Genomic DNA, 60,948 nt, shown 5'->3' on the forward strand with positions numbered 1-60,948 from the left:
AATAGAAGCCATTCCTATTGTTTTTTTTCCTCTCATAGGGCTCTGGCAGCTGATGGCAAGCTGCATGATTGGATTCGAACCTCAACCAGCAATCTCCTAATCAAAGTGGCAGCACGTAGCCCACTGGGCAGTGACTGACTACAGTATACAAAATTCTGTAGATATCAATATTGTACTGCCCACTCCAAAAATAACATAAATTAAAAAAAAATGTGTATTATATTGTTATATTGTTATATTGTATATTGTTTTATATTGTCAAACAGCGTCAGAAACCACATCAAGAAGTAAGACTGCAAGTGCATCGTGGTACATCTGTTACTACCTGGTTGGATTTGAAGTAGTGTGTGGTATTTTTGTGTAGTTTGGTAGATATGAAACATGTCTTGCCTGATCAACTGCAATTGAGGTGAAGGGAATAAAAACTCTGAACATTTATTTTCTTTAAACTATTTCTCTAATCCGTGTCCAGCACTGTGAGTTGTGTGTGTGTGTGTGTGTGTATATATATGTGTGTGTGTGAGAGTGTATATTACTCCAGCAGGTTGGGAACGAGTGCGTGTGTGGAAGTAAATGAGCGCATGAAGGAGGGCCAGCCGGAGAGGACTGGGTGCAGAAACAGCCCCGGCATGATGAAATGTTTGTGTCTTGGCCTGCTAATTACACCTCGCCACAGCCTCGCTCACAGAAACTTTCCGCTGTTGTCATTTCGCCTCGCGGCTCCATCAAGAGCGAGCAGCGCCAAATGAGTTTCCACACACGATGTAATTTACATCCAGCCTGATTTCAGCGTTTATTTTTAAGCCCGTGGAAAAAAGGCGGCTCTCTTTTCACACACCACTAATTTCACTGTGCTTTCCACAAAAGCCTCTTTCAGAATGGCCATTCAAATCATCCACGTAAGCAAGCTCGCACCTATAAATTACTGCACGACACAAGCGTGAAGCTCCATGCTTTATGGCGGAGAGCCCACTGACAGAATATCGACCCTCAGAAATGGAGGGGAGCTTGGGAGGGGGGCGCTGCTTTTCTAAGCTACGCTAAGATATGATCGCTCTGAATTGGAATAAAAAAAGGCAGAGAGATGATTTATTGGTGTTGGACACTTTCAATTAGCACCTGGCGCTCAGCACTGGTATATGTCACTAGAGTGAGCTAACAGTATCTGAACCTTTTCAAACTGCCACTGGGAAACTATTAGTAAGTATTAACCTGGACGATTCATAGTTGACATCATGCTCGCCATGTGCCCATGTTATTTTTGGTAGTTCTACTTCAGCTGGTATCATAATCATGACTGAATTGTTGTAATGGTTACAATGATGATGGTGAAATGAGGTGTTTGGAGCCTAAACCGCACTTTCTTCTCAGTTGAAAATGACTGTAAGGATTATTATTATGAGGATGTACACACTAAGAAAAGTAAGTGCAGATTTGTACTTAAAAGAGTACAAAGCTAGTCTCTGGGGCTGTACCTTATTAAGGTACAAAAAAGTACCTTTCAGTGAAAGTCCTTTTTTGTACCCATGGTTTTTGTGTCAGTAAAGATTATAAAAATTATAAACATTATCATCAACTAAATATGGCTCAAAAACTTGAAAATTGTCTGGCTTTCAAATAACAAATGTGCAATTTAAATATATATTGTTTATTAGTGCAGTGATACAGAATACTGAATGTACCATTTGGCTGGTTTAATGGTACAAATTTGTACTTATTGCTGTTAGAAATTACTTTGTACTTCAGAGGGAACAAATCTGACCCTGTAAAGTCCAATATTGTACCTTAGAGGGTACAATTATGAAGAGTGTACCTTTGAGTACAAAAAAGTACTCATATCGTACCTCTGTTTTTTAGAGTGTACATGACTAGACTCTTTAAAATAAATCTGCTGCAACTGGTTCGTAGAGTATTTAATATTTCTATAAATAACCACGTTTATAATAGAGGTGTATGACTGCTGAAGGTCTAAATTTCTAAAGGTCTAAATTTCCCCTCTGGGATCAATAAAGTATCTATCTATCTGTCTGTCTGTCTGTCTGTCTGTCTATCCATCCATCCATCCATCCATCTAAAGTTGTTGGCTTTAAACTGCATACATTTTTTTGCCGTTTTTTTCCTAGATTATTTTTTGTTCATAGCATTTAAAGAAACCTTAACATGGTATAAATACACCGTCAGGCTAAATATCATAGAAGAGCTGTATGTAACTCGATCAAGATGTTTTTGGAGATACAAAGTCTTTGTATGACAGCAGCAACAATATAATAAAACCTTTTCCGGAAGAATTAACTTTTCATTTTTGTACTTTTATAAAACTTAGATTCCAAAAATTAGACCCTAATTAGCCAATTTATACTCCATTTGGCAGCTGTATGTTACTAGATCAAGAAGTGTTACTACACATGATAGATTGAGAAAGTCCACACCAAATAAGTATAAGTTGTGAGGTGTTATCTTGTGAGTAAGACTGAACACTGGCTAGCGTGCTCATGGTAAGATGTATGAATTATTATGAGTTCAAGTGATGCCTGATGTTTATATTTAATTTTCGAAATTCCAAAGTGTGGGAATGTAATATTCATAGATTCACAGTGTCACGTGTGTGTTGGGAAAACACCATAAAATAGCCATGAATTGTGACCGGTGTCTTCTGGCTTGAATTATCCGTGTCCGGAGTTCACATGCATATTCAATGCAGTAGGGCCCAAACACACATAGTTATTTGGCATCCATGGTAGATGGCAAAAGTAACAGCACATGTTACTTAGTATTGCTACTTCTATAATTTTGTTTAAAGTGGTTTTTCTATGTATTATTATTATTATTATTTTTTGAATATGTTTTTTCACTGTTTTTGTCCACACCATTTTAAAAAACACCATATACCTACAACGTCTAATTTGTTCATAATACATGGACCAAAAGAAGTGGTCCAATATTAGTCCATTCTTTATAAAACCAGATCTTCGGTTCTTTTGAAGATACAATGTCTTTGTATGGCAGCGGCAGCAATATAATAAACCATTTTCCAGAAGAATGAACTATTCATTTTTCTACTTTTTGAACACTTAGAGTCCTTAGAGGACCTTAATTAGCCACTTTATACTCCATTTGGCAGCTCGGCCTGCTGTGTACAAACTGGCTCAGAACCCAAACACTAATAAAACCAAAGCTGCTGAAAAGAGTTTGGAGAAAAGCCACAGTTGAACAACGTTTGGGAAAGAACCACCTATGAAGAACCATTTTCATAGTAGATGGATTGATGCAAAAAGTGTGAGAACATAATAAAGTAGTGGTAGTAAAGGTTCTAAAGTAATAAAAGGAAGAGTTTCCTTAAACAGAACATTCAAACAAAGAGGGGTATATTTTAAAGAGCTCAAACGAGGGGCTTCTGTTGTGAGTGTGTGTGTGTGTGTGTGGGTGTGTATCTATGTGCATGTGTAACGCAGACCCAGAGAAAGAAGGGGAAGGAATTTACGACACTGTCATGGAAGAGGCTGGGAGAGTTGGAGCGGGGGGAGGGAGGTTGCATCCTGATGGCGAGGCTGTTGTCTTTGAGCTTGTAAACTGTCAGCCATTTTGCCAGTTCTGGCAGCGCTGGTTGGTTGGACGCATATTTACGTGGTGGTGCTCTCACCAGGGAGGCCGTGGGAAGGGCTGGAGGGAAGGTGTGATATTGTCCAGTCCGAGCACGTAAAACTTCCCGCACTTTGACCTCGGCGTATAAGAACTCGACACAAAAGTGTCTCGTTTACAAAGAGCTTCAGCTTCTCCAACTCAAAACCTGACCGTCTCTATATAAGAAATAGCAAAAAATAAAAAATAGAAAATACATTAGTATTTTGTCACGATCACATAAAAACAGTCTAGCTTCAGGTTTATCGTTTTTCACTTTCTGACTTAATGTGAATCTGAGCTTATATCATAAGCAGATCACATCACAATGATGTCAAAACTAAGAGCGTAAGCCATAACTAACATAAATCATATTGATATTACATGAATGTAAGCCTACATCACAAAGAAATTACATCACAATTAACTGATGTCACAATGAGCTTATACAATAAGGAGATAACATCACAAAAAGGTGATGTCATAATCTTATGCCATAATAAACTAACATGTCAATTAGCTGTGAGAGAGAATGTATTATTTAATGCTTGTAATAATAAGAAATGTATATGATAGTATTAAAACCTTTTTTGTGTATCTGCATTTTGAGCTTTTTAATTTTTCAAAATAATTTGAACCTGGAAGTTTTTCTATATTGTGTCAGAATATGTGATTAAATGAAACAATAGAAATGCTTCACAAAAACCTACGAAACTTTTCACATTCCTTTTAATTTTAAGTATGAAGATTTTTTTGTCTCATTTTACATAACTCATATCACATCAGAGCACGTCAACTACAGTGAATGTGTGAAAAACACTAAATCTAATGACCTTTTTTTGGAATGTTATATTTAAGAATGCATCAAAATGCTGTTGAGAAGACTTAAGAACATTTTTCTGTAAGAACAACATACGGGGAAACAGTAGCACAGCAAGCAGTTCAACACTGTGAGTGTGTGTGTGTGTGTGTGTGAGTTTCTGTTAGCATTTTAAGTGGTGTTTATTGGCTGCCCACAGAACTGAGAAATATGGTAAACTTAACAAGTGACGGTTCAGTTCTCGGATCCCTGTAATTCAGCAGCACTGATCCTGTAAGCACTATAAATGGACAGGGTTAGATTTAGGTATGGCAGTTAAACAGACGATTGGTTACATATGTTGATGTGCATGACTGTAATATTTCCCTTTTGTATTATTTCATATATTTTACATTTTCATGCATAACTATATTCTTAATGTCATCATAAGCCTGGAAACATAAATTAGATAATTTTTCATACTTAAAGAATACTTAGGAATTATTAAAAGTGCATCTGTTCTTGCATAAGCCCTTTAGCCTTATAGAATATTGAGCAGAATGTACTAAATTTTGTATTTTATTTTTTATTTTATTGGTTTTATTAGACACAATTTTATTTTTTTGTGTTTATGTAACACTTTAATTAAAAAATGGATTTTATCTACAACTATTACATATATTATTTCTATTAGTTGAAAAAATTCTCTGATGTAATTTTTAGTGTTATTAGACTGTGTGGTATACTGCTGGTGTATTTGTGGTTATTATAGGATACAGTATTAGTTTGCCCAATAAACATTTGCCCTGGTGGGATCATAAAGTAAAGTCTGAGTCTAGAATTGTCTTGCCTTGCATTCTATGTATGCTCTAATTCTAAATCTAATTATTTTTACATTCAGAGCTTAGAGAGATAATAGTAGATAATATATAATCTTTTATTTGCCCCACACTGTGGAAATTCAGTGTTTTAGCAGCAAAGAGATATAGAGGAACACAGAAAGAAACGCAGAACGAAATATGTAACAAGAGCATTAAAAACTAAGTAATATAATTTTAACAATAAAATAAAACAAAAGTAATCAAATAATATGGTTCAAATCATAACCAAAGTCTTTATTCTGAAGTCTAATTAAACATTAAGAAGAAGCAGTGCTTTACATTAACATAAATCACAAATACATAAATATAAATAATATAAGTAAATATAGTAAATAAATACATATTTCTTGCATTGCACTGTGTGTTCAGTCATGAGTCAGAAGGAAGAGAAAGATAGAGTGCAGTGTGTGTGTGTGTGTGTGTGTGTGTGTGTGTGTGTATATGTGATTGGTGATTTAGTGAGCGTGTGTTTTCCCTGATCTTTTTTTTTATTTCCTCTGAATAGTTGATTCAGCATCAGCTGGCCTGTGTACGAGCGTGTTTTTGTGTGTGTGTGTGTGTGTGTGTGTGTGTGTTTGTATGTGTATGTGTGTGTGTGTGTGTGTGTAGCTGTAAGGCAGTACTGATTGTGTTCTGGTTACTGGTGTGAATGGAGCTGCTGTAAATCTGTAGGAAGAGATTTAGAGAGGCCTCGGCCAACAGCCGAGCATGCTCCAAGGGGAGCCTTTGCACACACACACACACACACACACACACACACACAGACACAATTGTAAATTCTTCCTTGAATTTCGATCAAAGGCTGCAGGCTCCGCCTGGCTCGCGTTCTTCTCCTCTTTCAACCTCTTTTTTTTTCTTCTCTCTCTCTATTGTCTCTTTCTGCATATAAACATGTCTATCACTACCACACAAACATCCAAATAAAAAATGTCTCTTTATTTTTGTCCAAACAAAAAGCAAACACTAATTCCAAATTCACTTTTATTCAAAGTTAAGAACACTTTTTCTTCTCTAGTAATCAATATATATATATATATTTCGGACAGCGACAATATAAACAGTTGAATATAATGTTTTTCAGTTTTAACTCATTAAAATTAAATTAAGATATTTAAATTAACTATTGTATTATCTTCTGTATGGTGTCAATGTATGCAGTTCTAAAGATGGGCCCTATACCGTTTGACTAAAGCATTTTTAAAAGAAAAATCTTAGGGGCTGCTGCTTTTCTGAGCTCTCTGATCAAAATGTGTAATTGCTTTAGGTGTGTAAAAGATGACTTTTAATGTAATTTATTGTTAATAAACTGTAGTTTGTGATCTAAATTTAGAGAACAATTACATCCAAAAAACCTACCAGACCACTCTGTTTTTAGAAAGAATATATATTAGATGTTGCAGGGAGGGTCCTGCCAGGTTACTGATACCATTAATTAAAATACCATGTCCCATAACAACAGTATCAGTAATACTACTGATTTCAGTTGAAAAGGAGAAATCTTAGAGACTGCTGCTTTAAACTGAAGTGGGGAGAGGACAAAATATTTAAATTAATGCTATGAGAGATCTGACATGATGCAACATGTAATATATTCATTCTTAAAACCATAAAATATATCAGATGTAATTATTCTATACATTTTGACAGCATTTTATATCTAAAAAAATGAACAAAACCAATAAACTCAAAAACACAGAATTACACACACTGCAATTAATTTACTTTCACCTGCATTAAAAGTACTCTTTCGCATACTCTTGCAATTACACATTCTCACCAGAGAGGTCTCTAAATCCCCAAATGATTTATGTACAATTAAAATAATTCATGAAAACTAAAAAAAAAAGGACAGAAAAAACGTTTCTGTTTGTGTTTTAAGGTAAGTGACCTTAACATCATTATGCAAATGTACTCACATCATCAAATAATTCTATCATCTACAAAACTTTAATGATATAAATATAAATGTCATGCAATTTATGACCCTTTTACGGGTCTGTAAAATTATGGAATTTAATTTAATGTATAAAAAAACTATATATATATTTTTTTTTCTAAATAGTAATACAAACTTACACAACAATAAAAATGCAGTTATGACAGTGACCACATTCAACTGTAAGAATCTGCCTCAGTGTCATTTAGCATCATCTGCTCCCACAGTGATCCATGAGTATTATCTGTGCTTATTGATCAGATCCACACAGAGACGGGCCAGTGAGTCCTTTCTTCTATTTGATTACAGGGACACTTCATTTAAAGTGTAAGTGTATACTGATCTGGTTTTCTGTTTCCATTAGACTGGACTAATGTCTTCTTTTTGACATGCCGCAATACCTCACCGCTCCATCCAGAGAACACCTTTTACAATAAACTCAATTTCACAATAAAGATCTTTTACATACACTGCGTTTGGCAAATGTTGCATTTATTTATTTATTCATTTATTTCACTTTTTATTGTGTTATTTTATTTGATCAAACTGTTATAGTCTTATTAAAAAAGGGAATTTTGTCTTCAATTTTAGTGAAAAATAAAAAATAAAACATTAGCTTTAAGTTGCTCCTGCAGTGAACTGTACTGCGCTGTAAATCTGCAGCTATTTTATGGCTGTATATTAGACTATTTTTAGAGTAAGTCATGCATGTAAATGTACTGAAATGTTCATGCTTTCTACAGTAAATCTCATTACTGATTTGTTAGCTACAAAAAAACTATGGAATCACTGTAGAAATATATACTCACTTACAAAACCTTCCATAATCAAATATTCAAAAGTTGGGCACCCCTGGTCAAATGAGACATTTTGTTCATTTTGGAAAGACACAATTTGTATTTTATAAACGTAACATTTCTATGTGTTTAGAAAATAATTCCTTGTAACATTTTTAAGGTATTGCTACTAGTATTTTGCCATAACAAATGATAATAAAATAAAATAGTATGCTTATTCTTTAGAACAAGTACGTGAAAATGTGTTATATGATCTTCTACTAGATTTTGGAGTATGGCTATGAGTATTTGATTGTGTTCAGTGACTTAAGCATTAGCCCACCTCATTACCAACATCCAATTTCATCCACAAAGTATTGTACAGAGCACCTTCATTCCTGAGAACACAGTTCCTTCCACTGCTCCATAGCTCAATACTGGGTAAGGCATAGTGCCAATGGGTTCATGTTTTTTTGCTCCTATTCTATAGGCAGTACTTCTCTACAGGGACTAAATACGTGTGTCACAAATAGGTGCAACATAAAGTAGCTAGTAACTGAATTCATTCATTAGGAAGGAGTGTCCTCATACTACACCATATTTCAAGGATGCACTAAAAATTGTCAACTGAAAATCTTTGGCTGATCTTTGGCTGATATGTTTACTCTAAGTTTAGGTTATGCTTAAGTGCCCCCTTCTTCTGTCTGCCTTGTATTTCAGATCGCTGCCCTATGGAAGGGTGTCAAAGCACCAGCAAACAGCACAAGTTCATTTTTATGTTCCACTCGCAGGTTGGCTGTTTTCCAGAGCTAAACAAGGCTAAACTTAGCCTCAGTGTTGTCAACTTGAGTCTCCTCCTCATCATTTAGACTTCCATGTCACTTTGGCACTTGAGGTCCAGCACTATATATGCACAGAGACCCCACACATACAGCTTTTTATTCCCTATTCACTCTAAAGCAGTAAACTATTTTAGTAGTCTTCCAGGAGACAGCGTCCAATGACATGGAACACATATACTTCCTGTGCATTTACACAATCCCGTAGGGCACTGCAAGAGGAAGTGTACAAACAAATCCCCAAACACCGCCATAACATAACTACCATCATAAACATGTGTAACATTAATGTAGAAAGTCTTGTGTAATCTTAGTGCTTTTCTTGATACTTTTCTTCAGCAGAGACAGGAAAGCTGGTCAGAGTTGACAGGAAGAATGATGAAGCTAAATACTGGGCAATACTGGGAAGGAGATTCACCTTCCAGCAAGACAATGACCTTAAACATACAACCAGAGCTACAGTGGATCTACAGGTTTAGATCAAAAACAAATCATGTGTTAGAATGGCCCAGGCAAAGTCCAGACCTAAATCTTATTGAGTATCTGTGACAAGACATAAAAATGGCTGCTGTTCACAGACGCTTTCCGTCCAACCTGACTGAGCTTTTGAGCTATTCTGCAAAGAAGAACAGGCAAAAATCTCAGTCTGTGTAACTGTTTGCTGTAACTGCAGCAAAAGTACAAAAAACTTTGTTCCACTTCACAATTATGTGCTACTTCCTGATGGTCTATCACTTAAAATCTAAAAACTTTTGTAAGCTACTATATGCTGTAACTACACCCATGATATCATCATCATTTACCTCCTACAGGCAGAAAATGCTAAGCTAACACAACAGACCCGGAAAGTCCCGTCTCTGTACAGTCTCCTGTTTTTTCTTGTCCAAACTTGGTGGTCCATAAACACACACACTCATACACACACACACACACACATACACACACACACACACACACACACACACACACACTCACTCACTCACTCACTCCCTTTGCGTGGTGAATGTAAATGAGGTGGAACAGCTGAATTTGTAACGCCGGCGACAGTAATGCTAATGGCGGGTAATAATGGCCGCAGTGGACGCGTCAGCATTAGCGAGGGCACTAGCTGAAATATGGCTCGTGACGAGGATCTAAATCTGCTTAGCATTGATTTTGCAGTTTTGATGAAAATGCACCGTGGACCTGGAGGGCTCCCTTAAATCAATTGCGCTCCTCTGAGAGAGAGGGCCCGCGGCGGTTTGACGGACAGGCCGAGCGGCGAGTGTCCAGACGGGCTAATCGCAGCCCGAGGCGCACGGCGACGCCAGCGGTGTTCGAGTTTCGGGACAATATTGAGTATGTATCGAACAACAAATGTACACATGGTCTAAGTGTTACTGTGGGAGAAGGTGACTGGAGCGGAGTTTGGATTTCGGAGGGAAATGAACTGGGAAGGGGATGTATAGAACGTAATGCGATGAAAAGAACAGTATAGAATCAGTATATTGTCCAACCACTTTAGATTATTAGATTATTAGAAATAAATGCAATACAAATGGTCTTACAAATTGCTTGTGTGTCACAATTACACCAATATGAACAATCTGAATTATCCATAGGACTAATGAGAGGTCCTAACATTTTTTTAAATTATATATTCATAACACAATCTGCTTAAGTACTTTTTTTTGCTGAGAAAACTGTATTTTAAAAGCATTTAAAGCAACAAAATAAACTGATATGTTATAAAATATTATATAAAAAAGAAAATTTTTAATTTGTATATTGTTTTGTCTTTTTGTCAATTCATGATTTATAAATTGTTCTCTCTAAGGCTAGCATGCTCATGGGAAAGTGATACGAATTATTGAGTGAGGCCAATTCCATCAAGGTCTGATAGTGGTTGCCAGATGGATTCCATATCTGTTTAATTTCTTTTGAAATTTTGAAAAGTTATAATATTTGTAAATGTTTCATTATAGTATAATGTTATTTAGTTTCAGTTAATTCACTTAGTTTTAATCAAATTTAGAGTGAGTTTGCTAGTTTTTATTAGTTTTGACTGTTTTATTCGTGCTTAGTTTTAGATAGTTTTTATTAATTCTATTATTAGTTTTTAGTTTTTTCATATTTTTCATATTTGTAAGGTGCAGGATTCAAAAAACTTAACCAAAGAAACCAATTAAAAAATATTCAGTTAATGTAAAGCAACCAACTGTCCACAAAACCTGTAACTGCAAACTATATGTAATATTGCTGTTTAAAATAGGTGTTAAATAGAAGTATCGGTACAGACCGCGAGGCGCCGCGTGTTGCCGCCTGCTGCAAAACTGCTTAGTGGATAATCTACGGATAATCTTGATCCATAGAGTCACCTGTGTAACAGAAACACAGTAGGCATTACTACCCACAGAGGACAGCACAGTGCAGTGATCATGTATCATAATGATCATGACCGGAGGTGTCTGGCAAGAATTGTCCATGTGTACAGAGCATCCAGCACTGCGTCCAGAAAAATCACATCTACATTCAGTGTCAGAGGACAGACACACATATCCCACAGAGGTCAATTTACTGTTCTTTAGCTTCAATAAGATGTGACAGAAATCATGGGACAGGATAATCATTTCTGTCCCATGACATGTGGCATGTAAGTGTACTGCAATCTTAGACAAATCATATGCCTTGAAAATGATCAAATTTAGCAAAATGTACACAGCAACGCATACCTCCTTTTTAATTGTATGTTTATAAATATCATCTTTGCTAATAAAATACTTTATATTACAATCATAAAGTTTTATGTTTACACTGACAATAATTGTGTATGGGAGCTCTATAGCTAAATATAATGTGAAACATTTCAATTTGTATTTTTTTATTTGAATACTTTAATCATGTTAAGCCAATGCATCACCTTTTTCAGGCTGTGTGTGTTGCCTTGTTTGCTTCTACATGCATGAGCTTGCAAGCATTCGAAGAGGACTGTATGCTCATGACCTTGCCGTGACCCCTCGGTGTGGGTGACCTCCAGATGACCTGCATGTGTAGGCGTAAGGGAGGACAGATGAGCTTGCAGTGAATAGAGGCAGTGAGCGCTACACGGCGGCACACAACGCCACCCAGACGCCATTGTCCTCATACCTCCCCTCTCACCCACTTCATCACACACACACACACACACACACACATACACACACACACACACAGTATCAGTAGACTACTGTACATACCTGCAGATTACAATGTGCACACATATTTTTACAGCGGTAATAAAGTACACTTTTAAAGCGTGTCGTGAAAACGTAACATCTGTAAATTGTGACTAAACAAAAATGGAAAGGAATTATTATTTTTTTTACCATAAAAGGTTTACACTGTGTAAGTCCTAGCTTAATTATTTAAATGGCAAAAAACACTGTTAACACAGAGATATTTTCCTTTTGACTGTAATAAAATACATTATCAAAACCGAACCAAAGGAAAAACACATCCAAATGTTGAAATCTTGATCTTCAGCCTGTAGCATTTTGCTGAACTCTTAAAATTTAAGATACTAGAAAGATACTGTACAGCTATTTCTGAAAAGTGTAAACAAGTAGATGTAAAGAGCCCTACTTAATTTAAAGCTTATTCACACTCACATTTCTTTGTGTGTTTTTAGTGTGTTTGTTTAACTGCAATGTAAAAACAAAACTATTAACTATGTCAACCTTGGTTCAGATTATATTTGCTAATATTGCACCAGCTACTGTACCAGGTAAAAGTTTGGACAGACCTGTCTAAGCTAAATTGCTCCTCAGAAGAATCTAAATGTAAAACATATATATATATATATATATATAAATTAACACTTTTTGTTTACTGTAGTTTTCACACTTCAAGGCAGACATAAAATCGTTTAATTTTTTGGGAAAATTAAAGGATTTTAGGTGTGCCTTGAAGTGTGACAATTACGGTAAAAAGGTTGTAAAGAGCAGTAAAGCCACTACACTGAAGTGCAATGCAAAGAGTTTCATTAGCTTTAGCTGCTAACCTCGCTAAGCGCTAGCTCTTTCGCTGTTCAGAAGTGAGTACTATCGGTCTGTAGCCTGCATGTTTACTGTGTTAAAAGAAGCTATATGGGTCAAACCACTAGCTAATTCCTCGGTGTAGCTCTGTCAGGTGAAATTAGCCACTAACTGCGGCCAGCGGTTACACTCAGGGTTCCTCAGTGTAGCGCTGTCGATTGACATTAGCCGTACAATGTAAAAAATTTAATGAAAAGAGGTGTTTCCAAATTTTTTGACTGTTATTTCTGTAAAAGTGGTTTGTATTCCAGAGAATGACACTCAACAAAATACAGTCTTCTAATTATGTTGTAGAAACATTGCATGATGCATGATGGAACAGCGTAATTTATTCATTTATTTCACCATCTCAAACAACGCCAACCTAATCTCAATTAACCGTGTCAATAAAGTACATTTAATGACCTCAGGCAATTATTTCTTATAGTTTCTAACTATCTGTAAATGGCAGATACAGCTCAGATACTGTTCAGAACTGGAGTATGATCTTCTGTAAATGCATTAATACACAATATTTAACTTTCTACACTGTATTCTGTTTATTTGTGTTAAAAGCTTTAATCTAAAAGGGTTTTTGGATAGTCTTTTGATAATACAGACTATAAGCGTAGCGTTTGCTTTGTTAGAGTGTGTATCCAGGCCTATTGTCTGATACTCGGCGTGTAATATAGGGCTGTGTGCTCAGCCTCCAGCAAGGCCACTGATTGACTTGCGGCTCAATTAGGGACGATGCATTCAGTCCCCCGAGTGCTCTTATGTAAATCAGAGCCTCAGATGCTGACAGCATCGTGTGCGCACACGCACATCTCACAATGTGAGCTGTTTAATTAGGTCTAGGTGTGTATGCAGGGAACTCATTGACAGCTGTGTGTGTGTGTGTGTGTGTGTGTGTGTGTGTGCGCATGTGTGTGGGTGGGTGGGTTGACAGATCCCACTGTGCACCAGCATCAACACAGTAATAAGTCTTCTGTGTGTCCAGGTATGTGCTGTATGCAGTTACAAAGCCTTAAGAGAAGCTGACTGTGTGTAGACACTGTATATCTGATGGTAAATGGTAGATTATAGAAAAAGCAAAAATTGTTCTTCACAAAAATATAGAATTTTAACTTTCCCTAAATTTATATTGGTTACGTTACAAAATATTCACACAATATATAAAGTAAAGCTGTCATTTAAAAAAATAAAACAAAAAGCATAGGCTTTGCAACTAGCTAGCAGTTCTTAGCATTGACTATTCGGTTAATGGTATATAGTGTAAAAAAAAAAAAATTAAACTGTTAATATTTCGCATTAATGCTACTCTTGGCGATATATCAAAACACAGATTTTTTTTCCCAAGAACACACTACTGCAACAAATTGAAAATTGCATTTTATTATTGCATACAATATGATATGGCACACCCCTAACTAAGATACTAAAAAAAAAAGACAGAAGTCAATGATCCAGAATGTCATGATACTAATAATTCACTCCAAATATCTCCATATATCCAGGATTACAGTCAAATAAATGATACTGGAGAGATATAATCTGGCTCTAGAAGATATATAATGAAAAATGAGAACAGTGTACATTTTTATTTTGCTAAAAACAGCAAAAAAAAAAGTAGTACTCTGATGTGATAATTAGATATGGCACAATATATTTTATTGGTATAATATCATACACAATATTCAAATATGTTGGTGATATTATGGTGTACGATAAGTTATGGCACACCCCTACTAAAAAGACACGTTTCTTCAACCCAATTTGTCTCACAATTTGCAATGCTTCTGACAATATGAGGATCAGAACAGGTGAATCCTTCCTCCGATACCTTTAAATTTAGTATCAACTCTTTTCATAATGACACTAATGCAGCATACCTAGGCAGCCAATGCACTTGGAGGAAAGAACCAGATCCCCAGATCTGAAATATCAGCCAACAGATGCCTGTGCTGACCAACATCATACTAAGAATGATAAGGTAAGAGACTGCAATTTATCCACCCACAAGAACATGGCCAATTGCGCTCTCTCTGACTTCAGCTGCTGATGCCAAAGAAGCCTTACCCTTTTTCGGGATCTGAAATCGCAAACACTTTGGGCATTAATGTCAGCATCTTAGCCTGCTGAGCCAATCAGGACCCTTAAATTATTTAAACACTAACAAAAACATTTGAAAGGAGGCAACAGTCCAGGAATAGTCCAAATTATCAGGAGAGTCACTCTAAATGTACCCAATTTGTATTGAATACTGAATTATACTTAACCTCTGAACTGATTTTTTAGTCTAGATGTGTTAGAAATGTTTTTTATACTTTATGATACAGTAATAGTTATCTATAGATTCTTTTTAGAATGTGCTTCTTTTTTCCAGTGTGAATAAAATAGTATATGCCTTTAAATAGAAGCTTTATAAAGGATCTTTACATTCACTCATTTCAGTTTCATGGTAAATGGTCCATGGTCCTTTACTGTAAAAACAATCCATTAAACCTATTTTTTTCAGGATCAAAATGGTTCTAAAATGGTCTAAACCTCCACTATATCATATGACAGCTAAATATTCAGCAATTCAGAGAATGCTCATATTCATTATTAATATTCACAGTTCCAGTGGTCGTTATGGTTAATATGGGAGCATAATTCTTTATTTCTTCTAATTCAATCTGAGGTTGAATTATAGTGCCAGCATTCCCCTGCCAGAAGAACACGGACAAACCATTAGAGCTGATTCCAGATCAGTATTAAACCCTTATAAAGACAGTATTAAGGAAAGGGGGCATGTTAATATAATACCATTAAAGAGATAATCACAAATGAAACGTGCAAACACAATATGGTTCTTAGAAGGAAGTAATACTGTCTTCACAAATATATCTGATCTATCAGGCAGACATATAACTATTAAAACAATACATGTAAAAAATCATGTAAAAAATCTACTTTTGGTAGCTTTTAGTAATTTGGGCTAATTTCTTTAAAGGGCCCACAACCTATTTCCAACCTCTTGGACCTTATAGAATTCAATACAAGGTACTTTTCTTACATTTTCTTTAGGACTGATATATATGCAGTAAATGACCTCATGTTTTTTTTGGCTGCTTCATATTTTTGCTTCAATCTGGGAACAAGAATCCTATCCTATCATGCTGCTCCTCTACATCAGCAGCCGGAGTCAGAGAGAGAACAGTTGTCTCATGCTGGGTGGGTAGATGGCGCTCTCTCCTTTGATCACTCCCTTTGAGATGCTGTTTGGTGACACAGGAATCTGTTGGCTGGAGTATCAGAGCTGGGGATCCAGTGCTTTACACCAAATGGGACTGTTCATACAGCTTCATTCTAAATATAAAGATCACATGGGTTAGGGAATTATTGGCACTTTTATATTTCTGATGTTTACACAATAAAATGCCAAAATAGACAAAATTTTATTGCAAAGAATATTAAAATCTTTATGATATGTGCACTTTAATACTTATTTTAGCTAGGGATACTCTAATGTAGATTCAGTGGGCTTATTGTACTTTAAGAATCGTAAAGATAAGTTGTAGTTTTATTCCGACTCAGATTGCAGGGTGTTTCACTTTATGTTTTAGTGATTAACAAGCAGTTTTCCTGTGTACTCTCTCTCTCTCACACACACACACACACATACACACAAAACCAACTAACAAGCAGATACCCAGGCTAATTCTGGTACATTTTAATTCCCTTTCAGAGACCCAATAGCCTGTATGGCTGCCAAATAAATAAGCCAATAAGAGCCTATTAAATAATACATGGCTGTTATTTACTGTCACAATTAAAAAATGCATGACGGTTTAAACTGGGACGGGCTCAACACGGCACCCCCCCCCCCGGCCTGTTTCCATTTAGATACAGCAGATAGAGCTCTGGGTCCTAAAGCTGCCCTCGCTGCCGAGTGCCAGTGGTGACCAGACATATGCCCGTTTAAAACGCTGTAAAGCAGCGGCCCTTTTTAATGGGCCATGCCGGGCCCATAGGCCGGACGCGGAGAGGGATGATCAATCTTCGCCTCTATTTTTTTTTTATAGGGACCAATAAAGGTGTCCGTCATAAATTGTTTGGAGATCCCCCGCTCTCGAAAAGCTCCACAATAATGAAGCAGCAATGGACAAGCCGAATAAATCTCGCCCACACACACACACACTAACACTGAGCCTGGCATTGATATAAACACCCGCACACGTACACTCACACACACACAAATCCATGCCAGCAAAATAAAAATGGCAGCCTGGTGATGCATGTGAGAACGCATGTTTACACACTAATTATGTTTAGCATGCTGCTCACCAGACTTCCACTCAATACACATAAATAAAGCATATAAAAATACTATACTAATACTTTTTAAATATGTCACAGTGCTTCAGTACCAGGAAATGTGGGCACATAATAATATATATTGCTAAATTTGCTCACTGTGTGTATTTACAGCCAATGGGGTAGTGTCTTACACACCCTCTCCGTGCTAATAATATAACCCTGTTTCCACAGGTTTCCTCCTTCACATATATATAAATATACACACATTGCTAAATATAGTCCTGTAAAAAGGCAACAGAAGGTCTGGAAGTACAGTAGATCTGCAGGCCAGCAGAAAGCCATTAAACAACACACACACACACACACACACACACACACATACAATCTCAGTAAATGCCACAGCAGTGCAAGAATTTCTCTTACAGTAACTACACTATGCTGCAGTAAATTTACAATTACACGTCACACACAGTAATTTACAGTATGCACCATCTTAACGATCCTATTTAAAGCTTACATGCTCTACAATTGTGAAATTTTTGAAAAAAGAAAAAAAAACTTTTATATTTTAACATAAAAATGTTCAATTTTAGTTTTTCACATTAATTTTTTAATTTTTTTTTTTTTGCCCCATGTGTTTTTGTCTTTGACATTTTTTTTTATTATACATTTTGTTGCATGGCACCAGTTAAAATCTGGGGTGTATCAGAACTGATGTTTAACAGCCAATCAGGCAGCTTGGCCCCACCCACTGCACTGGAAGAAAATGAAGACACTAAGGTATATGGTATAGCAGCACTCCAGTCAGAGTGAGGTCTCGATTTGACTAATTTTATCTGTTTAAATTTTTTAATCTGTTTTGTCTGATTTTCATAAATAATAATTGTAATTAATTTTTGTTTTAGAGTGTATTAGAGAGAAAAAACTTAATTCTCATATTTTTCCCATCATTGGAGCCTACACTAATTCAATTTTGAAAGGCTTGAATAATTAAATAATAGATTAAAGAATGTAGATTAAATAGTTTTGACAAATCTATTTATTTATCAACCAAAAAAATATGTAAAAATTAGTCTGTAAAGTACCTGCATTTTAATCATTTCATACATTTATATGCTATTGGTTCTATATTAATGAAGATACTGTTTCTACAATTGTTAACAGAGTATACAGTGTATCAAACAATTTAAAGGCCTAGCATGTAACTTTGATGTGTTAATGAACTTCATTTTATCACATTAAAAACATTAATATAGAGATTATTAGGGTTTAAGAAAATGCTGATGATAGAGGATCACAATGTTATGTTTTGGGTGTTATTATTATTATACATGTAAAAATTGGTATCAGGCAATGGTTTATTATTTATTATTTATTATACATAAATGTTACAGATTTTACACTGTACTCTCTAGAGCTGTGTATTGGCAAGAACGTGGCTTATATATATTGTAATTTAATTTGGTACTGAAGGTAAAAATACTGACAGCTGTAGTTTTTTAGCCAAAATTTCACTGTTAAAAACATGGTCATACTTTATAAGACAATACAGCATGATTTTTAGGAAACTGTAAATTTTATATTTAAAAACATTTTAAATATAATGTTTTAGATACATAAAATCTAATATAAATATACACATATATACACATGGAGGTGAACATGCCAAGATGCATGCAAACTGTGATTAAAAACCAGGGTTATTCCATCAAATGTTGATTTCTGAACTCTTTATGAATATGAACTTGTTTTCTTTGCATTATTTGAGGTCTGAAAGCTCTGCATCTTTTGAATCATCGGCATATAAATGCTCTAAATGACAATATTTTAAATTGGAATTTGGGAGAAATGTTGTCTGTAGTTTATAGAATAAAACAACAATGTTCTTTTTACTCAAACATATACCTATAAATAACATAATCAGAGAAACTGATTCAGAAACTGAAGGGGCCTCTTAGAGCTGTATTTTAATGCACTTTAAAGAAAAGCACAACTAATAAGTAAAAGTAAAAAATTAGAGTTTTCAGAAATGTACTCTTACACATATGATTCATCATGCCCTTAGCACTGATGACTCGGTAAAGGGTAAAGGATTGAGTTTGAAACAGAAACAGCTCTGGTTGTTTTTTTTTATTATTTAGAAGCCAGAATTCTCATTACAAGCAAGAGAAGAGAACACATTACCCCATTCTTACCTACCAGTGTGTTACACAACAGACTTTGAGGTACTTTTACTACTCTATAAATCGCTTAATGGGGCAGCAGCAGGGTATTTTTGTGATATGCTGCAGTGATATGAACCAAACCGAACTCTCAGATTGTTAGGAGCTGGTTATATTCCTAGTTTATCCAATTTATCCGATAACCTCCACACATTCCTTCTAATTAGAGAATTCAGCTACTTTAGGGTGCCACTATTATCATTACCAATTAAAATGGGACACTGTGGAGAACCTTGTCACCTGCCTAATGCAGAGTATTATCTAGGGTATAATAGGTATAATGATCCCTAGCATTAGGCTTTTGCTAGGGATCTGAACTGAGAGAACACCCGTGTGCTTTCAGGATGACCTGGAGTGGCATTTGTAGTCATACCACTATCTGTCCGTTTATATCACAGTGTAACGCTTGAGAAAATTTTTGCCAACTGCATCCAAAAAAGTGTAAAAGTGCAAAATGTAGAATTTAGGGTTACACAGTATAGTCAAAAACACTATAGGTTAGTTGTTAGTGGTATTATTGATTGATGAATCAAACTAAAATTATAGTTAACATGTATTTAACAAGAAAACATGCATATGCAAACATGCGCTCATTTGTCTCAGGTGTGTTTCACTCATTTTTAAATGGTGTGCACCAAAGCTAGGAGTGCTATTTCTGCCCTTTTGTGGAGAAAACGCTAAATTAAATATATTAATAATCAACACAGAATATTTTGAATCAATACGGTGCCATTTTGCTTTTTTTTTGATAAATGTAGTTGATGCATATTACAATAAGGAAAACCTGTATACTCACACACCTTGTTATTAGACACTTTATGAAGCTTATAAAGTTTATTGAGACATGTCTGATGCCTGGTCTGATGTAGAACAAGCACTTGGCCTTCTATTCCTCCATGCGTCGCCCCTATACCCAAAATGAGAAATAATAACAGGAATAAGGGTAATGGATCAGATTATGAAAAATCATATTCTCAACATGAGCCACTCTAAATTCCACTTAAGATTGTTTCAGATATTCATGCATTTGCCTCAGATTTTCTTTGGCCAACATTCTCCTCACAGCACACACACATCCTACACACGTGTACATATGCTTAGCTACTGTCCTACATACACACACACACACACACACACAGTAAAACAACACCATTCAGCGTGTGAGGGCTATTGCATGACACTGTAATCGATGCTGAGGCTCGACTTGCAAACAACACAAATCAAGGCAAATTAAGTTTAAGAGGCTGTTGAGCTGCTAATGGGCGAGCAATGTGGCGTTGGGGTGCTGGCTCAGACACCGGGCTAAATAATGGCGCTCTGTCGCCGGCCGGCCATCACTCAGGTTGGATGGATGGTGAGGACAGTTGTGAGAGCTGTGAAAGTAAGTGCTGCGTGTTTGGGACGAATGCCATAGCGTCCAGTGCTAACTGTAGACCCTGTAAACGTTTCGCTCAAGTATTTTAAGGTGATGGGTGACCTCTAGCTCTGCTCGCTGTCAGGACTGATGGCCTGGAAATCGGCGTTCAGTTTAAACGGTGCTTTACGAGAACAGGTTCATGTGAGAATTGAAATGAAAGAAACTGACCCAGAACCTGCTCCAAACAAATGTGTCCTTTTACAGAAACAGCAAGGTTGGGTTAATGAATAGCCAACTGAATGCTAAATGCTAACAGCAAAAATGATATACCAGAATTTCCCCTCAGGGATCAATAAAGTGTCTATGTATGTATGTATGTACAGTTGTGGTCAAAAGTTTACATACACTTGTAAAAAAACATAATGTTATGGCTGTCTTGAGTTTTCAATAAGTTCTACAACTCTTATTTTTCTGTGATAGAGTGATCGGAACACATACATGTTTGTCACAAAAAACAGTCATAAAATTTGGTTCTTTCATAAATTTATTATGGGTCTGCTGAAAATGTCACCAAATCTGCTGGGTCAAAAATATACATACAGCAACAAAATTTGTCAATTTTGGTGATGTAGCGAGTTGTGTCAATCAAATTAGCTTCATGTCATGGCCTCTTCACTTCTTGTAAGTGATTCTGATTGACTACAGCTGTTGACTTCTCATGAGCCCATTTAAATAGGGCTCATTTGACCCAGTGATTAGACTCAGCTACAAAAGCTACAATGGGAAAGTCAAAGGAACTCAGTGTGGATCTGAAAAAGCGAATTATTGACTTGAACAAGTCAGGGAAGTCACTTGGAGCCATTTCAAAGCAGCTACAGGTCCCAAGAGCAACTGTGCAGACAATTATACGCAAGTATAAAGTGCATGGAACAGTTGTGTCACTGCCACGATCAGGAAGAAAACGCAAGCTATCACATGCTGCCGAGAGGAGATTGGTCAGGATGGTCAAGAGTCAACCAAGAATCACCAAGAAGCAGGTCTGCAAGGATTTGGAAGCTGATGGAACACAGGTGTCAGTCTCCACAGTCAAGCGTGTTTTACATCGCCATGGACTGAGAGGCTGCCGTGCAAGAAAGAAGCCCTTGCTCCAGAAAAGGCACCTTAAGACTCGGCTGAAGTTTGCTGCTGATCACATGGACAAAGATAAAACCTTCTGGAGGAAAGTTCTCTGGTCAGACGAAACAAAAATTGAGCTGTTTGGCCACAACACCCAGCAATATGTTTGGAGGAGAAAAGGTGAGGCCTTTAATCCCAGGAACACCATGCCTACTGTCAAGCATGGTGGTGGTAGTATTATGCTCTGGGGATGTTTTGCTGCCAGTGGAACTGGTTCTTTGCAGAAAGTAAATGGGATAATGAAGAAGGAGGATTACCTCCAAATTCTGCAGGAAAACTTAAAACCATCAGCCCGAAGGTTGGGTCTTGGGCGCAGTTGGGTGTTCCAACAAGACAATGACCCAAAACACACATCAAAAGTGGTAAAGGAATGGCTAAACCAGGCTAGAATTAAGGTTTTAGAATGGCCTTCCCAAAGTCCTGACTTAAACCCCATTGAGAACATGTGGACAGTGCTAAAGAAACGGGTTCATGCAAGAAAACCATCACATTTAGCTGAACTGCACCAATTCTGTCAAGAAGAGTGGTCAAACATTCGACCTGAAGCTTGCCAGGAGCTTGTGGATGGCTACCAAAAGCGCCTAGTTGCCGTGAAAATGGCCAAGGGACAAATACTAATGTTGCTGTATGTATATTTTTGACCCAGCAGATTTGGTGACATTTTCAGCAGACCCATAATAAATTTATGAAAGAACCAAATTTTATGACTGTTTTTTGTGACAAACATGTATGTGTTCCGATCACTCTATCACAGAAAAATAAGAGTTGTAGAACTTATTGAAAACTCAAGACAGCCATAACATTATGTTTTTTTACAAGTGTATGTAAACTTTTGACCACAACTGTATCTATCTATCTATCTAAGACCTAATCAAAAGTTGTAGTAAAATAAAACATCTTAGCAGTTTTTGTTTAAAAAGCAACTCAATTTAATACAAATCATCCTTTTAGATAATATTACTGTATTTGGTTGAGTTTGTAGAATATTTATATTTTATAGACCAGGCCAGTCATGCCAATTACTTTATTAATTACTGACTTATCGTATAACAAATGAACATGCCCTCAATATTTTTATTCTGACCTCAACATAATGCACTATGATTCCTTGCTTATTTGTTTACATATAAATAAACTTATAAACCAATATTTTATCCATTTATTATTGTTATTACTATATCAGTGGCCTTAAATGGTCTTACAATGACAATAACGTTGTTTAACACATTTCTGGACTTCTGGTACAATATACTAGTGCATCTCAAAAAATTAGAATATCATTGAAAAGTTACCTAATGTCAGTAACTCAAAGTTCAAAATGTGAAACTCATATATTATATAGCTGTATTACAACACACAGAGACTGATCTATTTTAAGTGTTTATTTATTTTATTGTTGATTATGGGTTACAGCCTTTGGTGTAGTATGCCAAATCCTGCCGGAAAATGAAATTCACATCTCTATAAAAGTTGTCAGCAGAGAGAAGCATGAAGTGCTGTAATATTTTGTGGGAAAACACTGCACTGACTTTAGACTTGATCAAATATAACACAGTGGATCAACACCAGCAGATGACATGTCTCTCCAAACCATCACTGATCATCACTAAATTTTAATTTTTTTAAATCAAAATCAAGAGACCAGAATCTGGAGGAAGAGTGGAGAGACACAAAGTCCAAGCAAGTTAAGATTCAAAGTCTATTGTAGTCGTTTATCACATAATAAAGCTAATGTTAGCATGATGTTTCTTTGTTGTTGTTTCTAACTTTTAAACTAAAGTCTAGTTTTAATTACCTGCTCTGCAAAGTGCAGATTATTAGTAGTGTGAATCAATTATAGAAACTGAATCAATCACATTAAACTTACTTTTACAGCAAATTTAGAATTTCGGCCGATATTTCCGTATTTTTTAAAGAGCGTGAAAGTTAACAGTGTTAAGATTAAGAGTTGATTACTAGCTAATGTTAGCATGATTGCAGTTTCTTCATTGTTGTTTCCTACTTGACTAGATTTAATTACTTACACTATAGAGTCCAGATTATTAGTAGCGAGAACCAATTACAGTAAACTGAAATGACCACATTAAACTAAAGCCTACAGATAACTACATGCTAATGCTGTATTTCATTAGCATTAGCGCAAAGTGCTAATTGTTTTACCCAAACTTGTGGGCAAAGTGGAGATTGCAGAAATGGCACTTTTTAAATCTAATTGCGGCAGAATTACTGTTGAACATACATTAGAAACTTTGGAACATGTAACAGATTACATTCAGATCAAAGTTCAACCTACTTAACTGAAGCTTTTGAGAGATAAACAAAATCTTTAGAAAATGTATCACTGCTTGCTCTTCTAAATCTAAAGGAGGAGGAATTCCTTTTTCTTCAGACTGTACTCTGTGTCTTCCGGACTCAAATTAAACCCTTTTCCTGGAATGAATCAAAGAGTCATTGGTCATTCTCCACAGAAAATTCCTTTTCGTCCGAAACCAGGAGTGATCTGGGTCCGGAAATCCACACCAAAGCTTTACAGAGACTGAGGAAGAGGAAGTAATTGGTCTTTCTCGGCCTCTCGCTCTTATCTGAAGGGCTTCTCCATTGCTTGTGTCTCCTGAGTGCTCGGTGAGTGCTAGACTGATAAACCGTTCTAAATGACCAGACGAGGACATCAGTAAGATACCGGAACAAATCCCACTCGGCACCAAACGTAACCAGAAGCCAGCTACAGCTCAGCTACTGCTCTGCACAGGAATGATCACTGGTTTTACTGTCTTATTATAATAAACTTTAGTACACTATATTTACTGTTTACAACAGTACACAGACAGAGCCCAAGGCTCAACAGCAGCACAACACTTTATTTGTCAATGCTATATTTCAACTTTGCATTTCTTTATTTTTGTACATTTATTATGATATTAACATAAACATACAGCTCTGGAAAAAAAATAAGAGACCACTTCAGTTTCTAAATCAATTTTTTCTGATTTTGCTATTTATAGTTAGATGTTTGAGTAAAATGAACATCAAACTCCAAATAAAAATTTGCAGAAAATGAGAAATGACAAAAAGATGCAGAGCTTCCAGACCTCAAATAAAGCAAATAAAACAAGTTCATATTATAAAGTTTAAAGAGTTCAGAAATCGATATTTGGTGGAATAACCCTGGATTTTAATCACAGTTTTTATGCATCTTGGAATGTTCTCCTCCACCAGTCTTACACACTGCTTTTGGGTAACTTTTCTGCCACTCCTGGGGCAAAAATTCAAGCAGTTCAGCTTGATGTGACAGCTTGTGATCATCCATCTTCCTCTTGATTATATTCCAGAGGTTTTCAGTTTGATAAAATCAAAGATTTTTAATTACCTCTTATTTTTTCCAGCGCTGTATATGCTGACATAACAAAGGTCATACCTCAGACATAACAAGGTGTTACCTCAGATGTTAGTTTGGGAACACCCACACCTGTATGTGAGGTGTACCTGAGGTGTTATCCTGTGAGTGAGGCTGAACACTGGACAGCACAAAGGCAATTTAAACTACTGAAGTAGTAGCTCTAGATGGGATGATAATTTTCATTTTCCATTTAGAACGTTGTGTATGCCTGCATCATTCCTTAACCCACAGCGTGATGTACAGTATATACCTGAAAAATATCAAAGAAGGCATTCCTACCCACAGTGGACAGCGCAGTAGGTTGTAATAATCGTGACTCGCATAACCTTACATGTCCCACAGGTCCCCAGTGCAGTGTTCCTTAGCTTTTAAGGAACATCATGGAAAAAATCAAGGGACATTACATTAGTCATGTATAAAACATTGCATGTCCAAAATGTTCTTTGATGGAATTAACTGGGAATATTATATATCTAGGCTAATATTGTGAGTTATACACAAAAAAAAATAGTTTAAAAAATGAGTAAAATAATTATGATAGTGGTAGTGGATGCTAACAATGCAATGGAACATGTTCTTGTTCCATTTAAACTATGCAAAAGTTTGCATTAGTTTTGTTTTATCTGTTCTCAACACACACTTTATTAAAAAAAAAAAAGCAAGCACCACAAAAAGTCCACTCACTGGCCTCTTTTTTTAATATGTGATCCACCTACCATAAAGATCCGCTATATAGTATATACTGGGTGCACAATTTTAGCCTGTGATATAAGTGTATGAGACACAGTGACACTTATGGGGTTTTACACACATAATATCCGAACAGGGGCAGCTGTGGGGTCAGAAACTGGCCACTGATGCAAGACCTCTTTTTTTTTTACCATGACAAAATGAGTAAAAGAGTCTGTACACCAACTAGCTGAACCTATACTGAATTTACAGTATTTGCTTTATTAGTCATTATAAGAATACTGTGCCTTTTTGCATCTCATAAGATTTTTATCATAATATTTATCATATTTATAAGACTGCTATAAGAAGGTTATGATGCCAGTGATGTCAAATGTTTCTTTCTTTAAGGGGCGGGTTTAGGGCTTTCACAATTCTTTTTTTGGACAATATATTATCCCAGGAATGATTGTGATAAACAATATTACTGTCATTTTAAGACCATTTAAATGCCACTGAAATAATGTTACTAGAATAGCAATAACAAAGCAATTCTACCCTTTAAAAGACAATATTTTTTTATTAATCATAGTTTTGGACATATATACTTTATTCTTTACCTGCTGCAGTCTGTGCACACCGTGTGTATGGAGTTGCAGTTATTAAAGTATTGGCTATTGCACGAATGGCTAAAATACTGTTAAGAGTGTAAAACAGGGGTTCTTATCTAGTCTCAGCAAGGGACCCACATTTTCTCATGGTTATTAAGTCGCAACCCACTTTTATAGAACACAAACCAAACAAATTTATTTTTGAAAAAACGCCTTTAAAACCCATTTAAACAACTGGCCCTGTTTTGTCTCTGTGTTTTTACTGCCCTCTTGTTAGTTTATTTGTGTAGCTCCACCCCCTCATTACCTTTCCCTAGGTGTTCCTTGTTTCCTTTTCTGCCTTGTGTGTGCATTTATAACCCTGGATTTCCTGTTTTTTCTATGTCTGTTCTTGTACATGTTTAAGTCGGTTCAGGTTGTGAATGTTCTCTATGTGTACAAAAAGTTCCAGTTTTGGTTTATTGTTTGTTTATTTGTTTTCTTTGTTAATAAATTCACTCACATTTGCGTCCGCTCTCCGTGTCCTCTATGTTGCTGCAGCCTGACAGGAACATGACAACTACATGTATAAAATTTACTACAGTAAAATTAAATATCAAAACTGAACAAAATAAATAAGGTTACAAAAAAATAATATTTTACTTCACTGCATATCTCTGCATTCAGAGTGCATTAGTATGAAACTCTATCTGTCTCTTTTTTTCCTTAATAAAAATGACAGGTACAATATCATTAATTATTATGAGCATTCATTTATTTTTTAACGCATTTATTTTTTTTACAAGCTATCCGCAGCCAACGAACCTGTATAATCACTGCTGTAAAACACTGTTATATATATGTGAACAAACATACAAAATAAACACAATAGACGATTATATCACGATTATCAAATATTATTGAAGTCATGTCCATTTATTGTACGATAAGCCAATAATGTAATTATCGTGACAGGCTTGTATTTGTATTTGAGAATAGCTTAAAGAATAACTGAAATAACAAAATTACTTTTTAAAAATTGTGTTATTTAAACACTTTCACCAGGCAGCTTTGAAGACATAGCATAAAACACACCCTACATTAAAGATGTACTTTAAAGTAAATATTAACATTACTAACACCCTTACATTATCATCCATATGCTGTGGATACGAAAATGGCAGTTGATTACAGTTGTTACATTGATACTGACCCTGCTAATAGTGATAAAGTGGCCAGTAAGTGTACATATATAATTGCATGAATGTATAAATCTACTGTATAAGTGCATGGCATGCAAGAAAACAACATACAAGCACACACGCGTGCACACACACACACACACACACACACACACACACACACACACACACACACACACACACATATATATATATACAATACATGTAATTGGCTCTCAGCTTGGTGGGCTGGGCAAGAAAGGATGGACAGATGATCTAATTACCAGTATGGGAGGGGGGGAGTGGGAGTGGACTTTCTCCACTTACAGACATGAATATTCACAGGAAGAAGAAGAGGAGGAGCCATCCACAGACCAGGGAGGAAGAAGAGGAGGGGACTAATGCGAGGCTGATGGTGGGGGTTGGGCGAGAGGATTTTGAACTTGTAGTGGAATCAAAAGTGAGCCTACAGTGCTATCCTGTGGAGAACCTTCAGAATGCAGCTTCTGAGAGATCTCTAATCCAGAGTGGGCATTCTGTCAGAGTCACTGCTCCTCTCTTTAGGTGATATTTCTTTTGCCAGCTGCTTGTCCATTAAACATCACAGCAGCAGCAGCAGCAGCAGCACAGGCAGCAGTCCTCTCCTGGGTATTGATCAGAAATCAGTGACTCGTGTGACCTGCTGTCACCTAAAACAAACACAGTCATCCAACAGCTGCTTAGAAGCAACGTGCCACTCACTTAAACGTGACAACCAGTCCGACTTTACTGGATATAAATCTTAACTTACACTATTTCATGTTATTTATTATTTATTCACTACTTATTTACTGTTAATCTGTTAATGTGCAATTTCACTGGTCAATAATTAATCGAAACACATGCTGTACATACATTTGGGAGAAATGTTTTCCCCTAAGCTCATAAATAAATATTAGAAACCACTTAAAAATAATGAGTTTGTTTGATTTTACCAAATTGAAAACCTCAAGAGGAAGATGGGTGATCACAAGCCATCAAGCAAGCTGAACTGCTTGATTTTTTTGCAACAGGAGTTGTGTAAAGTTTTCCAAAAGCAGCGTGTAAGATTGGTGGAGCAGAACATGATGCCAAGATGCATGAAAACTGTGATTTAAATCCAGGGTTATTCTACCAAATATTGATTTCTGAACTCTTAAAACTTTATGAATATGAACTTGTTCTCTTTTTTATTATCTGAGGTCTAAAACCTCTGCATTCTTTTTTGTTATTTCAGCCATTTCCCATGTTCTGCAAATAAATGCTCTAAATGATAATATTTTTATTTTTTATTTAGAATTTGGGAGAAATGTTGTCTGTAGTTTATAGAATAAAACAACAATGTTCTTTTTACTCTTTACTCTTTTTACATATATCTATAAATAGCAAAACTATAAATAGCAAAAACTGAAGTGGCTTCTTAATTTTTTTCCTGACCTGTATATTCATTTATTATTTATTCTTATTATATAACTATGTATAATTAGATTTTGTATATATATTTGTAGCATATTTCCACATTTGTGTCTGTCCTGTCTACCCCATCTACCCAGACTAGGATTAAGCCTAGTCCTGGACTAGTGTACGCAGGAATAAAAATAGGGATTTGCTGGAACACATTTATATATAATATGTAATAAAATGAGCTAACCTGGTTACTATATAGGCCTGTTAAAATGACCTGTATTAAAGATTTATGATAATATATTGTCTTATTTTCAGTTATGGATAATTTATAGTTACAGATAATACTGTAACACAATAAGGTATTTGCACATTACTAAAAAAGGGCAATAGATTGCTTCATTATTAATACAATGGAATTAGAATATAAAATATGTAAATATCCTACATAAATAAAATAAAAACACTGCTTTTAAATAAAGCTGTCTTGCCACGTAAACACACGCATTGAGGTCAAGAATATTATATATCATGTCGATACATTGTATGATCATAACAGTCCGTTTCTTTATTCTGCATCATTTTTAGACTTCCTGCATGTTGGTGAACATGTGCAACCTACACTGTGAATCCCCGTCTAAGGCTGCTTTTCTTCCTAGAGTTTCATTTTCAGCCTGAAAGGTTTAATGTGCAATCAGTCTCTGACAATACCCATACATTGCAATTATCCATTATTATGAGGAAAGATGAGTAAGGTTTTGGAACAAAACTCCACCTAAATTAATGTCTCTATTAATCATCGTTATGTCTATCGGAGCAAAATTGGTTCCTCAGCCCTCTCTATCTGTGGGTTATTTATGTATTTCCTGAGAGGAAGCTTAATTACAGACTTGGCTCTTCAGGTGAAGGCCAGAGTCTCAGACTTGTGGAGGTTCTGGAGTCACCTCCAAGTAAATCAAGGGAATCAGAAGAAGCAGGTTTGTTTAAGCCATTATGAGGATGAAATCTGGGATGAAATCTTAGGTAAATATAAGTGCAAGACTCTATATATTGTATTAATAATATACTAAGAGACAGGAGACAATGTGAATGTGTAGGAGGACCATGTGGGTCAATGTTAATATAAATGTGAGGCCTTTTATTTTTTAAAGTGTAAATTTCATACAAATACTGTGTAATGATACTTTTTTAAGATGTATGAAAAGGTATCTCTGAATAAACACATTATTACATTATAGAGGAATGCTAATCTTCACTTTCAAATGCAACTTTTTTGTACATTTTATAGAGTTTTCTGTGGTTTGCCATGTCCACAGTGTTGCCTGGTTCAGCTTAAAGTTTAGTAATTCTGTGCTACTTGGTTATATATACTGTTATATATATTTTTTTAATTTTTTTAAAGATTTTAAAAAATAAACAAGGCATTTAAATGTGCTGTTTAAACATGCAGACGATTTTCCTCTCCACCCTGTCACCTCAGGATAAGCCTGCCCCTTAAGTAACATCGGTGAAATCACAACCATCATACTGTATTTTTAAGCGACAATTAATATATGTAAATTGATATGTAAATGCTTTAATTAAGCAAAAGAATATGCCAATGTGGTGAGCAAGTTTTTCTTAGTAAGATTTCTTAAAATAAGTCTCAAAATGAGTAAATTAATACTTAAATCAAGCACAAATCTTGTTTAGTGTCTTAAATTTGGACAAAAGAATCAGAATAACTTGACTGATGACTTTTTGTGCTTGATTCAAGTTTAAAATGCTTAAAATACGGCGAAAATAAGATGAAACAATAATGTGAAAATAAGACTGAATAAGATCATCCTAAAATAAGTAAAACAGTCTTATACTTGCAATGCTTAGTAAGTCAAACATTCTTATTAAGGAAAAAATAAGATTTATTGCCGTGAAATTAGATAATTTTACTAGCTAAGATTTATTTTTTTGCAGTGTATGAATATTAAAAATGATCAAAAAGTTATGAGGGCCAAAAGCGACAGTATTCTGCGCTCTCATAATAATGACCCGCTGCAGAGTGTATCCCACGTTCAGATGGAGGTGCGTGAGGTGTTTCATGTCGTGGTTCTGAGACGTGTTCCGACTGCAGGAACCTCTGAGAGTCTTGATTAACAGGCGTAAAGAGCTCGGTGAGTCATCTTCATGACAGTAACTTCGGCATGTTGAGATGTGTGAGCCTCATCTGCACGACTCCCAATCCGCACCGCGGTGCTGCAGCGGAATACTGAATATGGAGATCAGACAAACAACAGGTAAACAATGTGCTCAGCACAGAGACGTCGTCATGGAGACTATCTCCATGGAAACCTCCTCAAAGATTCGGACAGGATGCTGAATGTGAGGAGAAGAGCGTAGGGCCGTGAGTGTACAGCAGGTGGCGCACTTATATGTCCACTGTGGAGGCCTCTGAGTAAAAAGAGCAGCTTGACAGGATTGGCCAGTTTCAACTCAACTCAAAGGACTTAGTAAGACGTAGGACACCAAGGTTAATAATGAAAACATTAAGGGTAATCATATTTAGACCTGTTTACACCTGGTCACTTAATGTGAATAGTATCTGGATTGTATCCTGATTAGATTTTAACATGCACATGCAATCATACTTGTAGACGAATGTATTGGTAGAATGTGGGTTGTTTTTAAACTGCTATAAAACATGTGTCTCAAGTTTGTCTCAGGCTTTGTTCAGACTGAGAGCTCGAATCTAATTTTCTACCATTTCTACATTGTATCCAGATTGATTTATGACAATCCGGACAAGCAAAATCCCACATAAAAAGTGGTTTTAAATCAGATCAAGTGATCACAATCAGATTTGTACAGAAAAATCTCAGTCTGAACACTCTCTGTGCCCAAATCCGATTTTAATGCATCTTGGAAATGTGGGGATCCAAGAACAATGGAAAAGGTTACCATAGTTACTGTCGCTAACCTCATTAGCATTACTAGTAGCTTAAGTTTGTGGTGTCCAGACAGGCAAACCCAATCTGATCCCTTTTTTTTTTTTTATAATATAGTGTGGACAGTCATTATACAAGATCTGATTTGAGAAACAATCCCGTATCCTGACTTTAGCCTGCAGTCTAAACATAGCCTCAGACCACCTCCTAATGATCAGATTTTGATCTATTGTAAATGTTATAGTATAAAAGAACAATGTTCATTTTAATCAAACATAAACCTATAATTAGCAAAATCAGAGGAACTGATTCAGAAACTGAAGTGGTCTCTTTTTTTTCCAGTGGGGTACCACATGGCTCTATTTTAGCCCCAATAACACTGATGTTAAATATGAGAGTAATGCATGGGCTTACACACACACACAGGTTCTAAAGGGTTAAGGTAGAGATATTATCACACCAGCACTCTTTATCCACTTCAGTGGCTATAAGTCTGAGCGGAAAGCTCACTCCGCTGCCTGTACATAAGAGAGCAGGGCTAATATTTACACAAGGACAGGTGTTAATATTTACCCTCGTTAATTCCTCAGCCCCGCCGTGTGGAATGGGTCTGCTCCAACTTTGAAGAGAGCCGTCCCGTGCCCTCTCCTCTGTTCTCCTTAAAGTGCAGCCTGGTGTGTTTGGACAGCACTAATCCTGCCATGCATCAGGATGACACCGAGCCTCGCTCTTATCGGGGCCCGAGGAGATGGCTCTGCCATTCGGGACAGGTGAGAGGGATAATGGGAGGCCCACTGCAGGGGAACCACCATGATACAATTACTTAAAAGTCAGTGACACAATAAAATATACAATCATGTTTTCTTTGTTCATTTGCAATAATTGCACATAATAAAGCAGCAGTCTCTATTTTTCCTCTTAAATTCAAAAGCAGTAGTATCTTTCATTTTGAATGGGATAAAATATTCTAATTAAAATGGTAAGAATGTCCTGGCACAACCCTCCCTGCAATGTGTAATATATTTCTTTTGAAAATATATATATTTAAAAGTTGTCCGGTAGGTTTGTTGGATGTAATCTCTAAATTAAACAAAATAATTAGTTAAAAAACTCAGAACTTCACATTGCAATTTATTTGCATTTTGTCCTGCATTAAAAACACTCTACATAGCGAGTGCAATTACACATTCTCACCAGAGAGGGCTCTAAATACCCAAATACCCAAAACTTACAGACTGTCACTTTAAATATAAATACAGCTCTGGAAAAAAAAAAAAAATAAGAGGCCACTTAAAAATGATGAGCTCCTTTGATTTTACCAAATTAAGAGGAAGATGGATGATCACAAGCCATCAAACCAAGCTGAACTGCTTGAATATTTGCACCAGGAGTGAAATAAAGTTATCCAAAAGCAGTGTGTAAGACTGGTGGAGAAGAACATGCCAAGATGCATGAAAACTGTGATTAAAAACCACTGTTACTCCACCAAATATTGATTTCTGAACTCTTAAAACTTTATGAATATGAACTTGTTTTCTTTGCATTATTTGAGGTCTGAAAGCTCTGCATCTTTTTTCATCTTAATTTCAGCCATTTCTCATTTTCTGCAAATAAATGCTCTAAAAGACAAAAAAGTTATTTGGAATTTGGGAGAAATGTTGTCATTAGTTTATAGAATAAAACAACTATGTTCATTTTACTTAATAATATACCTATAAATAGCAAAAACTGATTCATTCAATAAATGACACCTATAGAAAAAAATATTCATCTAGAAAAGGTTATTGAATAAAAAGTACCCATATAGGTTGTGAGGTGTTATCTTGTGAGTGAGTCTGGATGCCAGTGTATACATGTGGAATCATTATGACATTATGAAATGAAAATGGTTCTATCTAGCATGAAGAAGGGTTCCACTGTTGTTTTTTATATTTGTTGTGTGTGATCAGTAGGAGAGCTTATCTTTATTTGTAAAATGACTTTAAGTCAGAAAAAGCAGAGAATGATAACCTCAATTACCACGATGATAAAAGACACCCAAGGAAGGATGAGTAATGGGGCAAAGGTCACTGTCCAGAAATGTCAGCTTCCTGCAGTCTCCAACCCATACACACACATACAGAACACCCACCCACACCCACACCCACCCACACACACACACACTCATAGACCCACAGAAAACACACACAAACACACACACACACAAAATCCACTCAGAATGCCGCCAGAAGGCAAAGGAAAAGCGTTCATATTTATAACTCTCATTTCGACAGTGTTTTCTCCCTGAAGCAGGAGCAGGCCGTCTCCGCGCCACCCTGATGAGTGCCATAAAACTCAGCTGCCATAAAAATTGATTTGAAGCGAAAGAGAGAAAATGGAGACATACTCGAAAATAATTATACACATGAACGCTTAAACGCCGGCTGCCGCAACGCCACGTGAGTTATGGCACATATTTACCCAGAGCACAATGCAAAAATCTGACCCCCCGCGCCGCGGCGCGAGACGCTTTTAAAGCGCAGCCGTTATTGTGTTCGTCTGACTTTGTGTTTTTAATTCAGACAGCGTTTACTGTTTTCGGAATCATATTTGTGTATCCTGCTCGGCGTTCGTCTTGTCGGCCTGGGCCGCGGCGGTGATTACTATATCCACAGGGGCCTGCCAGAAATTGCACACACTCGATAAACTCCATACATTTACATACTTTACTAATGAACAAAGCAGTAATTCAAGTGTGTGAGACCTCATTACTTTCAACTCGCTTCAAAGCCAGGCCAGTGGACAGGAAAGAAGAAAAGAGGAGGAAAAGAAAAGAAAAGATTTCTTGTCTCACCTGAGGAATTCTGACATAGGTTAGAATCTTAGCTCAACAAAATAGATAATAGACTAAAGAACAAGAATAGTCAATAACAGAGTTATGTTTAAAAAAAAAAAACGATAAACCACTAGAGGGTAGAGTTGCACGGTGTACCGAAGGTTCGATTCTTTTTCGATACTACGTCATCACAAACGATTCGGTTCTTTAGCGTTCGATGCTTTCGATACTGTATATAGCCCAGTCACTAGCTTCAAATGAGTCAAATTAGTAGGCGCGATTTGATTCAGTTCATAAGAAAACTGATTCACACCGCAGCAGTCGGTGTGGCAGGATTCAGATAAACTTAGTGTTCTGAACAAATGAATCGATTCTCGTGTGAATCGATTCATTTGACTCGGTTGAGAGCGACACAAGCACGCGCAAGCCAGCAGAGCAGCAGCGAGTCTCTCGTCCGCGACTTGTGGACAAAACAGGCGCGAGGAGTGAAGTGTGGGCAAATTTTGCTTACATCGCTGATGAAGAAGGGAATCCGACCAACACCACAAACCCAGTTTATAAACGGTGTTATAAGTCTATCCAGTGCAGAGGAGTAGAGCTTAGATTCTCTGCCCGAACCCGAACTGACCCGAGGCACGTTCGGGCCGAGATTTCCCACCACATTCCTCGGGCCAGGTCGGGTTCGGGCTCCAGAAAATAGTCTGAGATGTAGGCATCTGTTTTTTATTTATATTTTTATTTTTAAATAAAATAACGAAAATAACGAAAACTGAAAGTGAAACTAAACTACTTTATTTATTAGCGCTGTTTTCACTCCCGCAGTTGTGCAGCGGGGGGTGTTGTGCCGATTCTGTCCGCGAAGCGGGAGTCGGATTCAGTAGCGGATTCGGCACAAGCGTGGCGGCACCTCGCGGTCCGCGGTGTTAGTTGTAAGCGCTCGCGCTAGCCGCAAAATACGACAGAAAACACTGAGGGAGCTGCAGACTAGAATATGAGCACGAGGAGATAAAAGAGAACCTTTACCTGTGAGTAGCTCACATCAGAACACGCAAATCTCTCTCTCTCACTCTTGCTGTCTCTCTCTCTCTGTGTCTACCTCTCTGTGTCTCTCTCTCTGTGTCTCTCTCTGTCTCTCTCTCGTACGTGAACGCCTCCGCGTTTGACCTGCAGCACTGTGTTTAGCTGTTCTTAAAAATCATTTTAATTAAATAATAGTTCTATGCTTCTATGTTACAGTATTATTTAACATAATTCTGATCATATTTCGCTCATTCAAACAGCCCGAAAACAGCCAGGATGTTCACGTTTTCGCGTTTCCATCGCAAATCTGTGGTCAGGCACATAGCCTGCTTGATCGTTACACTGAACATGGGCTTATTAAAATCGGTAATCGGTTGGTTAATAAAACGGAGCAGTGAGTGTTAAAATGAACATAACATTGTAATGTTCTTCTGTCTCTTTATTTTCCTTATTCAGAACTTAACTTCTGCCCGCCCGTCAGGTTCACATAGTCAGGCTACCATTACCTCTGGTTTTAGTTTTAGTTTTTAGGAAGTGTTTAGATAATTATGTTATAGTTAAGGTTATAATAACGAAACTTGTTTTTTGTTCAAATGTTTCATTTTAGAATCAAAGCGTTTGCACCGATTGTTCAGTGTTCAATCCAGTTCAGTCAAAAATAAACATTTTATGTTCAGATATTTTTATTGTTTTTTTTTCTTCCAAGTATCGTTTTGGTATCGAGAATCGTGATACTACAGTTGGTATCGGTATCGAAGTCAAAATTTTGGTATTGTGACAACCCTACTAGAGGGCATGTGTCACAGTAATTTTAATGTAGTTAAGGGATAATTATAAAAGTATAAAACGCAATATGACAAATACACCTCATATTTTAGATATAATGCCAGTGTTAAAAAAATACAATTACAATTAGTATAAACTAAAATTAAGTTTTAAGTATTTAATGGCGTTTTCCCTTTATCACCCATCACCATTGTGATGCTTGACGGCGCAGGCATCTGCTGGCTGAAGGACTAGAGCTGGAGATCTGGTGCTTTCCTTCAAGTGCATTGGCTGCCTTATAAGGCTGCAGTAGTGGCAATTTAGAAACAAATATTTTACCATGAAAAATGTTCAAAAGCACAGGTATGCATAAATAGTCAATTTAATAAGTGTGTTTATAGCAAGTATTTTAAAGCAGAAATTTCTGGTTATAAAACCTGATTGGCTAAGCCACCTACCAAGCAAATGCAAAGATGCGTTATCTAATAAATGAACAAACAAATAAATAAATACACAACAAACTTATTTTTTTTGGACAATATATTGTCCCAGAAAAAACTGTGATAAACAAAATTGTTGTGCTTTAAAGACCAAAAAATTATACCTTTATAGGGAGCAAAAATATATATTTTCTGATACAGGAACTGGAATATATAAAGTGTTTTAATATCTACATGAATAAAACAAATAAAAGTAAAACTCTGTTTTTAAACAATGTTGACCTACTGGCTCATTAATGCTAATGGGCTCATCAATTAATGGGCAATAAACAATATATGGACAATAATGTGTATATATTTTGCATGATAAGATGACAATGTAATTATTGTAATTATTGTGACAGGCCTACAGTATAACCAACTACTATCACAGATCAGTTAACCAGACATAATAACCAATATATCAGCATTACAATAAAGTTTTTAAAAGAAGATGACACACATTATTTATTACTATGATCTGTACTCCACTATCTCTCTTTTTTTTTTGCTCCTTTCATATTCCCTCCTTCACTCTCTCCCTCCCACCACACGTCATATTATTCACCTTCTGTTTTCCGTCTGCCTCTCTTTACCTCCCTTCCTCTTCCCTTCACCTTATATCATCTGTAATCTGCCACATTAATCAACAGGCTGTGCCCTCCACTCGACCTCAAGCAGAGTTCATGTAAACCTGGGCATGTCCTTGATTTGACTCCCACCTCCAACCCCTTTACATCTCTCCCTCTCTCTTTCTCTCTCTCTCTCTCTTTCTCTCTCCATTCATCAGCCCCTATAATTCCCCCTCTCTCTCCCTCACTCTCTTTTTTACTTAATTTGACTCCATTTTCCTATTGGACTCCTCATGTCTCTGAAAGCTCCACCCACCAAAAAAGGAGGTGGGATCATGCGTGAAGGTTCTGATTGGCTCTTCCTCTCTCAACTTGCCCCCCAATCGCATTTGAGAAAATATCATCAGAACTCCTCCCTTCTATACTCCTCTTGGTTCTTCCAAAGGCATTGGGCTTCAAAAGCATTCTCCTTTCAGAATGTCAGATGTTTACGTGATGAATTTTATCTTTGTCTCTACTCCTACTGTGCTTCTGGTCTACTGGTCCATTATCACAATCCACTAACGTATATCAGGATTTGCACAGTAAATGATGTGACTACAGGGATGTTTCTAGCTTTAAAACATTTTTTTTTTTCATGTTTGAAATCACTGTAAAATTTTAAGCACCCACAAGTGTCCACACATACTAATTAGGTTTAAAAGTATTCACTCCTAGGGTGCCAATTGGTCCCACTATGCTACCACTAGATCATTAGGAGAGCACTGGTTTGAATCCCGGTCATGCAGCTTGCCATCAGCTGCTGGAACCCTAAGAGAACACAACTGGCCTTGCTCCCTCTCGGTCGGTAGGTGGCGGCCTTTTTTCCTTATCATTTCTAGGGTGATGTCAATCAGCACAAGTCGTCTGTGAGCTGATGTATCAGAACCGAGATGCTGCGTTTTCCTCCGAGCATTGGGCTGTGATGCTACTCAGCAATGCTGCATCAGCAGCAGTTTGAAAAAGAGGTAGTGGCTGACTTCCCTGTGTGTCAGAGGACAGAGGAGGCATGTGCTGGTCCTCGTCATCCTTGTGATGTGGCATTACCTGTGGGCCTGTCGTGGTGTCATGGTATGGGATGCAATTCCATACAAAACCAGATCACATATGGTCTTCATTACAAGTAATTGGGCAATACAACTTTACAACATTAATGAAGTTGTGCAACTAGTGATCCTGCTTTACCTGAATACAGAGTCTTATGTGCTATTTCAGAACAGAACAACGCTCGTTCACAGTCCACATACTGCTGCCATCTATCTCAAGATATTTGCACTGAAGACACAGATGCTATGTCATATGTCTTGCAACATTGCCAGACCAATCCCCAACTGACCAATCCCCAACTGACCAATCGCCAACATGCGAGATGCCATTGTCCTAAATTTCCTTCGGGATAAATAAAGTATCTATCTATCTAGCTATCTATCATTGGATGTGCAATCAATAATTCACCAGTACCACAAAAAACTTACAGGAACTGAAAGAAAATACCATATTTTTTGCACTATAAGGCACAGCTAAAATCCTTTAATTTTCCAAAAATCGTCAGTGCAGCTTATAATCCAGTGTGCCTTATGTATGAATTTTACCAGTCAGGTTGTAAGAAGCAGTAAAGCCATTCCACTAAAGTCCAGCGATATACAGAAGTTTCAGTTAGATTCTCAAGCAGTATTAGCATGAGCCACTAACCGTGCTAAACACTAGCTCTTTAGACATTCAGAGGTGAGTATTATCAGCCTGTAGCCTCCTGATAACCCCGACTAGCACTGCTGGAGCAGTATTAGCATTAGCCGCTAACCGCTAGCTCTTTTACAGTTCAGAGGTGAGTTTTATCATCTTGTAGCCTTCTGCTAACCCCTGGCTAGCACAGCTGGGGCAGCATTAGCATTACTCGCTAACCGCACTAAGCACTAGCTCTTTTGCCGTTCAGAGGTGAGACCTGCTGATTTAGAAGGAAAACATGGCGACACCCCTGTTCCTTACTAATGTCGCATAATGCGCTTTATAATCTGGTGCATCGTATGTATGAAAATAGAACAGAAAATCGACGTGTTTTGATAGTGCACCTTATAATCCGGTGTGCCTTTTAGTGCAAAAGATGGATTCGTAGGATGGATTATTGCAGGACACCATTAGGAACCTCTACAACTGTACACATGCCGAGAAACCTGAAAGACTGGTATGCTAGACTTCTGTATACGTAGCTCAGTAAATATTGCCCATATCATTTTAAATATATCATCATTCATCCTGGTAACTTTTACTTTAAGTTCCTTCAGAATAGTGAATTGTGCTGTTAATGGAATAATATGAATAATATTTTACCATTTATTCTGCTTGGTACCCACTTTTAAACTACTGTTAAGAGACTACCAGCTTTTGAAACTGTCCTCATACGCTTTCATCTGTGTTCTGGCACCATCTATCCTCCACTTTCCTCCACTATACCTCTCATACCTCTCATCCCTCCTTCCTCCCTCCATTCATCCTGCTGGATGGATGTCTTTAAAAGTGTGAAGGTGGAAGTGTGGTTTGGGGGTGACTGGCATAGTCGGCCTAATAATGGGCTCTTTAACCGCCATGACGAATGATCTGCGGTTTACCCCTGTGATCTGAGGAGATGGGACTACAAGGTGCAGCGGAGGCCAAGGCTGGATGAAGTGTTAATGGATGGACGTCCACTTCCCCTAGACGATGAAGCCCCTGCTCTACCCCTCCTCAGCCTCCAGACACTGAGGGACAGACTGCACACAGAGCCGGCCGGAGAGAATGCGGCTACGCTGAAAGACAAATGCAACAGAACAGAGGACCCTAAAAAAGAAACTGACAAAGAGGGCTGAGGGGCTCCATTCCTTTCCCCCGGAATTCCCCTCGTTTCTTGTTAGCGGGGGGATTTGTACGTCCTAATACGAGCAGAAGGTTAAACGGCAGCAGTGAGGAAAGACAAGCCAAGCTAAACACTTATCTCACTTTCAGAGCACTGGTTTGTCAGTAGTCTTCAAATAACTGGTGTCGAAAGCGAGGCAGGTACTCAGATTTTACAGGCGACGTGATTTGTCCCAGCTTTGCTGTGTAAAGAAACGCCTTAAAGATAACTTATTTAACCTTTTATCTTCTGCTGAACCATTTTATAAAGAACATTTGAGTCACTGTCTCTTATTGAAGAAGCTGTTGAACATAAGTCAACCTGATTGTGTCATCCCAACCAATCAGCTGAGGTATGTTAGGCTAATAAAATTCACTATTTGACACTGTTACTTTCAACCAAGGGCGGCACGGTGGCGCAGTGGGTAGCACTTCCGCCTCACAGCAAGACGGCCTGGGTTCGATTCCCGGCTGGGGCGACCCGGGTCTTTCTGTGCGGAGTTTGCACGTTCTCCCCGTGTCTGCGTGGGTTTCCTCCGGGTTCTCCGGTTTCCCCCCACAGTCCAAAGACGGCACATTCAGGCTAATTGGAACTTGGTTGAAATTGCCCCTTAGGTGTGAGTGTGTGAGTGAATGTGTCTGTACTGTTACCGATCTACGAGTCCTCTTCTGAGGACGAGATCATAGAACCTTGTGAATAGACGTTACCTATCCTGCCACGAAATAGCTGACGAGCTGATGTGGCGTTAAACTCGACTAACCTGACCTGACCTGACTTTCAACCAATAGTAGTGCTGTGCGATATGACGATAAATATCAAGGGGACGATAGAAAAGAATCCCTATCGTTTCTACAGTAATTTCATCAATTATTCATGCAAATATATAAAGTAGGCTACGATGAAATGCACTGGTGTGGTCACTTTGCATAAACTCGGTTTATAAAAGTGATAATAAAATAATCTTTGCAAAAAAAAAAGCGTGGTTTTGCGACATGACGCTGCTTTACGTTATTTGACAGACACTTTAAAAAAATGTTAATTGAGTTTACTTTGATAACTCAATTCAAATATCTGTACAATTTTGAAATAATTAGCTACTGCATCTACCTCATCTGTTTTCATTTGATACATATATTCTGCTGCACTAAAAGGTAGTAATTCTCATTTGTGAAAGTTGGGTTTAATGTCACTTTGAAATAAAGTTGGAAAAAAAAGTAAGCAATGATATTATTTTGTCATATTTTTCGAAGAATACCTGAAAACATACTTAAATGTACTCAAATCATGATATATATCGCTATCGTGTAAAGTTCTAATTGATTGACCTTCATTCCTTAAAGTATTTTTTTCTTAACTAAGTTGAGAAGTTCTTGGCAAAATATGGATCAAAACATTACTCAAATAGAGTTATTTACTGTATATCAACTCTACCTCATCACAACTTTACAACTGATGCTCTAAAACACATCAAGAGGCAAGAAATTTAACTAATTAACTCTTGACGAGTTCAGCACAGCTGTTAACTTAAAAAGCCTGAATTCCAAGTGACCCTACCACATAAAGCTGACTGAGAAAATCCAGCCAAGATGTGCAAAACTGTCATCTAAGCAAGAGGTGCTACTTTTAAACAGAATCTAAAACATTATGTGGTTTAACACTTAAATAATGAAAAAGCAGTGTTAAAACCTTTAACTGGTACTATATATAAAAAAAACATGTAACTCAATAAGTCTGAGATCACTAAACAACCATGTGTGTGTTGATTCAGATATCAAGTTTGCACAAAGCTTATGTACAGCGTTACGCTCCCTTTACTTGTTGATCTGATAGATTGGCCTCATAGCTCTAGTATAAAACAACAAAAGCAAAAATGTGTCTTGGCTGACTGATTACATTTGGAATAAGTGTAAAGCTGTCTGAGTTATTTTTTTTTTGGCCAGCCTATTGCTTTAAATCATGTTATGAAACATTTTTATTATCCATAATTTTATTATTGTAATATAGAGCAAGATGGATTCTTGATGGGGCTTGTGGTTGCTCTTTTGGGAACTGTGCAGTTTGTTCTGGTCTCTTGCATCTGGTTTACTGTTTTATGCTTCCCCTCTTGGTCCACCAATTTAGAAGTCCCACTAAAACTATCTAGAGTGTATATATCTATATATATATGTATATATCTATATATATATATATATGTATATATATGTATATATATATATATGTATATATATATATATATATATATATATATATATATATACATATATATATATATATATATATATATATACATATATATATATATATATATATATATATATATATGTATATATATATATATATATATATATATATAGCTCTGGAAAAAAATAAGAGACCACTTAACAATTATGAAATTTTTTAATTTTACCCAATAAAAAACCTCTGGAATGTAATTAAGAGGAAGATGGATGATCACAAGCCACCAAACCAAGCTGGAATTGCTTGAACATTTGCACCAGGAGTGGCATAAAGTTATTCAAAAGCAGTGTGTAAGACTGGTGCAGGAGAACATGCCAAGATGCATGAAAACTGTGATTAAAAACCAGGGTTAAACATTGATTTCTGAATGCTTAAAACTTTATGAATACGATTTTTTTTTTTTTTTTGCATTATTTGAGGTCTGAAAGCTCTTTTTTGTTTTTGTTATTTCAGCCATTTCTCATTTTCTGCAAATAAATGCTCTAAATAACAATATTTTTATTTGGAATTTGGGAGAAATGTTGTCCATAGTTTACAGAATAAAACAGAAATGTGTATTTTACTCAAATATATACCTATACATAGCAAAATCAGAGAAACTTTTTGAGAAACTGAAGTGGTCTCTTATTTTTTTCTAGAGCTGTATATATACTGTATATTATTAGCTTTGTTAAAGAAACCCACATCTTCCACTGGCATGTTTCTTAAACACCTGCTCAGATCTCTCCTTTCACTTCATTTTTCCATTTTTCCCAGTTCACACCTTTTCTTTCATGTCTCTAAAAAGTTAAGTGCCTGACCTTCGATCTGTTTACAGTCAGTTGTTTTATTTAAAGCTTTGAAGGGGAGCACCGCAGCCAGTGGAGGGAATCCTCAGTGGTCTGCTGGTGGAGTTGAACACTCCATGAGGTCTGGGAATAAAGCATGCTCAGGCAGATCTAACGTGAGCTCTGAAGAGCCTGAACCGAGATCAGAGAGGTCATGAAAAGAGATCCACAAAAGCCCAGGCGACAGAGTCGAGTTCCTCGGAGGGACAGGTGGAGGGGATAGTAATGTTCAAAGCAACGTTCTCATGGTTTCAGGGGCATCATGAAGTCATCCTTGTGGTAAAGGCCAAAGGCAAGGCTGTGACATCATACAGGTTAGAGGTCATTTTCATCCTCTTATAGGAAAAAAAAATGAAAGAAGTTTGAATTGATTGAATTGTAGAATTTCTGATACATTTTTTATTTTGTATAATTTGAAGCAAATATATGGGTGATATGGATACAAACTTTATTACTATTTAATATTTTTTGCTAAACGGTAATATATGATATATATATATTGATATTTTTCCATCTTATAAGGTAAAACAACTTCAAGTACAGTGTACTTGAAGTACATCCAAAGTGTTTAAGAAAAGGTATATGAGTTAAAAAAAAAAAGTGCAGTTTGAGTCTTATACCTTTTCATTTTCTATAAATCTAGGCTAAAACAGTGTCAGGGCCATTCTCTCACACATGTAAAAGCAGCATATATACCTCTACAATTATCTGCATTAACGTCATAACAAGCCTCTAATGACTGGCGGTACCACTTTAAAATAAGACTACCTTTATAAAGGGTTTATAAATGGTTTACAATGCTTGACAGTTATAGTATTAATGGTTACTAATTAGGTTGTAAATGCCTTAAACATTATTAATAATCAGTTATAACACATACATAGAAAGGGCAACAATATAGACGGCTGTGGGTTCACTATTTAGCAAACAACAGGCCATTGTTGCCCTTTCTGCATATGTGTTATAACTGATTATTAATGATTTTTAAGGCATTTACAACCTAATTAGTAACCATTTATAAACTAATTGTAAACCATTTATAAACCCTTTATAAATGTAGTCTTATTTTAATGTGGTACCTGGCTGGCTTATGGACTTGTTCCTGATAACAGTCTGGGCCCATAATTAAACGATTAATCCCAAGTTTTCTTTTTAAATAAGTTGCCGGTCCGAAATAAAAAAAGGATGTATATTAACACATAAAAAGTAAACAAAACATTAGACAAATAAATATAAAAAAAACTTTTAGTATTTTAACTTTTTAAATTTTAGTATACCAGGCCAAATGTAAATCAACAATGGTGCAATATTTCACATTTAACCTTTAGAAGTCCTAGTTATTGCTGGTAATAATAAAATAAAAAAGTTCAGTGATAATAAAACTTCTGAGGGGTGACATATTTTAAAAGGGAACTGAATTAAAAGAATCCAAATATATGTGAAGTGAGTTCAGCACTGCTATACAGTTCAATAGCCCATGACCGTTATTCCATTTCATCAGTAAAGCACCTCTTCCAAACAGCCTATTATGGCTGAGAGAGCACTATTTGCAAGCTGATTAGTGTTTGGCAAACAAAGATGTGCACAGCAAATCTATGAACTTGTCCTCAAGTGGAAAAGTTATAGCTCATTTTCTCACATCTCTAGTCTTTTCTCTCTCTCTCTCTCTCTCAAACAACGGGGTTGGGTTGTGACAACATTTATGTATCAGAATTAAATAATCAGGACACATAAATCCACTCACAAAAAAAATTAAAAAGTAAGTAATTAGATTCTAAAAATAGGATGATTAGTTACAAAGTTTACATTACACACCAAGAAGTATTGTTATTATTACCATGCTTGTTTCTAATCAAGCAAAGGGGTTAAAAGTAAATGCATTACTCCTGTGGAAGTATAGATACTAGGGTTTAAAATGCTTCTGTAGAAGTTAAAGTATCAACTATTTTTAAAGCTTTTTACAAGGCATCTGTGAGTTGATGTATCGCAACGAGTCACTGCACTTTCCTCCGAGTGTGCTGTGATGTTACTTAGTAACATTTTCTAACTGCATCAGCAGCAGCTCGAAAAGAAGCGGTGGCTGACTTCACATGTATCCGAGGAGGCATGTGTTAGTCTTCACCCTCCTGGTGTGTTAAGGCATCACTAGTAATAGGGGGAGTCCTAATGAGTGGGTTTGGGTAATTGGCCATGTAAACTTGGAGAAAAATGGGAGAAAAAAATTGAATAAAATGATTTTAAACAGTATATATAACCAACGTTTCTACTTAAAAAGTTATTTGTACTTTGTTACTTGACACCTCTGTAATCAAATGAGTAAATTGTTTCTAAAAGCTGCTGAAGTTCGTTGTGGTTTTCTCTCTTTCTCAAAGTCTCTCTCTCTTTCTTAGTCTTTCTCTCTTTCTCAAAGTCTTCCTCTCTGTCCCAAACTCTTTTTCTCTTTCTCAAAGTCTTTTTCTCTTTCTCAAAGTCTTCTTCTCTTTCTCAAAGTCTTTCTCTCTTTCCCAAAGTCTTTCTCTCTTTCCCAAAGTCTTTCTCTCTTTCTCAAAGTCTTTCTCATCCAAAGTCTTTCTCTCTTTTTCTCTCTTTTTAACACAAATACAGGAAATGCCACAAATAAAGTAAATGTAAAGCTTATCCATCCTTGCAACAGGTGCAAGTAAACATCATGTCTGTAGGCGGTGCATAAATAAGCCATTGGGTTATGCATCCATATAACACAAAGCAATTTAAGCAAAATTTTGAAATCAATCATTTTATACAGGGACTCAGATTTATCTTAGTTTTGTTCTGGTCTTCCCACAAAAAATGTAGATATACCCCTTTGCCCTGGGTGTCAGATGGAGTATGATCACACAGGAGGGATGCTTGTTTTTCCTCAGTGCTTCAAAGGCCTGCACTGGAACATCTTCACTGATCTCCTGGGAGCGAGAACTTTCCAAATCTCCGCAAAACACTGAGCTCCAGGGACCCGAGGCAAACAGCACACACATCCCGCTGCAAAGAGCAGGCCTGCAGCCTCTGATCTCAGCCTGAGCTCCTCACTGTTGCTTAATCCTGGTGCAGCATGACTGTAACCAATTCCAACATAATCACACGACACAGTGTGCATTTCCGCTAGGTCTTTTAAAAGGTCAGCTATCGAGCTGTGAGCTTCAGAGGACGTGGGCCATCTCCTCAGACTGACAGAGAGCTAAAGCTTAAATAAACCAATTAAATTGCTCTATAAACCAAGATTCAGGGCATGCTGGATCATATCTGTATCAATCAAATAAAATAATCAATCAGGCACCACTAGTGGTGATGTGAGGGACAGCTCAGCTGTATATGCAGGATATCTTGCAGCCAAATGTGTTGCCTCTGATGGCAGGGCTTTTAAGTGGCATTTTTCAGCAGGATAATGCTCATCCACACACAACAAGTGTTCCTTGGCCTGCCTGGTGCCAGATTTGTTACCAAATTACCTTTTATGGCACCAGATGGGATGCTATTTTTACACAACTACACACTAGGAAAAATAAGTACAGATTTGTACTTAAAAGGGTACAAAGCTTGTCGCTGGGGCTTTACCTTATATTGAGGTACAAAAAAAGTACCTTTCATGGTTTTTGGGCCAGTAAAGATTATAAACATTATCATCAACTGAATTTGGCTCAAAAACTTGATGATCCAAAATTGCCTGTCTTTCAAATAAAAACTGCGCAATTAAAATATATATTGTTTATTAGTACAGTGATACAGAATACTGAATGTACCCTTTGGCTGGTGAAATGGTACAAATTTGTACTTATTGCTGTTAGAAATTACTTTGTACTTCAGAGGGAACAAATCTGACCCTGTAAAGACCAATACTGTACCTTTGAGGGTACAATTATGAAGAGTGTACCTTTGAGTACAAAAAGTACTCATATCGTACCTCTGTTTTTTTAGAGTGTAAGAGTATGAAAGATCTAAAGACCTTGTTTCAATATTCAATTAATTCGGTTTTCCATAGTTTCCATATTATTTATTATATAACTGTTTCTATGGGGTTTTAACTACTGTATACACAACACACACACTGGTTCAACTAAAAGCTGTACAGAGGAACTTTGTTTTGCTTTCTCTCTGCCCACTAATCAATTTAACCCCCCAAAAACCACAAGTCTAAGAATCTAATTGATTTACAGACTTGAGACGTCCAGTCATTTGAGTCACTGAGCACATGCATCCCATAACATCCCCCACCCTGTTCTCCCTGCACACACAGTCTGACTCAAAAGTCAATACTCAATTTAAGGGTTGTGACACACCATGTCATATGTTTCTATGTGCATACTGTTTTGGTCAGCTGTACATTTTTAACTAGGGTGATAAAAAAACTAATCGAACAAGTTGAGACCAGTCATCATCTTAGGTCAGGTCAACCTCAGGGATGTACACCACTCACTTGTGATTGGAGGAATGACAGGTGATGAGGCATAAGGATTTGGTTAGAATTGCTAGTTTTCTTTTAGTTTTTTAATTATTCATTGCATTCCAAAAACCTGGAAAACTTTTTGTCTGGAAGACGTTTAGAATAAACTGGCAAAGCTATTTTGGACTGGGACTATTATTTTTGCTTATTGCTTATTTTGTATCACACAAGATACAACATAAATCAGAATCTCATTTTAACTCTTTTAGGCCCCCAGCAGTCATAAAACAACAAAATGGAAATGTATCAAATGATTTATACATGCTGAAGTAGTAGTTACATTTACATTTATCATCGCTGTCCATTGAATAATATAAAAATAAAAAAGATATATATTTACTTTTATTCTGACTTAATTTAATAGTTTTTTTATATACTTAGTTTTTTTATCTAATTTAATCTAAACAGTATTGTCATTTACATTTTCCACGCATATTGCTTTTTATTAAATTCAACATTTCTTGTTTTGTTTTTGCTGTTGACTATTGTTGTTTATATACTTGTACATTGTGCAAACATGAAGTATCTGAGTTTTTAGTGCATTGTAGATTTAGTAGAGTATTATTCATACATCATATTTTTGTTAATGCTTATTATAATCACCATGTGGAATTTGTCATTTATCTGTTTTTAAAATATCATTCAAAATATTTATTTTGCTTAAGAACTTTAGTTCTGAAATCTAGTGTTGTGGGCAGTTTTTACACATTTTTCCATTTCCTTCTCCCAGTCCCACTGTAGCCATTCACCTCTCTCTCTCTCTCTCTCTCTCTCTCTCTCTAGGTTTGTTGTGTAGCACCCCTCCACCCCACCCACCCTTCGCCCAGCTCTCCTCCTTGTCTTTGTCAAGCCTAATGTTCTCAAATGGAGGGAAATTAAAGCAGGGAAGCCATGCATGTCGCACCCTAACTCTACCCCCCGCGGGCCTATTGGGCCACGACATGCATACTGATAACACACATGCTACCCAGCCTCTCCTTCACTGCCTCGTCTCTCTCTTCCAGCACAGAACACACTGACTCACCAGCCACAGCCACACATACAGAGGAGGAAGACTTTCTGAGTTTCTGAGGAACATATAAGATAAAACATTTATTACAAACCCGAACACACATACACGCAGTTTGCTAAATTTCCTTCGGGATCAATAAAGTATCTCTCTCTCTCTCTCTCTCTCTCTCTCTCTCTCTCTCTCTCTCTCTCTCTCTATCTATCTATCTATCTATCTATCTATCTATCTATCTATCTATCTATCTATCTATCTATCTATCTATCTATCTATCTATCTCTTTATATGGTACTTCCAGTAGCTTCTGTACGACTGTAATCCCAAACCTAATCTTAAATATCAGGAGAATAAAGCAAATCTAGTCTAGAACCCACCAAAAGTTTGTGTTTCCTAAATTCTACAAGATATTAGGTCTACAGAAATATCAAACACATGTCTATGCATTAGAGCTGGGCGATACAAATTAAAAACCCATATCTCAATATTTTCCAAGGAAATAGTGATATGATTAATTATAATGAATACTGTATCACCTTTGAAAAACACAGTACATATTTTTAATGATTAGTTGACCATATAAAGATTGCTGTCAGACAATAGTTAATTTAGGCTACGTTCACATTACAAGACATATTGCTCAAATCAGATTTTTTTTTGCTCAGATTGGATTTGACCGTTCACATTCACAAATATAAGTGAGCTGTATCTGTGTGTAATGTGAACGAATCTGTCCCTGAAACACCTCACATGTGCACATTGATATGTGTATAAACGTCGCCTTCTTCACTAACAACAAAAAACTCATGTTTGAGAGACTGGTCTGAAGTACATGCTCAGGTTAAAGAGGTGAAAAAAGGCCAGGCGGTTTGCTTTTGCTGTTTTTTGCAGCTATAGCTGCACAGCTGCACCAAGAGATGTAGTGTCGGTATGAGAGAGAAGCACGTAGCGCTAATGCTAATGCGTAAAAGCAAACAGACGCATGAATTCTGATTTGACTGTTTACATTCATGTCACATGTCCATGAATCAGATACTTATCCGAATTAGGGCCACATATGAAAGTGACTCAAATCTGATTCGAAAAAATCGGATTTGGCAAGTTCACACAGCCATAAAAAAATAAATCAGATCTGAGCCACATAGAGCTAAAAATCAGATTTGAGTCACTTCATCTTCGTAATGTGAATGTAGCCTTATTGTTGTGTTTAAACCCCGCCCACTAGATAGTTATATTCTGTCTTCAGATCCAACTGTTATGACTGGGTAAAAAGTAAACTTTTCTTTTACACTTTTATAATGACAGACTTTCTTAAATTTTCTTTAAACAATTGCAATATATTATGTTATTTAAAGTACCACAATATAATCATAATTTATCACAACCCCTGTGTTGTGATGCATATTGTATCACTAATTTCCTGCCAATACACAGCCCTATATATAAAACATATAGGGTCATATATAAGAGTTTGACAGGGATTAAGCCTAGAATTGGAATACACACCATTCTGAATTGAGATTTTTCATTAAGGCAAATATAGTCTACTGTTAATCGCTGCAGGCATAATCTATGTCTGGGAATCTGCCCCATACTACATTTGAAAATGTAATAGCTAACTATGTATATAATCAAGTATTTCACTCTATTGCTCTAGAGGATGATGTGTACAATGTTTCTATGACATCTACAATTTAATTTGTAATACAATTTACACAAAAGTCTATTCTGTTAAGTGTAATCTCTCTGTACACCAAACCGTTTCCACACACACACACAACACTCATGTTCAGTCCCTTATCAAAAGAACTGGTATTCAGATTTTAAGCCACCTTACAATAGATATTATATTATAATACGACCATCTTGTACAAAATGGTGTTTTTTTTTTCAATATATTGGTACTGACCCTATAATGCACAGCCCTACCATACACACAGTACATTCAAACATAGCTCGAACACAATGCCTGCTTTCACCCACAGATTGCCGTTTTTTACATGCTGCTGATTCACTTTTGTGCAGCGCTGATGAATTCATTCCTTTAAACTTGCTCTACTGTGGAGGACTCTAAATCTCTTTTTCCACCGTGTCTCTCTCTCTCTCTCTCTCTCTCTCTCTCTTTCTCACCCACACACACTTGCACAGAGACTGTCTTTCAGCAGGAGGCGAGGCAGCGTTGATTTGTGAGCTTTCCTGCTGGAGCTGTGTGAAGTTTTGGGACAGATCAATCTGATCTCAGTGCAGGGCTCTCCCTCTCTGACTGACTAATGGCCTCTTAGAGCAGATCAAGTGACACCAGGAGAGGAGTGTATGTATATGTATGTGCGTGGGTGTGCATGTATGTGGGTGTATGTACATGATGTATGCCTGTGTGCTTAAGATGAAGGCAGATCCTGGGGGCTGTGTGTTTCTTTTTCTTTTATTTTTGTCTTGTATGTGATGTATGTAGAGATATATGTATGTATGTATGTATGTATGTATAAATGTACGTATGTATTTGTCAGGCTGTCTGTTTTCAGTTGAATAATGAAACTGCACATGTTGAACACTTTTAAAAAACAGTTCCTGTATATTTGCTCAATTAATAGAATATCAATATTACACAATTTATAAATATTGGAGCTTATCTAGTATTCTTCCACATCAATCATTTCCTTCATTTATTCCCTGATTTACATGCCCGGACAGCTTTTAAAGGCCTGCTGAAATGACCTGTGTTTTGACATGCATAAGTGTTTCTGATAACTCATTCAAAATGCTGAGCTCTGCCCAAACCTAACAGAGTCTGCAGCCCTGTGGCACTGCACGAGCTGCTGCTACCGCTGCTAACTCACCGCTAACTGTGGCATAACATTACCCGTTCCTCTTCAGTGGCCTGTGGCCGACCTTCAGGCTACAGTTCTCCTCCTGAACCACTGGGAGGTAAGCCCGCTGGAGGAAGAAGGCAAAAAGACAAAATTTATTAGCACAATTAGACTAACTTTACTCTAATGAACAGCCAACAACACAGGGTTATGCTTACCAGTAAATGCTGTACATACAGGTATTATTCAGGTTTGATGTGTCAACAGAGCAAATAGGGGTTTAATGCTCTGTCATGAAGGAGAACATTTAAAAGTATTAAGACCTGCTTATTTACTTTTTCCTATGGAATTAAGGGTACTAAAAAGAGTTGTTTTGCTGTTGTTGGAATAGCTGTTTCTACTGTCCAGGAAATGCTATTAGATTTTGGATTTAAAATTATTGTATTGCATTCAGTAACAAGAGCATTAGTGTTTTCAAGATGTTGGAGGATCTCGATCTCACCGAATACTTCATCCCAAACTCCCCGACTACTCCATCCCGAACTCCCCAACTCCCTCATCCCAAACTCCCCGACTACTCCATCCCGAACTCCCCGACTCCCTCATCCCAAACTCCCCGACTACTCCATCCCAAACTCCCCAACTCCCTCATCCCAAACTCCCCGACTACTCCATCCCAAACTCCCCAACTCCCTCATCCCAAACTCCCCGATTCCCTCATCCCAAACTCCCCGACTACTCCATCCCAAACTCCCCGACTCCCTCATCCCAAACTCCCCGATTCCCTCATCCCAAACTCCCCGACTACTCCATCACAAACTCCTTGACTCCCTCATCCCAAACTCCCCAACTCCCTCATCCCAAACTCCCCAACTCCCTCATCCCAAACTCTCCAACTCCATCGTCCCAAACTACCCAACTACCTCATCCCAAACTCCCCGACTACTCCATCCCGGACTCCCCGACTCCCTCATCCCAAACTCCCCGACTACTCCATCCCGGACTCCCCGACTACTCCATCCCGGACTCCCCGACTACTCCATCCCGAACTCCCCAACTCCCTCATCCCAAACTCCCCGACTACTCCATCCCAAACTCCCCAACTCCCTCATCCCAAACTCCCTGACTACTCCATCCCAAACTCCCCGACTCCCTTATCCCAAACTCCCTGACTACTCCATCCCAAATTCCCCGACTCCCTCATCCCAAACTCCCCGACTCCCTCATCCCAAACTCCCCAACTACTCCATCCCAAACTCCCCAACTCCCTCATCCCAAACTCCCCGACTACTCCATCCCGGACTCTCCGACTACTCCATCCCGGACTCCCCGACTACTCCATCCCGAACTCCCCAACTCCCTCATCCCAAACTCCCCGACTACTCCATCCCAAACTCCCCAACTCCCTCATCCCAAACTCCCTGACTACTCCATCCCAAACTCCCCGACTCCCTTATCCCAAACTCCCTGATTACTCCATCCCAAATTCCCCGACTACCTCATCCCAAACTCCCCGACTCCCTCATCCCAAACTCCTCGACTCCCTCATCCCAAACTCCTCGACTCCCTCATCCCAAACTCCCCGACTCCCTCATCTCAAACTCCCCAACTACTCCATCCTAAACTACTCGACTCCTCCATCCCAAACTCCCCGACTACTCCATCCCAAACTCCCTGACTACTCCATCCTAAACTCCCCAAACTCCATCCCATACTCCATCCATCCTCGACTCCCTCATCCCAAACTCCCCGACTCCATCTCAAACTCCCCAACTCCTTATGCCCATCTGCACCAGGAAGTCCTTTTCTATTGGCAATTCTTTTTCTACAGGGACTAGACACACAGACAGCTTGTATGTTTGTGTTTTATATTTTTGGTCAGGATTAAATTCTTGAGCTATTTGCTTTTATTTAGATCTGTCAGATATGGTTGTGTGTTCAGTCAAGTTGTTTTAAAAATATTTGACATTATTTAAATATAAAATACTTTAATGAGGTCACAGTGTTACTTGAGTTTTCATGATGTACTGAATTATCTGCCAAAGTCATTTGTTTTCCTTTATTGAACAGACCTTATTGAGCAGTATTGACTGAACAGGCTTCTATAAAGGCTTTTTATTCCAAAATAGCACATAGATAATAAAACATCTATCTGAATTCACTTTGCTTAACATAGCATTATAAATAACATCAATCTTAAACTGTCAAACAAATATTCTACTTCCCAATTAAGTCTTGAGTACTGGTATACAGGATTGATGCCTGCTGAAATGACCTGTGTTTTGACATGCATAAGTGTTTCTGATAACTCATTCAAAATGCTGAGCTCTGCCCAAACCTAACAGAGTCTGCAGCCCTGTGGCACTGCACGAGCTGCTGCTACCGCTGCTAACTCACCGCTAACTGTGGCATAACATTACCCGTTCCTCTTCAGTGGCCTGTGGCCGACCTTCAGGCTACAGTTCTCCTCCTGAACCACTGGGAGGTAAGCCCGCTGGAGGAAGAAGGCAAAAAGACAAAATTTATTAGCACAATTAGACTAACTTTACTCTAATGAACAGCCAACAACACAGGGTTATGCTTACCAGTAAATGCTGTACATACAGGTATTATTCAGGTTTGATGTGTCAACAGAGCAAATAGGGGTTTAATGCTCTGTCATGAAGGAGAACATTTAAAAGTATTAAGACCTGCTTATTTACTTTTTCCTATGGAATTAAGGGTACTAAAAAGAGTTGTTTTGCTGTTGTTGGAATAGCTGTTTCTACTGTCCAGGAAATGCTATTAGATTTTGGATTTAAAATTATTGTATTGCATTCAGTAACAAGAGCATTAGTGTTTTCAAGATGTTGGAGGATCTCGATCTCACCGAATACTTCATCCCAAACTCCCCGACTACTCCATCCCGAACTCCCCAACTCCCTCATCCCAAACTCCCCGACTACTCCATCCCGAACTCCCCGACTCCCTCATCCCAAACTCCCCGACTACTCCATCCCAAACTCCCCAACTCCCTCATCCCAAACTCCCTGACTACTCCATCCCGAACCTGACTACTCCATCCCAAATTCCCCGATTCCCTCATCCCAAACTCCCCGACTACTCCATCCCAAACTCCCCGACTCCCTCATCCCAAACTCCCCGATTCCCTCATCCCAAACTCCCCGACTACTCCATCACAAACTCCTTGACTCCCTCATCCCAAACTCCCCAACTCCCTCATCCCAAACTCCCCAACTCCCTCATCCCAAACTCTCCAACTCCATCGTCCCAAACTACCCAACTACCTCATCCCAAACTCCCCGACTACTCCATCCCGGACTCCCCGACTGCCTCATCCCAAACTCCCCGACTACTCCATCCCGGACTCCCCGACTACTCCATCCCGGACTCCCCGACTACTCCATCCCGAACTCCCCAACTCCCTCATCCCAAACTCCCCGACTACTCCATCCCAAACTCCCCAACTCCCTCATCCCAAACTCCCTGACTACTCCATCCCAAACTCCCCGACTCCCTTATCCCAAACTCCCTGACTACTCCATCCCAAATTCCCCGACTCCCTCATCCCAAACTCCCCGACTCCCTCATCCCAAACTCCCCAACTACTCCATCCCAAACTCCCCAACTCCCTCATCCCAAACTCCCCGACTACTCCATCCCGGACTCCCCGACTACTCCATCCCGGACTCCCCGACTACTCCATCCCGAACTCCCCAACTCCCTCATCCCAAACTCCCCGACTACTCCATCCCAAACTCCCCAACTCCCTCATCCCAAACTCCCTGACTACTCCATCCCAAACTCCCCGACTCCCTTATCCCAAACTCCCTGACTACTCCATCCCAAATTCCCCGACTACCTCATCCCAAACTCCCCGACTCCCTCATCCCAAACTCCTCGACTCCCTCATCCCAAACTCCTCGACTCCCTCATCCCAAACTCCCCGACTCCCTCATCTCAAACTCCCCAACTACTCCATCCTAAACTACTCGACTCCTCCATCCCAAACTCCCCGACTACTCCATCCCAAACTCCCTGACTACTCCATCCTAAACTCCCCAAACTCCATCCCATACTCCATCCATCCTCGACTCCCTCATCCCAAACTCCCCGACTCCATCTCAAACTCCCCAACTCCTTATGCCCATCTGCACCAGGAAGTCCTTTTCTATTGGCAATTCTTTTTCTACAGGGACTAGACACACAGACAGCTTGTATGTTTGTGTTTTATATTTTTGGTCAGGATTAAATTCTTGAGCTATTTGCTTTTATTTAGATCTGTCAGATATGGTTGTGTGTTCAGTCAAGTTGTTTTAAAAATATTTGACATTATTTAAATATAAAATACTTTAATGAGGTCACAGTGTTACTTGAGTTTTCATGATGTACTGAATTATCTGCCAAAGTCATTTGTTTTCCTTTATTGAACAGACCTTATTGAGCAGTATTGACTGAACAGGCTTCTATAAAGGCTTTTTATTCCAAAATAGCACATAGATAATAAAACATCTATCTGAATTCACTTTGCTTAACATAGCATTATAAATAACATCAATCTTAAACTGTCAAACAAATATTCTACTTCCCAATTAAGTCTTGAGTACTGGTATACAGGATTGATGCAGGCTAATGTAGGCTAATGGATCATTTTGGATTATATGGTTTTTTTTTTCCCTCCAGTACTCAATCCAGTGTTTAGGCCAGTATCAGGCCGATACCCGATACAAAGTATTGGACTGGAACATTCCTAGATTCAGTCCAGCAATATGCAAATGCAAAGCCGAGGGTGCACGATAATCCAACTGAGGGGGCATTGCCCTGAGTCACACTTGCACTTGATTATGCAGCGGGCCCGTGTGTTGGCTCAGAGCAGGGTCCAGTGGCCGCCTCCCCGGTGCTGGGTTAATGGGCTGGTCAGAAAGCAGCTCCCTCCCAGCGCTGGAGACACTGTAAAACATTAACGGCTCACCGCAGGGATCCGTGCTTGAGCCGGGCCCACCAACCAACCCCCATTATTCATTAGACGAGAACGTTATTTATTGCCTCCTGGCACAAACACAACAAGCCAATTAATAATTAAGCATTTCCATCCGCCTGCGTATCCTCTGAGTCAGACGCACAGAGCAGGAGATACGCACACACGGACCCGTGAGCAGAATAACTTCAGAACTTAATACAGAAAGTGGCAGTTAAGAATCAACCACCATCTGCACTGAGTCGCAGCCGTATTCCGTCAAATTATTACTCAGCCACATGACTGCAACAACTGTACAATCTTATTTTGCACTTCCTTTTATAGATTTGTAAAAATATTAAGTATTTTTTGCATGGATGTTTAGACTATATAATTTAGTATTATGAAGAGGTTCAAATATCTCTTCATCATTTGAAAGATTCATGGAGAACCACTTCTGGGTCACGAAAGAACCCTTTATGACTCCCTATGTGTTTAAGTACAATATCTAAAATACACTGTATAAACATCTACACCAACATGTACATACAGTTTCCTATTTTTTGTTTGTTTATTCATGCTTTTTTTTTAATGTTGCACACCTGCACATTGGTAGGCACTATAATGACAAGAAACCTGAGTTGAATTTAGCGAATTACCACCATGCTGTGAACTGATGCCACTGTTTGTCTACAACAGATTTGATGGACTATCTCAATTTCTCAATATAAGCTCATCTGTTTCCTTACCTGCCTCTGCCTGACACCCCCACTGTGAAGCTTCCTGGGGCACCATAACATGCATGTGATGCAGGTCCTGGGCCGTTGCAATAGATACCATTAGATTTTGATGGTCACACCCGAGAGTCTCAGCTGGATATCAAACTGAATCTGCAATAAAGCACAGTAAAATATGTACTGATGAATTTCACAGGCATGAACTTCAATGTATGTGATTCTTCTGAAAACTATAATATATATATATATATATATATATATATATATATATATATATATATATATATATATATATATATATATATATATATATATATATATATTAAATGGAATCACGTCATCAGGTTATTGGTGTTATTTAGTGATGTAAGCACAGTGTTGCTACTGACAAATTCAAACGATAGACTACCAATACACACAACTGCTGCCCCTATTAATTTAGCATGCTTTCTTTTCTACCAAGCACATTAAAATATACTAACTTAAAAAAGCATTAAAACAACCCAGAGAAACTATAATAAAATAATAAAAAAAGACTATTGTCTGTTTTCCAGGCATACCAAACCACACTACTTTTAGTTTCCTCAAGAAGGACCAGAAAATACAGCATTAAATACTATTATTGTAATCACTAATTAGATAATTTTTTTAATCGATTGGGACCACTTAATAATAGGGGTGTGCCATATTGTATCATACATGATAATATCGACAAAAATCTTGAATATCGTGAACGATATTATACACTGAAATATTGTGCCATATCACCCACTTTTATTTATCACATCAGAATACTACTTTTTTGCCATTTTAGCTAAAGAAAAATTCACACTGTTCTCATTTCCCATTATATATCTACTAGAGACCGATTATATCTGCCCAGTATCATTTATTTAAGTTTAATCCCGGGTATATGGAGATGTTTGGACATTCTGGATCATTGACTTCTGTTACAAATCTGATAAGATTCTTTTTTATTTAACATCTCAGTTAGCCAGATCATATTGCATACAATAATAAAATTCTAAATAATTTTTCTAATTCAGTGTTTTGTCATATCGCCAAAAGTATCGTTATCATGAAAATACCATGAAATATGATGATATTATTTTAGAGCCATATCTACGGTGGCCGAGAAAGCCCAGCGCAGTGCAAATTGAAAAGCGCTGCAAAAGCACAAAACACATCCATCAAAATTACAACACAGGCGCAGCAAATAGAAAAACGCGCTGCAAAAAGAAAAACGCGCTGCAAATAGAAAAACGCGCTGCAAATACAACCACAACACAACGGAAGTGAGTCACAACACAACGGAATTTTCCCGGGGGACCTTAAAAGATGCTGTACCAGCTGTATACAAAGGACAATAAGTGGCAAACAAGCTTCTGAAAAGTAAGTTATGTTTATTACCTGTGATTACCACGGTTGTGTGCATATTATTAAAAGTTCTGCTTCACAAAACGCCTTGTTTGCCACTTATTGTCCTTTGTACACATAGTGAAGTCCGAGACGTTACTGAAGACGCAGCTTAGCTGGTACACTATCTTTTAAGGTCCCCCGGGAAAATTCCGTTGTGTTGTGACTCACTTCCGTTGTGTTGTGGTTCTATTTGCAGCGCGTTTTTCTATTTGCAGCGCGTTTTTCTATTTGCAGCGCGTTTTTCTATTTGCAGCGCGTTTTTCTATTTGCTGCGCCTGTGTTGTAATTTTGATGGATGTGTTTTGTGCTTTTGCAGCGCTTTTCAATTTGCACTGCGTTGGGCTTTCTCGGCCACCGTACATATCACCCACCCCTACCTAATAAAATGTTATCCTTTTAAACCAAACTCCACTTTTTCTCTTTGCCTTTCCTACATGTCTGTCTTTCAACTACAAACATTTTACATGAATTACTGACACAACCCAGTCAAGCAAAAATACAAAATAAATAAAAAACAGTGCAACTTTATTACCTCAACCTCAACCTAAAATGCACTACAATTAACCAAAATTTTAAACCAAAGCTAACCATAAACTAATCCTAACCCTACATTTAACCAGAGTAGAATGTACCTACCTTCCTACCATTTCTGCTTGAGTTTCTGTTCATTCATTTCTTTATAAGAAGCTGTATAATCAATAATATCAGGATGAATGTAGCTGTAAACACTCTGTTTTCTCATTTCTTACAGATGGCAGGTAAGACAGGTAACATGCATTTGGCAAAACAGCGCCACCGGTGGACGGGAGGAGTAGTGTGAGTACAATTTTATTATATGAAAAAATCAAACATGTATACATTTGATTAGATCTTATTGCTTACACTATGTAAACTACTGAAGATGAGCGGACCAACAATATAAAAAAAATAATTACATTTACATATATCAGTTAACTGAGTGTACAATGAGTTCATACATATTAAAAGAATGAATAAAAGAAAAACATTTCTGAATTGTTGAATTGTGTGAATTTCTTTGAAATGGTCAAATTTACACTAAATCGGAATTTCTTTGTAATTTTCTCTTTTTTAAAATTTCTTTTAATTGTAAATATTGAAAAAAATCTGGAGATTTTTTTAATCTCATGACTTTAATATAGCAGCAATAATTACCAAAGTTTGTCAGTGCAACATGGCAATTTACAAAACGACTCAAGCACAGCGTCATTACCTGTCATTACTGTAAATTCAGTCCATGGCTTTGGTAAAAATATGAATCAGTGGTTAAGCCCCGCCCCTGCGTTTCACTCTTACTGGAAATGAGTGAGCTAAGCCGAGCCTCCACTCTTCCTCTCTGCTATCGATCAGCTGCTGAGGTGAGGGATAGTGTGACCGTCTCCAATGGAATGAGCAGCTTAAAGAGCCGCCAGGTCTGCTGCTGTCTCAGTGCATTCAGGCAAAGCAACAACTCTCACTTTAAACCCTTTTCTCACAGGATAGTGTGAAAGTGTTCACTACAAAAATCCTGACATTTAGCATAAATTACATTAGAAAAGGTGTCAAAGGTATTGATATTCATTACTCAGGTAGAAGTATAGATACTTGGGTTTAAAATACTTCTGTAGAAGTTGAAGCTTTTTACTAGTAAGTAAAAGCGTAAAGGTACAAATTTTAATACTACTTAAAAGTATAAAAGTAAAAGTAATGTGAGGGGAAAAATGTCATTAAGGACAAAAGCTTAGGCCGAGCCACAGGGTCCTGCAGTGCTTTTTTTAACGATGAGAAGCCAGAATAAAACAAGCAGAAATTAAATAGGAGTAACAAG

General features: G+C 37.5%; 1 long non-coding RNA gene across 3 annotated transcripts; it reads right to left on the minus strand.

The window, feature by feature from the left end:
* Positions 1-31,116: 31,116 nt before the first annotated feature.
* LOC111192064 (uncharacterized) lies at positions 31,117-59,866 on the minus strand. 3 transcript variants are annotated; one of them, XR_002649797.2, is made up of 5 exons: positions 59,760-59,866; positions 57,717-57,857; positions 52,041-52,137; positions 32,691-32,911; positions 31,117-31,441 (listed from the first exon to the last, which is right to left on the minus strand). It is a non-coding gene; the product is annotated as an uncharacterized LOC111192064 (long non-coding RNA). The 3 variants fall into 3 exon arrangements; XR_002649798.2 differs by having other exon boundaries at positions 31,117-31,623; XR_007427308.1 differs by lacking the exon at positions 52,041-52,137 and adding an exon at positions 54,408-54,504 and having other exon boundaries at positions 31,117-31,623.
* Positions 59,867-60,948: the final 1,082 nt, after the last annotated feature.

The sequence above is a fragment of the Astyanax mexicanus genome, chromosome 19 (assembly GCF_023375975.1).
Source record: "Astyanax mexicanus isolate ESR-SI-001 chromosome 19, AstMex3_surface, whole genome shotgun sequence".
Lineage (NCBI taxonomy): Eukaryota > Metazoa > Chordata > Actinopteri > Characiformes > Acestrorhamphidae > Astyanax > Astyanax mexicanus.